This window comes from Eptatretus burgeri, chromosome 12 (assembly GCF_056783735.1).
Source record: "Eptatretus burgeri isolate ZD-2024b chromosome 12, Ebu_testis_v1, whole genome shotgun sequence".
NCBI classification, from domain to species: Eukaryota; Metazoa; Chordata; class Myxini; order Myxiniformes; family Myxinidae; genus Eptatretus; species Eptatretus burgeri.
This window is the reverse complement of record NC_140972.1, coordinates 6,542,803-6,614,891: the sequence shown is the minus strand read 5'-3', so window position 1 is coordinate 6,614,891 and position 72,089 is coordinate 6,542,803. Positions and strand designations below refer to the sequence as shown.

The following is a 72,089-nucleotide window of genomic DNA, read 5'->3' as shown; positions in this document are numbered from 1 at the left end:
TGAAGTGGGACACAAAACGTAAACTGTTCAGCCTGGCGGAGGCATGCGTGCGCTCTACCAAGTACTGTTCTCATTCGTTTTTGTTTTTGTTTGTTTAGGGGCTAAGGCTCATGGAAGAGTTGGAACACAAATCATACACACACATGTGCAGATAATTACATGAGACAATACCGGCCTTGATGTCAGACAAATACAGCCGCTGAGCTCGGAGAAAATCATGTTTCGTGTCTGTGAAACCACTTTGTACAACAAACACAGAAGAAGTCGTGCACAATAGAATGCAAACGGTATCATGTAATTATTGGTTGATTTCTAAATGTACGTGTTAGAATTCGTGCTAAACTCTCCATACCTAAACCTGCATGAAGCAAGTCAAGCAAAAGCATTGAAAAAGAGTGACGCAGATTGGGAGAGTGCACTGCTTCACGTCAAGCCCAATTGCTCCGTGCTCTGCTCTTCCTTCTGCTGTTCGGATTGAGTGGGGGAAAAAAAAATGCTTTTGAAGCTAGAGTGCATCCTCGAGCGCATTTTCTGTCACTCACGACTCCACTGTGCCATCTCAAAACTACTATGTATCAGAGAACCTCCATCCATCCATCCATCCATTGGGACCGAACTCTGTACAGAGCGTTGGTGCTGCCTAAGCAGTCTCCTTGGCTATTGGGTACAATCCTGGGTGGGTCACCACTCCGACACAGGATACCAGCATGCTGGCACTCATTTTGTCGACCTCGGAAGGATGACAGGCAGAGAGAGAACCTCGACATGGAGGGGATCCCAGTCTCGAGTCTCGTAAACTGCGTTAATTTTGCTCTTGTCAACTGGTGACTCAAGGTTTTGACGTCGTAACTTAATGTCCTTTTGATTCACGTGAAGGTATACTCGTGCCTTATATACCTCTTGCCCGATGTGAGATACAAGTACAAGCTCATACATGAGCTGAATGCTTATTCCACATTTACAAGCAACCCTTCCTCCTTCCTCACGCATTCTAAAAGCAAAATATTACGAACCCTTTTCATGCCCCCCTTGACGATGCTTTGTCGAAAAAAAACATCGAGCTTCGTTCGGCAACAATGTGGAACTCAATTCAAACAAGCTGGTAGAAAAATAATAATAATAATAATAATTGTGCATTTAGAAAGATAGTGTCGAACAATAAAAACCAGCTTCGACTTATTAACATATGGAACAGTGAGGGATCATGATTTAGTCATGGCCTTCAGTGGGCCCACGCCCGCGCAACGCTGTACCCGAGCTGCATTCCGGGTGCATTCCACACGCGTCTTGCACAACCATTAGCATACGCCATTGGGCCGTGCAAGTGTAAAAGAGGCACTGCAGAGCAGCAGGAAACCAAGGGAAATGCAAGGGCTGAGCAAAGCCTTCCAGGCCACCTACAGCCACGTCTCGACTTACACATATAGTGGCTCGAAGCAAGCAGAACACAGCCAATCATACACCACCGGCTATTAAACGTTTGGCTACACTAATGGTTACCGGCAAACCGGAGCTGTTTTTTTTTTAATGGCCAAATTTGTCCAGACTTCATGCATTATCTCTCAGCATGCAATCAGGTTACTCGAACGGAATTTTCGAAAGTATTCTCAAAATCCATTCTGCACGCCACCACAGGTCACCAAAAGCAAAACAAAAAACACAAAAGGGAGGGGAAGCAAATGTCGTAAAGGCTGCACATTGAGTTTTCCACGAGTGCATGGAATGTTGACGCAATGCCGTTTATGAAGCTTCGTCCAAATTTCAGAGGACAATCGGTGTGGGAAGGACGACTTCACGACGCAAGTCAGAAAGTCACACGGTTTAATGTCAAGCTCACGGGATAAAATAAGGAAATTTTGGTCCATCATGACTGTGAAATATCTCATGCATGTGGTTTGAGTAAAGGGAATCACACAGGGAACCCACAGTGGACAATTTCACCACTGTACCAGCAAGTGGTCATCTAGATTTTTTTTTAAGGAATCCTGGATCAACTTGATGCACAGAAGTGGATGTTGAAAAGGTTATCGGGGGCATAACTAGGTAAAAGGAACGGAAACTAGTGTGACGATGGTGGAAAACCGACCCTGGGGAGTTGCATTCAACAAAGGGGGAACCCTGAGTTAGTGAGTTAATCAGTATGTGTGCATCGACATAGGTGTCTTCTCGTTGTACAGGGAATGGGGGGGAAATGCATTGTGTGGGTTTAGCTAGGTTTTTTCCCCTTCGTGTAATTCCCCAAACTTCATCTCACTCTCCAACTTTCCCATTTTCCAACTTTCAACCAATCTTTTAATCCAGCTTATTCAGCATAGCAAAACCCACAAACACAAAGAAAACTGAAAACCCACTCAATAGGAGCACCTCCTGTGCTGCTGCTGTTCGCAGGGCAGCTCACTGGATGACGGGATTGGGGCAAAGTCTTCAAGACCCCCACTCCTTGATGATAGGAGGAAAAGCATGGGGTAAACTCCCTGGGTCAGATTGTGGTGGTGTGTGGTGCAGTGATGCTGAGGTGTTGCCCACCATACGGCGGTCCCTTTGAGTGGGTGCCTGGAAAGTCCTTTAAAAAAGAGGATGATCACTCGTCTGTTATCATCTGAGCTCCAGCGTTTGAACATCAGTATTGGGTGTCGTTTCCATGGTCGCTGTATATGCTCCGAGGGAGGCGAGTGATCTCACCGTGACAGACGCATTATATGCTGTGCTTGAGTCTGTGTTTGATCAAGCAAAATACACTTCTAGTCTTGGGGGATTTCAATGTATGAACTGGAACTGATCGGGATGGTTATGATACATGTGTTGATCCCCATGGGTCTGGAACTGTGAATCAGAATAGTACTAAGTTCCATGACTTTGCAAGAAGTCATGGACTTCGGGTGGCTGGTTCATGGTTTCAGCACCCACAGGCTCATCGCTGGACTTGATATTCCAACGCTGGTGGTGCAACTTAGGAGACTGACCATATGCTGAGTGATGGTCGCTGGAGGATGAACCAGACCTGCAGAGTCTGCCAGAGTGCTCATTTCCTCAAAACCGACCACAGGCTAGTGGTAGCAACTCTGAAGTTGCAGCTCAAATCCATGAGAATGGTAAAATCCCAGCCTAGACTGGATGTTGGCAAGCACAAGGATGAGAGGGGAGCTGAGGAGTTTGCGAACAGGCTGAATGAAGATTTGGGGGGGTCTGAGTGCTTTGGGGAATCCTGAATAGTTGTGGAGTGCCTTCAAGGCTACCATCCTTGATGTTGCTGGTGGATGTACTGGAACTCACCGGGAGGGCGAAGAAGAATTTTTTCTCTCAAGCTACACTGGATACCATCGACCAGAGTCGCAGGGCCAGGCTTAACGGCAAAGCTGAGCTGTTCAAGGAGTTGAGGCGTAAAACTGTACGTTTACTAAGGGTGGACAAGGAGGCCGATGTGTGAGGTATCTCTGAGGGAGCGTAGAGCATCACCTGTGGTCAAGTGATTCTCGGACTGCTTCCAGGGGAATTCGTGCATTGCATTCCTCCAAGCCCATCCCTCAGTGTGCTGCAGTTAGAGCAGAGGGTGGTGGGCTCTTGATAGAGGAGTCCGAAGTGAAGGCCCGCCAGGCCGGTTCCTCTGAGCAGTTGTATAGGCTGACCCACCAGCCATTGAATCGGGGTGTTACTCTCCTTATTGCTGACCCTCAAATTAACTGTGGTCCACCTTTGTTTGTGGAAACACAGGCTGCGGTGAACCGGATGAAATGGGATAAAGCTCCTGCGATCTGTGGCAACGATGCCAGACTTTTCAAGGATGGTGGAAATGTTGTACTCTTGTCGTTGCATGCAGTTCTGTGCTCTGTTTGGAACACAAGCATCATCCCAACTGACTGGAAGAGGTGCCTTGCTGTCCCTCTCTGGAAAGGGAAGGGTGATCGCCATGACGGCAACAACTACCGAGGGGTGACGCTACTCTCAGAGCCGGGCAAGGTGTTTGCTCGGATAATTATTGATAGTGTTCACCACCATCTGCTTGAGCATCAGCGACCAGAGCAGTCAGGCTTTACACCAAAGTGGTCAATGATTGACCGTATCCTTGCTCTTCGGGTCCTCACCAAATGCAGATGAGAGTTTCGGCAGGGGCTGCTTGCAGCCTATGTTGATCTCTATATAGCTTTCAATTGAGTGAATCGGGATGCCCTCTGGAGGATTCTTGGTCTTCGTGGGGTGACACCAAAACTAATCAATCTGATATCTGAACTGTACTCTGGTACTGAGAGTGCTGTGAGATGGGATGATTCCATCTTTGACTTATTTCCAGTTCTTACTTGAGTTTCCCACACTTTTCAGCACTTGAATGGACTGGATTCTGGGGAGGGTGTCAGAGAGAGCAAGCTGCGGTGCGTCATTTGGGAATGACAAGGTCTCTCTCTCTGACCTTGGTTTCGCAGATGATCCAGTCATCTTTGCGGAGACTCTGGATATCCTTTTGTGGGCCCTCGAGGTGCTGAATGAGGAGTCAGAGCCGCTGGGATTATGGGTTTCCTGGGTCAAAACTAAGATCCAGGCTTTCAATGACATATTGGATGCTGCAATCTTCTATGTACCCATTTGTTGGGTTCGGATGTTGAGGTCATGGAGAGATTCACTTACCTTGGCAGTGATATTCATGTCTCTGCTGGAGGTCAAAAGACATCTGGGTCGGGCCTGTAGAGTCATGGATTCACTGGCTCATGGGTTGTAGCACTGTCGGTACCTGTGCAGGAGGACCAAAGTCCGAGTCGTCAAGTCCTTGGTGCTTCCAGTCCTTCTCTCCGGATGTGAGACTTGGACTCTGACCAGGGATCTGAAACGGACACTTAACTCCTTCGGTACCAGATCCCTTTGGGGAATCCTTGGCTATCACTCATCGGACTTTGTGTCAAACGAGCAGTTGCTGAGAGAGACTCAAATGAATTTGTTACCTTATCATCCGTGAGCGTCAGCTGCGGCTGTATGGACATGTGGCTCGTTTTCTTGATGGTGATCCTGCTCACCAGATTCTCTCAGCGAGGGAGCCTCGTGAGTGTGAGGCCAATAGGCTGACCATGTGCCTCGTGGTTGCAGCAGATTGATTAGCATCTGAAGGAAATGGGGATGGGCCAGGCATCTGCCTGGGGGATGGCAAGACGGAGGCCCCTGGAGTACCGGCGGAATGTGCATGCAGTGACGTGCTGCTCCGGCGCATGATCCCATACGATTTATCTGACCTTTCATCCATCCTTCAATCCATCAATCCATTAATTCATCCACCCATCTCCAATCCCTCAATCCATTAATTCATCCACCCATCTCCAATCCCTCACCCTTTGCCCCTCAGACACCGTAATCCGCATTTGAAACTTAATCACCTCATTCAACGATCCATCTCCAATGCAACACTCTCCACCATCTCAAAACCCTGAAACCCGACTGGAAATTTCCCTCTCCTTGTTCATCAACCCACCTCCAATCCCTCATCCTTTCGCTTCCCAACCTCTATTGCCCATGCTCCCCTCGGAAACCCTCACTCTTCGTTCAAGAACCCTTCGCCTCCAAATCACTGAAACAAATATTTTATCGTGTGTACCTAGCCACCTGGGTTAATTGATGAGGTGAGAGCGAATTGGTTATTCCCTGCATTCACAGTTGAGAGACATGAGTGGGACTTTGTTTATCACATATTTTTTGTAAACATTCGATTAGTACAACAGAATTTATATACGCATTTCAACAAAATTGTTTTTTTTGTTTGTTTGTTTGTTTTTTCATTTATACATTGACTACTTTTGACGTTTAAACGTGGTACATGCTTGGGAGCCTCGGTATGCATTTCTGTCTGCCTTGTCGCTGATGATTCGCCAATAATCGATGAAACCAATCCGGCAGCTGGGGGGGGGGGGGTGTAGCATTGGGATTCTCATGTGTGTACTCTTTGTGAACGTCATTTTTGCTGAGGAGGAACTCTGGGAAGGGTTTGAAACAGCAAAGGGCTTACCTTGCGTCACCTTTCATGGTTGCTTTATGCAGCTTCTTCGATTGGAGGAGCATGGGAGGAATCAATTTATTTATATAATCCTAGCCACCTGGGTTTAATTGATTAGGTGAGAGCTAATTGGTTATTCCCTACATTCACAGGTGAGAGACATGAGTGGGTCTTTGTTTATCATATATTTTTTGAAAACATTCGATGAGTACAACAGAATTTAAATATGCATTTCAACAAAAGACATTATCAAAGCTTTTCGACTTGCACTCCTCAGGATAAAACCGCAAGCAGATGAAGAAGAAGCAACAAACTCTCGTTTTATAAAGTTACAATGTAATGTCCTCAATGTTGATTGGTTGAGAGAAAGGAAGGACAGGATTACCTGATTGGTGGAACTACAGAGCAGAATGAATAATGAGGAGGAAGAAATGAAACGGAAATGAACCATCATGAACAATGAATAGGTGCAGATGAATCACCAAAGTACTGGTGGAAATGCAATGCTAATTAGCTGGGGGCTTGTAGGGGGAGTGGGGGTGGCGGTTTTCATGATGACTCAATGTTGACTGTGGTACAGTTGTCACACAGTCAAGCCATCATAGTCAAAATGGATATAAAGTTCGGACAAATTCTGTCCACAAAGAATAGGGTTGGTTGATTTGGACGAGTGATTTTCACCACCACCCGCAAGTTGCTTTCGTCAGTCCAAAAAGGCGTTCTGCCCGCCTCTCATACAAGCAAGATTATTTATGAATTTCAGTGTCAGTGTTGCACTTGGCATGTGAGCCACACATCTTTGAGAGTTAAGGATCGCATTGAACAACACGTCCCTTTGGGGCTCAGACGGGGTCAGTCAATCGAAGAGGGGCAACCAACTCGGGCTGATAAGAACGTACACAGTGTGACAACTATTCCCTGTGTGCCACTGCAATTGGTTCCCATTTACTGAATAATCATCAGTGTGCAGAGCAATATCGTATTGGCTTGTTAAAAATCCTGAGGAGAGGACGCAGTTTAGCTCACATTTGTGCAATGGAGACCACATTCATCAGGACAACCAATCATTCTTTGTGGACAGAAATAATTTGTCCGAAGTTTATTTCTATTTTGATTATGATGGCTTGACTGTGTGACAACTGCACCACAGTCAACATTGAGTCATCATGAAAACCACAGCACCCCCCTTCCCCCCCCAACTGGCCCTCAGCTCATTAGAATGATGTTTCCACTTGTTCTTGATGATTCATCTCTGTCTATTCATTATTCATGATGGTTCATTTCCGTTTCATTTCCGCCTACTCATTATTCATGATGCTCTGTGGTTCCACCAATCAGGTAATCCCGTCCTTTCTTTCTCTCAACCAATCAACGTTGAGGAAAAGCCTGGTGTTGGCTTAGTGGTTAGGGTGGTGGCTTGGGATCCTAGGGTCCTGAGTTCAAGCCCTGTTGGCCGCTGAATTAATACACCAGGGGGTTGACTCATCCTGTCGTTCTTCCGAGGTCGGTGAAATGAGTACCAGTGCGTACTGGTCGAGGGGCACTGCATCAGCGACACAGTCGCGCTTCCAAGAAATGATAGCTACCCCGGCAGCTAAGCTGCCATACGCAAGAAGAAGAAGAATGTTGAGGAGGACATTATATTGTAACTTCATAAATGAGAGTTTGGTGCTTCTTCATGTACTTGCCGTTTTATCCTGAGAAGTGCAAGTCAAAAAGTATTGATAATGTCCATTTTATTTCATGAATATATATATATATATATATATATATATATATATATATATATATATATATATATATATATATATATATATATATATATATGTACATACTTTTCTCTACCTCCCTCTACTCCCTCTACTCCCTTTACTCCCTCTCTGATATTTGAAACACCTGTAACCTGAAAGAATCCAAGAATAAACTTACTCTGAAAAATGCAACCTCATGTTCCTCTTCAAATACCATTCATCATGTGCTCAAAACCCATACAACTTCGCTGACAAAACCCAGCTGACCCACCCTTTCGACCATTGACACCTCAAGAGTACCTTGTACTCACATTCAAATGCTGTTGTTACAACATCTGGCATCACTCTGCTGATTACGTCCTGAAAAAAAACACACACATCGTAGGAATCACATCGCACACTAAATTCATTCCTTATTCATTCATCTAAATTAATCATAATATAATTGTTAAAATGTACAAATGGTTACCTTGCGAGAAATTAGTTTCATTTGCAAAAGGAAGACTATTGTAATTGTGGCAAAATTCTTTATCCCTCAAATTTTAAGCCTCACGACAAAAAGTAAGTTACCTCCCAATGGCATCTCAAGATTATCGATCACTCATTACACAAACAAAGTGAGACAAGATAGAATGGAATAAGATTTCAATTACAATCAACTCAATACTTTGTCTGTCCATGGTATTTTGATACTCATGCTGCCCCCTGCTGACTCAAACTTCCTGTATTTGTGTTCGGAAAACCAAGTCTCCCGGCATTGCAAGCATCAGAGTTTACGAGACAATAAATACAAATTAATTATTACAAATTATACAACTCAAGAAAAACACACACACATATATATATATATATATATATACAATCATATGTGCATATATACATATATTTATCTATATACATATACAGTGGAAACCCTCATGTGGACCAACTGGGTAAGCGGACCACCTTTTCTCCAGTCCCTTCAGAAATTCCTATCTATTTAGTACATTGACTGATCGGCTAAGGGGACCACCATATTACCAGTCCCTTGAAGCAGATTTCAACTCTCAAGCGGACCAGTGTCAATTAGGTACAGACATTGTTCCCTTGAGTAATCCGAGCATATACAAAGCTCTTTGGCTGGGCAAGCGCGACTAATTGCAAACAAACCGTTCCAAAAAGACATTCTCCAGATGATCACAAGATCGTGAAATGAAATCGGAAACAATTACTCTTTACCCAATGAAATCGTGGGATTTTGGTTCAGAATTTCAGTCACCAATAGGAAACCCGCCTCGGCTGCCTCGGCTCCTTAAGTTCCGTGCTCGATGCTCAGATGGTCACAGATTTCCATTTGCTTCTTTCCACGACTGCCACAGCTCAAAAAAACTCCCAACAAAGAGTTGACGCTGGATGAGAAGGTCAAGATCATACAGAGTGACAAAATCAAGTCTCAGCGTAACCTCGCAGTTGAGTACGGTGTCAGCAAGTCACAGGTTCAGCGCATCTTGAAGAGAAAAACCGAAATCATGACAGCATACGAAGAAAATGCTCCAATCAGAAAGAAACGCTTCAAAGTTCAAGAAAATCAGAAGATCGACGAAATGACGTGGTCGTGGTTCAGTCGCGTTCGAGCATTGAATTGTGCTGTCAGCGGTCCGATGACAAAAGAGCACGCCATGGAGTTCGCACGGTCGTTTGAAGTTTCCGAGGTAGATTACACGGCATCCAACGGTTGGCTTTCCCGATTCAAAGCGCGCCACAACATTAACTCTGCCAAAATTCCTGGGGAATCGGCCTCTGTTCCTCAAGAAGCAGTCGACAACTGGACCAAGTGCGTACCGACGATAATCGCATGATACGACCCCAAAGACATCTTCAATCTCGATGAGAGTGGGATGTTTTACCGCGCGATGCCAGACAAAACGCTCCGTGTTGAAGGGACGGAGTGTAAAGGCGGGAAGCAATCGAAGGAACGTTTGACTGCTGCTTTCCTCATCAACATGGTCAGTGAATTCCAGAAAACGCTTATCATAGGTAAATCTGCCAAGCCTCGTTGTTTCCGCAATCTCAACAAGCATAGTCTCCCGGTCATCTGGAGATCGAACAAGAAGGCCTGGATGATGTCAGGTCTCTTCAAGGAGTGGATGCAACAGTTCAACGAGAAAATGCAACGGCAGCAAATAAATGTCATCGTCTTCCTGGACAATGCAACGTGCCACCCCGACCTCGAGCTCTCGAATGTGGAGTTTGTGTTCTTTCCCCCGAACACAACTTCACATCTCCATCCTCTCAACCAAGGGATCATTCGCGTGATTAAAACAACATAAAGAAAACAACTCGTACGGACTGTCCTCGCTAAAATGGACCACTGTCAGCCAGGCGACACCGACACCGTGAACTATTTAAAAAAGTGTGTCAGTCTACGATGCCTGCACATGGATCGCACAGGCCACAGCACAAGTCAGAGAATCCACCGTGAAGTCGTTTCGTTTGGTGTGGTTTCGGCGACGACGCGGTTGAGGGCGACGACGAAGACGATATCCCACTCGCCTATCTGCTCAAAAGAATGCAAGAAAGTTACGGTTTGACGACGGAAATGGTTGATGACTACATTAACTGTGACGCAGACGTTCCCACGAAATGCGAGAACAATGAAATGAATCAAGTCCATGACGACGTGGTAACTGAGTTTATCACTGACAACGGTGACGCTGATAATGACGACATTGACGACGATGACGACGACGACATGCAGGAGCCAACGATTACCACGTGAGAAGTAATGGACTGTATGGCGAAAACAAGGCAGTATCTTCTGTCCAAGAATCTCGGACATTTACTGGACACAGTCGACAAACTACAGAATGGTATCACTGAATCCGCCGCATCATCCGTGAGGCAGCGCACCCTGGACTCTTTTTTACAACATTGCACAATAATAATCAAAATTACTGTTTCCGTGAATAATCCAAAAGACTTTCTGTGAATAATCAAAATTAATGTTTCTGTCTGTCTGTTTCTGTGAATAAATTACAGTACGTGAATGTGAAATATGATGTGAAATCCTGTACAAACAGTTGTTCCACTTAAAGGTCCCATGACACTCAAAAGTACTGAAAGTGCATATATATATATATATATATATATATATATATATATATATATATATATATATATATATATATATATATATATATATATATATATATATATATATATATGTCCGAAAGGGGTTTTTCATCGTGATTTCTGATCTGACAATGCTTTTTCACAATACTCGTTCAGTGAAATAAAAAAAAACAAACCTCTTCGGAAACGCCCCTAAAAATTCTGCCGAAACCTACTGAACGGGGCATAACCCACATGACGTCATCTCCAGAACAACAAAGGCTGCACGTAAATTACTCGGGTTGGTGGTCTACGTGATTCTATGAGCTTCCTGTGTCTTTCCACATTTGATTGGTCGACTCAAGCACTTCGTTCATTTCTGCTTTAAAAAAAATCAAACATTTGGTTTTGAATAATGGATGACATGGACTTTGATTTGTCTGGTAGCGACAGTGAGTGGGAGAGAAATGAAGGATTTTGGTCTGAATCAGATGGAGAATTGTCGGATAATGTAGTCGCAGGAGGTGAAGTTCAGGCAGCTGGAAATGGAATACGGCCTTACCAGTTCGAGCCCGAAGCAGGACAAGCAGAGGAAACTGGCGATGAAATTCCCGGCGTTCATGATGATAAGGAGGACATCGAAGGAAGACTTGGCAATAACAACTGGTTGGACTAAATCCTATTCGTAATTCAATAATGTAAATTCGACATGCATACTGCTCGCTATCAGAAATATTTTGGTGAGGTGACGTGACCAGCGCAGCGCAGCGGACATGTTGCACCGCGCCAAATGAATCGCAAGCAAGGCCAGCCCATGTCATCGGCCGTATCTCTCCACGCATAAAACGAAGCAATCTCACTGTCCGGATATGATGAAAACTTGTGTGCAGAACACACCTTGTGACACGATTGTCTGTTGCATTTTTATTTATTTTATTCCTACTGTCGTCATGTAGCGCCAGTAGGAAACAATGAAGCAAAGAGAATAATAAAAGAAAGCTACAGCACGTCAGATTTATCGGCCTAGTCGGACGGACGATGGATTTATCGGACTAGTCTAGACTCTAGAGTTGACAAGTACCTTGTATTAGCATGCACACAATGTATAAGTCAATGCGTAAGAGTCCCGAGGCTATGAGGCTGTGTAATAGGAGTATCGGGATATTAGGAAGCGTGAAGTGGGCATTTTGACAGATATCCAAATGGACATTTATTGTCATCATTATTTTTTTATCTTGGGTGGGCATGGGTATTCCTGCATTGTTACTTGTTGTTTGTAAGCTTCATTGCAAAGTTATACAGAAGTCAACAAGAAGATTTCTTTTCTGTTGCAGTTTTCATTTCTTTGCGCAGGTCTGCTCATTATCTTTGCACTATATGTATATATTTATATTTAATAATTGTACTTTACATTTTAATTGCTGTAATATTTTGGGCAAATTACCATGTGCAGTCAGTATCAATTCCTTTACAGTATTGCAAAAAGTATATTCGTTTATGTGCCGGTGCAAACTGTATTATTCTGACCCACTTGTACAGCAACAAAATATACTCCTCATGTGCCTTTACAAAGCATGTTGCCTACCCGATACCTTTGTCGATGTGTCAGAGAAGCAGGGACATTCATTATTCTAAGCGAACCTTACCCTACCAGGCATGCAGTTGACGTTTGTGAAAACGTTGAGATTTTAAAGAGCATATTGTCCTCGGTGTATAGATTTTTTTTTCTTGCCACCAGAAACATGCTGCATCACCAATATTGTCTTAAATTAGAAAATTCTGAAATGAATTATGCTTGCTCCCTAATTAAAAAGTGATTCACATGCCAACTGCCTAGGTATAAGTGCTTGTACAACAACAGTGCTGTTGGGTTGCCTCCACTTGTAATTTATTTCTCATAACTTAGACGTAGCAATACCAACTAGACATTCATTCATCAGAAGAATATCAGTGAGATAGCAAACACATGTGCACAATGCATTTGTACGTATTTTATACGGCGCGCGACATCTAATCAATCCACTGTGTGCGAGTCGCGTTCTGTAGATGACGTCAACGGTCACATGACGTGCGGTTCGCTGAACTCAACTTTTTTGAGGGGCGGGGAATAGCAAGTTGTGAAAAGTATTAGAAATGTTCGAAATATCGGTCTAATTATCCCATTGTTGATTTTAAAAAAGAAACATGGGTGATTTATTCACTAGGAAGATCAAGTTAAGATATAAATAAAAAACCAATGTCACCCGCAGGGTGACCCGTTTCTTGCCAAAAGGTGACCACGTGTGACTTCTTTAAGGTCACACTGAGGTGAACAGAGCTGCTATCCACCAGGAGCGACTCCTTGAGGAATATCTGCCGACGAGAGATTCCGATGAGAATCGTTCTTCAGAGTAACCATGAAAAATATGCGTTTGCCTCATAACGTCACCAAATGACGTCATAATGTCTCAAGCTTGACATATCTAGAAAGCACTCATCGAGGTGTTCAATTTGAGGTACTACACGATATGGTTCCTAAAACTTGAAAATTTGACCTTGGGGTCAAATACGTTTGACCTTTGGCGTTAACCATGAAGCTCAAGGCCAATCGCCACCAAAAATTAATCAGCTGAGCGCCAGACCATGAACTATATTCCCATGAAGTTTGAAGACGATCCGATCAAAATTACTCAAAAAATAAGGGTTTCGTCGACTCCCCATATTTGCGACGACAAAGTGACCTTGACCTTTGACCCTGACCTTCAAAATTTTATGCGCTGAAAGGGACCTCTATAGGCCTCTGATATGCGAAGTTACAAAAATTTCCAATGTTAACTGTGCTCTGCAGAGTGATTTATACGTGATTACAGACAAAAAAAAAAACATATGAAGGTCAAGGCCAATCGCCACCAAAAATTAATCAGCTGAGCGCCAGACCATGAACTATATTCCCATGAAGTTTGAAGACGATCCGATCAAAATTACTCAAAAAATAAGGGTTTCATCGACTCCCCTGAATTGCGACAAAGTGACCTTGACCTTTGACCTTGACCTTCAAAATTTTATGCGCTGAAAGGGACCTCTATAGGCCTCTGATATGCGAAGTTACAAAAATTTCCAATGATAACTGTGCTCTGCAGAATTTTTTATACGTGATTACAGACAAACAAACAAACAAAAAAAAAAACATACAAGCTGACTAACATTTCTTGCAAAAAAATTGTTTTGGCAAGATAACAACCAGAAAGTTTTGAGTGTCATGGGACCTTTTAGTTATTCAATTTAGGAATTAAATGTATTCAGGAAGTTGTACATATTTACCTGAAAACCTACTGTTGGGGAAATTATTACTCTCTCGACAAGAAACCTTTGCCTCAGTCTGAGTAGGTCAAAGTGTTTGTGTTTTTTTCCTCTACTGTTCTATTATTTAGTTGTTAAGGCCTACCACCTACTTATAATCTTGTCTTTCTTTGACACTTTGGACATTGCTTGGTTATTCTGCAAGTACAAGGTGACCGGGCTGATAAGCTGTACATTCTGTTCTTTGCGATCAAAAGCCCTCTCTGCTTATAAAATGGGATGGATATATGGAGGGGGGGGAGAAAAAAAGAGAGAAAGACAGCAAATAAATTGTACAGAAGAAAGAACTCCTTGTGGACATTGATTTTTCCTGGACTTCTGTGGTTTATTTTATCCCGATACATGCAACACCAAGTCAGCTAGACGTTGAATCCTCGAGGAGGACAAGATCCCTCAACAATATAAAGAATCCTTTCGATCACGACGCGGTGCGAGGATAGAAATCCACGTCACTACCCAAATGGTGAAACCGGCTAAGCGGACCACTTTTGGCCAAGTCCCTTGGTTTGGTCCAAATGAGGGGTTCCACTGTATATACATATATATTGTTGCGGGCCAGGGACCGGTGGCGCGAACGACCGCTAGGTGGGGGAAGTTACGTCGTCTCCCACCAGACTCCCGGAATTGTAGGCCGTCCCTCTTGGATAATTCCGTGAGGCGGCTTGCTTAACCGACAGTGGACGCCAATACCTCCACCATGTAGCGTAGGGTCTTTTTGTCTTTAAACAATTTACCTAATTAACCACGCAGTGTCGCCTACCAGGGAACCACGCGCTCAGCACGTCTTGCTCGAACCGGGTCACTTCCGACTGCGGTAGAGTTCCAACTACCGACTACCAACTCCGGTTCGGATGCAGTCGAGCGGAACTGCCAAAGCCATGCTGGCTAGGATGAGCAGATTATCGGGTATAAAAACCCGGCTAAACTCAGATCCGAACCATGCTGGACCAATGAAGGAAAAGACGAAAACGAAATGGGAACATTTCTACAATAATTTATTTATAATAAACGAGGAAATTTATGTGGCGCAGAAACAGGTTTATTGGGGTGGTATGCGGGGGAAAGAAAGAAGATGTAGTATGACAATTTACAGCAACTTACAAAGCAGACACAGAGCAGACTTACATGGGAATGATACAGTAAAGATTTACAATGATCGAAAACACTTATACAGTTTCTACTTATTAGATGGCGCCACACACTCAGACACACACTCGGACAAAATAAACCCAGTTGAAGGCAAAGGACTTTTGCAGCCAGGGAGGGAGGCGGGCTGAGGTCGCAGTTCTTTCGAGTACCTGAGTCTCGGGGAAAGGAATGCTCGTTGGTGCGGCACCTGCCAACAGTCGTGCAGTCAGCTCGACAGCCGCCCGTGTGGAGTTCGGGTCCGTGGAGGAGCTCGAGTGGGCCGGGACCAGTAGTCAGGCCGTCGGGGCGAGACGTGAGCGGAGCCAAGCAGCAGTAACCCCTTCGTTTCCAACCAACTCCGGCCTCCAAGCACAGAACGAATGACCCCCAAAGAACTGAACGAACGACCCCCAAATAAGTCAACGAACGACCCCCAAAGAAGTCAACGAACGACCCCCAAAGAAGTCAACGAATGACCCCCAAAGAAGTCAACGAATGACCCCCAAAGAACTCAAGACTGAGGATCGTGTCGTGGTTTATAGACCTCCCTCAGCAGGGAGGAGCCTTGGTGAAGCCGACGCCGCTGTCTGCCCTGATTGGACAGGACCTCCATGGGTCCGCCCTTTCTGGGCGGGGCCTCGGCCAGGCACCGGCGAAGCCTGCCCACTCCACGTGTGTGGACTCGTCAAGAAAGAGTTGGAGCGTTTAGAGAAGCCAAATAGGAACTGCGACAGCGAAGATTCTGTCTCGGAAAAACGAGCCTCCAGAGACAACAGATGGACCGTGGTACATTGTTGTCAGCGAACTGAAGGCTGCAAGCGCTCGGGTACCGTGGATCGCAATGGAGGATGGGATATAAAGATTTATTACCCTAACTAAAAAAACATCGCAAGGCACCCCTTCGATTTCCCACTACACACAAGGAGGGGTTCTGTCTACACATATACTTAACGGCATAACTGACTTGGGACACCTGTATGTTGTATGCGTACGGTTCCTAGAACCATAACAATATTATATATATATATATATATATATATATATATATATATATATATATATATATATACATATACATATACATATATATATATATATACATATATATATACATATACATATATATATATATATATATACACAAATATATACGTATATACATATATATTGTTACGGTTCAAGAAACTGTATGCAGACAAACATACAGTTGTCCTGAAGTTAGTTATGCCATTAAGTATATGTGCAGATAGATCCCTTCTTTGTGTGTAGTGGGAAAGCAAAAGGGGTGCATTGTGATGATTTTAGTTAGGTTAATGAATCTTTATATCCCCTCCATTACGATCCACGGTACCATAGTGCTTGCAGCCCTCGGTTCGCTGGCCACAGCGCACCATTGCCCATCTGTTGTCTCCGGAGGGTCGTTTTTCCGAGGCAGAATCTTCACTGTCGCAGTTCCTATTCGGCTTCTCCAAACGTTCCAATTCAATCTTGGCTGTACCACCGGCCACCTTCCTCAAACACAAGTGGAGTGGGCGGGCTTTCCCGGCCTGGCCGAAATCCCGCCCAGAAAGGGCGGACCCCATAAAGGCCCTGTCCAATCAGGGCGGACGGTGACGTCAACTTCGCCAAGGACCCTCCCCACCCAGGGGGATCTAAAAATTACGACACCATCCTCAGAGTAGAGTGAAAGAGTTAGAGAGTTCATTGGTTGGTAGTGAGAGGGTCTGAGGGTTCGTAGTCTGGTGTGCTGAGAGGGAGAGCGAATGAGCTGGAAAGTGAGTCATCTGGTGAGCTGGAAAGTGAGTCATCTTGGGAGTAAGCTGGAAACCCTGATCCCCGCCTCGGACTCCGCTCTACTTGACCCGGGCTCCTTCGCAGACACGGTCTCCACACGGGCGGCCGTGGACCGAGCCGCATGACCATTGACAGGTGCCGTACCATGGAGCATCCCTTCCCTCCAACGTTCAGGTACCCCAGGAACTGCGATCTCAGCTCACCTCCCTCTCTGGCTGCGGGGGTCCTTTGCAAACATCTGGGTTTATTTTCGTCTGAGTGCACATCTGAGTGTGTGGCGCCATCTTTAAGTAGAACTGCATAAGTGTTTTTAGTTTATCATTGTAAATCTTGCCTGTTTTATTCTTGCGACAATTCTGCTCTGTGTCTCCTTTGTAAGTTGCTGTAAAATTGTCGCACTACATCTTTCTCTCATCTTCCCCTGCGTAACACACCCAATAAACCTGTTACCTGCACCACATAACTTTCGCGCTTTATTGTAAATAAATTACTGTAGAAATGTTCCCAGTTCGTTTTCGTCTTTTCCATCATTGGTCCAGCATGGTTCGGATCTAAGTTTAGCCGGGTCTTATCCCCAATAATCTATTCATTCTAGCCAGTACGTCCTTGGTAGTTCCGCTCGGCTGCATCCGATCCGGAAAGGTGGTTGGTAGAGTTGGTAGTTGGTAGAGTGATCTGGATCGGGCAAGGCGTATCGAGGGCGTGGTTCCCCGGAAGTCGAAACCGCGTGGTCAATTAGGTAAATTGGTTCGAGACAAAAAGACCCTATGCCACGCGGTTGATATATTGGCATCCACGGTCGGTTAAGCGACCCACCGCCTCACGAAATTATCCGAGAGGGACGGCCTACAATTCAGGGAGTCTGGTGGGAGACGACGTAACTTCCCCCACCTAGCGGTCGTTCTCGCCACCGGACCTCTGGCCCGCAACAATTATATATATATATACATATATACATACACATATATAATATATATATATATATATATAAGACTATTTAATCCTTACACAGATAATATGTAGTTTTAATGTGTATATTATTAATTTGTTAAACCTACATACACAAGCATGTCCTGGATTCGATGTGGTCGTCGTGATCGATTCCAATTTAAGTGTCGAGAATAAGGAACTTTATAGCATGATTTGGAGTCAGAAACTGCAATGTATGGAGGTCAATGTTGGTGAATAGGTGTGAAGTTTGTGATACAGTTTTATAGAGTTTGTGTACAAGGGTTCTTGTGACACTGCACATGGTTATTATGTTTATTTATATTTGATACAATTCCACATGTTGTTGTTGTGATCCCGGGGGAGTAGTTTAACCATCGACTCGGGTGATGATTTTCTTAGTCGTGAAGCCGATAAGTCCCTCTTATGTGGGTCACGCAGTCTGGGCCGTCAGAACGACAAAGCAGGTTTCTGGATTCTCAATGCCAGAACTATCGTCTGGATCTCCCCATGCTTTGTTTTAATCCTGGAATATGCCCCAACGAATGGAATTTTTAAAAAAACACAGTGCTGAAATAAAAGGCATCAATTCATTGTACACTGATTGCAAAACCAACCACTTCCCCACATTCAGTACAAGGACAACGCGCCAGAGCAATGGACTCATGAGGTATTTGATTTCACTGTCGTGGACTTTGTTGTTAACCAGACTTTCTGGTTGTTGATTCTCTCAAGGAAACCTTTCATTCATGGAGCTGCTGAGCACATAGAAACATGGCCTATAACAGTGGAAGTCCCTGTTATAGGTTACGTGTGAGGTAAGTAAATCCTCCACATTGCAAAGGAGTTGATGGATTCTGGAAGACGGTCTGCAGGTTTGTGATGGACAGCTTGACTCCGACACCACCGGGTCACACCACAACGGCCTGGTGGATTCCCCATGTTGAGCGTACCCTAAGTATGCTCATCAAGGAATGCAGCACGCACTGCCTGAACAGAGAAAGGCAGGAAGCAATCACCCAGCCTCTTCAATGTGCACCAGACTCAGACGTGTCCCTCTTCCCAGACAGGTTCCTCCAAGCTCATTTCTGGTTCTTGCATCTCTCCCTACTCATGGCTTCTCTCTCTTCATCTCTCTTTTGCACTTTGCTTCTTGTGTTTTTCTTACTGGGCAAGAACTCTCTTGAAAAACCCTGAAAAATCGCCCAAATTTGCAAGTCACTTCCTTTTCCGCTCTATAAGACGGAGTTCAATCATCACTTCCTCCGGAAGGAGATGAAATCTCTCAAGATATATCAGAATATCCGAATTACCTCTCCAAAATATAACTTTCCTTGGGTCCAACACAACAGTGAACAAGACAGACCACATTACAAATATACCCGAACAAATCATGTGAATCTCTGCCCAATTTATATAAAAATCAACGCCATCCCCCGGCGGGTGCAACATTTTTACCCCACGTGCGAAGCGAAAAGCAGGGAGAAGCAGTTGGTCCACATCATCTGTCTTTCCACAGAGTCAGTCTATGAACAAGGAACAACTTAATTTCAATTGAATTATATACTCTGAACACTGCAGAACACAAATCAAAGCACAAACCTGTAATTTAGCGGAACTTTGGCTCTGAATTTGGCAAATTGTACGAAATCTCGTACGGATCACACATGCGCAGAGAGTAGTGGATAATATTTTTACTCTATCTGCTTATCTGGCAATCAAACAAAATTTTAAATCGTTCCAAACAGGAAACTTACTGTTTTTAAGGATGTCATAAAGGACACAAACAACAGGCACGAAGATCGAATGAAACGTGTTAAAAATAGTGTTGCAATTAGTGACTGCGTCAACGGTGGTAAACTTTCAGAAAAAAAAAACGTTTTTTTAATTTAAATTGAATTATAGAGTTGAACACTGGAGAACACAAATCAACCACTTTCAAAAACCTCCAGTTTAGCAGTACTTGGACAAAATTTTAGACCATCTCGAGATGGAGAGAGTTGGCTGAAGACAGAGGGAAGTGGAGGAGTATCGTGGGTGAGGCAGGGCAGAAGCTTGGTGCCATCGGACCTCACCCCTTAATTCGGACGTCACCCATTAAAAAGAGAACAGAAGACCAATCAAATTTAACAATCAGGCTCTCAGCGTTGGGGAATATCCAGATTCAGACAAAATGGTGGCTTGTCGGAAATGTGGAGATCTCGTGCTCGGAAATGCAAAGCAAGAGTTTGAAAGGCCCTTCCACGTCCTTTTTCTCAAGACTGTGCCGGGTGGGTATGGGGGTCCTACAAATGAATTCTCTATTTTAATATGTACCCAATGTCACAATTAGCAGAACATTCTGAATCGGAATATGCCCGCACCGAACTCTCTCTTCCTTTCCTGGTGGTTGATCCTCTTGCTGGTTGGTAGTGGGACGCATGCCCAATTATTAACCTGCTATCCCTGTCAATTTAACCTTGCCCTACGTTCGAACAGGTGTCTGGGGAATGCGTCAAAAAAAATTGCCATATTTGCGTACGTAATCAATAGATACACTACTTTCTTCGATATATTAACGTCATTTTTGTCGTTTCAAGTTAACATAAGAGCAATCGTATCGCTTTGTGAATAATCAACTTGCAGATCGCATTTTAACCTCGGCAGAGAATGGATCAAATGTACCGGCACACTTCGGCCTACTCCTTTCGAGACACCGTGCGATGGAACGCCTGCAGGACGAGGGAGAACAGCGTGCTCCAAGATGCGGCACGGCTCGCCCGATCCTCATCAGGACGAGGGAGGACAGCGTGCTCCAAGATGCGGCACGGCTCGCCCAATCCTCATCAGGACGAGGGAGGACAGCGTGCTCCAAGATGCGGCACGGCTCGCCCGATCCTCATCAGGACGGTTTTCGGCTCCATTTTAAAAGGTTGTCCGCTCGATGATCGCACAGCTTCAGACGCGAGCACACACACGCTCCCAACCGAGCTCCTCTCGTTAATCCGACATTGGCCGGCTCTTGATACCGCCGGGTTGTTCATAACGTGAAGGGATTTCCGGGGAAATAAACGAACTTCGCCATTAGCTTCTGCCTTCATCGAAACGAGTTCAAATCATCGTATTGTTGAACACTTTCATGGACTCGAGCTCTTCGCTTCACGTCAGATTTCCCCCCCTTCCCTCAGAGGCCTACACAGTTTAACCGCGCTCGACTTGTGACTTGAGGGGAGAGGGCGCACGCAGCTCCCACTAATATCTATGACCACGGGGGTTCTGAGCTAGGCCACTCACCAGCACGTCACGGAAGGTGAGCTGTAACGGCCCGTTCACCGTCCAGTCCATGTCCTTGCTGTCCGGGGTCCGAATCCGAACGACCACCGTTTGCGTGTCCATGAGCGCTTTCGCATGTTTTCTCGTCTACGCGGCGAAAGGGGAGTTTCTCATTGTCGCCCTTTTGCCGACTTTGCGATGATTTCAACCATCCGCGACTTGGAACAAAATCAATAAAAGTCCGGCCCGGACTCCCGGTGGAAGCGAACCCAACGGGGTTTCATCCCGAGTTGCTCCAAGATGTGGTTTTTGTGCGAAGTTCATGGAAGTTCGGGTCACGTGGTACGAAACGGAGCCCCCACTGGTCCATGGTTTGTATTTAAACCTGAGAAATTTGATAAGAATGAGCATGTTGTGTCGTCATGGTGATACGGTGTTGTTGAGAATTTTTGGATGAATTCATTTATGTGAAAAACGTTTATTTTGTGGTGACAACATTGTCAGGTGGCACTTTTATAACAGGTGGGGAAGAGCGGTGACACAAGTGGATATGGATTTCACGGGAGAAGACGGTCAGTGACGTGGGTTGGTGGGGGGAGGAGGGAGAGGGGAGAGGGAAGGAGAGAGAGGGGAAAGAGAGAGAGAGGGGAGAGGGAAGGAGAGAGAGGGGAGGAGGGAGAGGGGAGGAGGGAGAGGGGAGGAGGGAGAGGGGAGGAGGGAGAGAGGAGGGAGAGAGGAGGGAGAGGGGAGGAGAGAGAGGGGAGAGAGGGGAGAGAGGGAAGGAGAGAGGGGAGGAGGGAGGAGAGAGGGGAAGGAGAGAGGGGAAGGAGAGAGAGGGGAAGGAGAGAGGGGGAAGGAGAGAGAGGGGAGAGAGGGCAGGAGAGAGAGGGGAAGGAGAGAGAGGGGAGGAGGGAGAGAGGAGGAGGAAGGAGAGGGGAGAGGGAAGGAGAGGGGAGGAGGGAGGAGAGAGAGGGGAGAGAGGGGGAGAGAGGGGAGGAGGGAGAGCGAAGGGGAGCGAGGGGAGGAGGGAGAGGGAACGGGAGAGAGGGGAGGAGGGAGAGGGAAGGCGAGAGAGGGGAAGGAGAGAGGGGGAAGGAGAGAGAGGGGAGAGAGGGAAGGAGAGAGAGGGGAAGGAGAGAGAGGGGAGGAGGGAGAGAGGAGGAGGAAGGAGAGGGGAGAGGGAAGGAGAGAGAGGGGAGGAGGGAGGAGAGAGGGGGAGAGAGGGGAGGAGGGAGAGGGAAGGAGAGAGAGGGGAAGGAGAGAGGGGGAAGGAGAGAGAGGGGAGAGAGGGAAGGAGAGAGAGGGGAAGGAGAGAGAGGGAAGGAGAGAGAGGAGGAGGAAGGAGAGGAGGAGGAGGAGAGGAGGAGGAAGGAGAGGGGAGGAGGAAGGAGAGGGGAGGAGGAAGGAGATGGGAGAGGGAAGGAGAGAGAGGGGAGGAGGAAGGAGATGGGAGAGGGAAGGAGAGAGAGGGGAGAGGGAAGGAGAGAGAGGGGAGGAGGGAGGAGAGAGGGGAGAGAGGGGAAGGAGAGAGAGGGAGGAGAGAGGAGGAGGAAGGAGAGGGAGGAGGAAGGAGAGGGGAGGAGGAAGGAGATGGGAGAGGGAAGAGAGAGAGGGGAGGAGGAAGGAGATGGGAGAGGGAAGGAGAGAGAGGGAGAGGGAAGGAGAGAGAGGAGAGGAGGGAGGAGAGAGGGGAGAGAGGGAAGGAGAGGGGAGGAGAGAGGGAAGGAGAGAGGGGAGAGAGGAGGAGGGAGGAGAGGGAGGTTGGTGAGGGGAGGAGAGGGAGGAGGGAGAGGGGAGGTGGTGAACCACCAACCTGTAAGTTCAGTGTGTTGAAGGGAAGGGGAGGGGAGGGCGGTAGGTAACCTGCCTCGTGGGTAAATTTTGTTTCATGTGAGATTTGAACTTTTATTTTGGAAAAGCAACTCCATGACAAGAAAAAAATGTTCTGTGTGAAAACAGCCATGGTCAATGTGAATATGGTTGTGGGCATGATTTCTGTCAACAACGTGACTGGTGGTGGTGGTGGTGGTGGTTGTGGTGGTGGTGGTTGTGGTGGTGGTGGTTGTGGTGGTGGTGGAAAATTTGTATCATCAGGTTGAATGTAGTGGTAGGAGAGGATTTGTGAGATCAAGGTCACACGTTGTGGTGTGATCCGTTGGAGTAACATTTGTCAGATTTATCCATTTGCTGATGACTCCACCCTGTGCCATCGCATCCCTCATTCTTCACAGAAGCAAGCTGCAGACTCTTCCCTCTCCTCAGACCTTGACAAAAATCACAAACTGGTCAAACACTTGGAATATGTCTTTCAATCCTGACAAATCTCACACTCTCACAATCACTCTCAGAAAGGACCATCTGGAAAAACCTCCATATACTTTCTTCAAAATCCTGTTGAGGAAGTTCAGTCATTCAAACTCGTGGGTCTCACTATCAGTCATGATCTTTCTTTGGCAATCTACATTTCAAAGTTGGCTTGAGAAAAAGCCAGCCACCGACAGGGCATCCTCCGTCGTACAAAGGCCTTCCTTGGCACACCTGAACTCCTATCCACCGACAACGTCTTCATCCGCAGCTTGATGGAGTACTGCTCGCCCCTGTGGGCTGGCTCCCTCGCCTGAGGTCTTGCTCAGCTTGACGATGTGGAAACCAAGGCCTTCAAGATCAATGGAATCTCCCAACGATGAAGCTCATTCTATGGGCCGATGACTTCACCATCACAGACAGATAAGTGGTCTCTATCTTCGACCATCTCCTTTCTGGTCTTGCACCCTCTGCCCTCTCTGTACTTTATCCTCACCCCCCCTCCCCCAAGTATCTGCAGGTCACACACGGTCCATCATGTGGTGAAACTACCTAAATCCAGGATCACTGCTCACCTCCACTCATTTATTCCTCTTTTGTCCCACCTGTGGAATCACCTTTTACATCCTCTTCAATCTCATTCTTCCTTCTCGGTCTTTAAGACAGTTGTTCACCACCATCGCAGATCATCCTCCCCAAATGCCCCCCTCAAAAAATGAAAAAAATTGCTTTCTCTATCCATCTTTTCCACCTTTGCATTCTCCCCATACCTCTCATCCTCACCTTCACATCCCTTGTTGTCTGGCACCATTTATTTTGTTCCTCATACCTACCCCCTCTCGTTTTATTGTTCCTTTTGTTTTGTTACATTCTATGTTCTAGCTACTCCACGAGCCTCGACATAGTAAACAAAAAATGTGAATCTGGTGGTAGTAGGAATGGAGGATTTGTGAAATCAAGGTGAATATAATGGTAGTGCTAGTAGGGGAGGATTGGTGAGATCAAGATGATTTTAATGGTAGTGCTAGTCAGGGAGGATTTGTGAGATCAAGGTGATTATAGTGGTAGTGCGACTAGGGGAGGATTTGTAAGATCAAGGTTATTATAATGGTTGTGCTCTTAAGGGAAGATTTGTGAGATCAAGGTGAATGTAATGATTGTGCTTGTTGGGAAGGATTTGTGAGATCAAGGTGAATATAATGGTAGTGATAGTAGGGAAGGATTTGTGAGATCAAGGTGATTATAGTGGTAGTAGTTATAATTGTAGTTGTAAGGGAGGATTTGTGAGATCAAGGTCAATATAATGGTTGTGTTAGTAGGGAAGGATTTGTGAGATCAAGCTGATTATAATGATAGTGCTCGTAAGGGAAGATTTGTAAGATCAAGGTGATTATAATGATAGTGCTCGTAGGGGAGGATTTGTGAGATCAAGGTTATTATAATGGTTGTGCTCTTAAGGGAGGATTTGTGAGATCAAAGTGAATGTAATGGTTGTGCAAGTAGGGAAGGATTTGTGAGATCAAGGTGATTATCGTGATTGTGCTTGTGGGGAAGGATTTGTGAGATCAAGGTGAATATAATGGTAGTGATAGTAGGGAAGGATTTGTGAGATCAAGGTGAATATAATGGTAGTGATAGTAGGGAAGGATTTGTGAGATCAAGGTGAATATAATGGTAGTGATAGTAGGGAAGGATTTGTGAGATCAAGGTCAGTATTGTTACGGCTGTGGAAATTCGCAGAACACCATAAAGGTCCGTAGTTCAGTTAGATCGATAAGTCTCTGTTCAGTTAGATTTCCCCACCGTTGTTTAATGGGAATTATTCGTGTTCACCGTGCTGTGACCCTTTGAGGTAGGTTTTTCTTTTTCTATCGTTATTTTGAACCAACCACATCTCCACCACCATTACAACAACCAACGTCGCTCCCCTTAACTACAACACCAACCACAACCACACCTGCCTCTCAACAACCACGCCATCCTCACCACTCCGCCAGCAACCGTCAACATCTCCACGCCACAAACATCGCCTCACCTTCGTTCCCGAAACGACGCCATCTTTGCGCCAGCAGTGGCAGGATCCGATCAAACAGCATCGCTGCAGGGAGAGGCAAGGGTTCTCTCGCCATGCAGCGCAAGTCTGGTGATTTCTACCACGTCCGCTTTGTGTGGAAGCTTCACCTCGAAAAACGGATCACAGGAGAGAAAGGGGTGGGGCCTGTGGGGGTCGAAGGGTGTTGATTTCTACCACGTCTGCTTTGTGTGGAAGCTTCGTCTCGGAGAATCGGATCCAGAGGGCCGGTGATCTCTACCACGTCTGCTTTCTGCGCGGGGTCAAGGGTCAGAGAGCAAAGGCCAAATCTCGTCCCCCCGGCCCTATATAAGGGTGAGCAGAACGGAGCTTCGAGGCAGTCTGGAGGGGTCGGAGAGCCGAGTGGAGCCCGAAGTCTGGAGAGAGTCAGTCGGACAAAGCCAAGGAGCTACGTGGAGACCACAGCCGGGAAGAGCTTGCCAGTGCCAAGGCAGTCCGAGGTGATCAGACCTCGGCGCAGTTCACGCATCGCTGAGGAACGGACGGGGTCTTGGAGCATTCGACTCTTATAGAGCATCAACTCTTATAGAGCGTCAACTCTGACAGAGCACTAAAAGACCCGTTCGTTCCTCTCAACCGTGTTGCCGGTCGGGGCCCGGATCACCTCGCCTTGGCAAGGCCGCAATCAGGCGCAGCTGTCCTCGTGGCCGTGGGAAACGGACGTCACAACCTGCCCATCGTCGCAAGGCCGCGATCAGGCGCGGCTGTCCTAGTGGCCGTGGGAAACGGACGTCGCGCCCTGCCCATCATCACACCACGAGGGTGCGGGTAAGCCACATCGGTCTCGCGAGCCCATTCGGTCAACCAAGGCTCACGCACTATAAAGGTCCACGGACCCTGTCTGCCACTCTCGTCTATGAGAGTGGCCCTTTCCTTCCTTTTGAGTGAATCTTGTGGCGCCGTGTCCTGACAAGTAAAAACTGCCTAAGTGACTGTACAATTATTAATTATATTCGGTCGTCGTGCTTTTCCTTTGCATACGTCACGTGATTGCTTTTGTTTGCCTGCATGATTGACTGTATATGTGTAGGTGTGAAATAAATGTGCTTTGTTTGAATGTATCCTGTTCGTAGCATCCTCTTTCCCCTATTGAAAATGCCATCTTGCATCGTGGAATAAATAGTGGGGTTTCAAACACCCGTTAAATAGAATCGGATCCGGCGAGGTCGGCGATAATACCCGCTCGGTTATCACTGCAGAACGGAACGGACCGCTTAAGGCTTAAGCGGTCCGTGTCCCAAGCCGACCTGCGTCGAGGTACGGCTGCCCGGTCGGCTCCCCGCGCAGGTACTTAGGTATATCGAATTCGGCGAGTGACCCTATCTTGCGCAGCTAAACAATTGGCACAGCCATGGTGGGGTTGAAGACCCACCCGTGACCGGGTTCCGGCATTGCTCCGGAAGGTCACGACTGAATTGTCCGTCCGGTGGGCGACGCGGTTGCGATTAGAGGTACGCGGCTGATCGCACGCCGGCGGGCGCGAATTCGTAACAGTATAATGGTAGTGCGAGTCGGGGAGGATTTGTGAGATCAAGGTGATTATCGTAGTAGTAGTAGTAGTAGTAGTAAGGGAGGATTTGTGAGATGATTACAAGACGTTAAATGGGATCTTTCGAACGTTTAAACAAACTTTACGAGCTGCCAATGCAATGTAATTAGTTAGTAAATATTCTACTTGTTAAGGTCCCGGTAATCCTTCACTTCTGGGTGATTCCGATAACAAATTACCGGATGAAAGATGCATCTCAAAAGGCAATGAATGCCGAGTCGAGTCGTATTGACCTTGTTTCATCCCGTGCAAGTCGCTCGATCCTTTGTTTATATTCCCGGCAACATTAAACCGTTTTGAGAAACGTATTTAATTATGACGGACGGAGTGACCCGGGTTGGCAGGGTGGAAACGTGAAGCCATTCTACGTCGAAGGACAATCCCCGTGAAATGAAATGAAACACGCAGCTCTGAATGCAAGCTGTAATAGAAGGCTGTATGAAAGGTGGGGGGCAGGAGGGGGTGCATCTGTGCACGTGACCCTGCTCTGGAACAGGCATTGTTTGCAGGATCAAGGAGAATCTTTACAACGCATCCGCAAAATTCATCAAGCGCATGATATCGCCAGCTGCGACCTGTACTTGGAGGAATAATGGTTGCTGGGGAGGCATTTGATTCCCTTGTAGCGACGAATGTATTTTCAAAAAGCCACTGGCCTTGATTTTTTTTGCTTTTCACGACCATTTGTGACTGCGGACGTTTATGTGTTCTTTGTAGATGTGCCTTGCATGCGAAGAAATGCTGTTCCACGACACGAGCCCTGGCCGGATCATCAGCATCAGGAGAGAAAATGTTCCACCTATTGAGCTCGCAGCCTCCAAGGCTTTCTCGGCGAGTCTGCGACGACGATAATGCATCGCCTTCGAATCAAAAACAAGGTTCTAACTAACAAGGGTTCAGTTGTCAGATGGAAGCTTTTGATTCCAAGGTGAACAATGGTCTATATTGGTGTGAGAAGGTATGTGCAGTCATGCTGTGTTTATTTGGGATCTATTAACGATCTACTAAACTCTAAAACTGAAAGCACCACCATACCAACTATAAGTGTAACTGCTCAAAAGGTAAGGCTCCGAGTAAGACGTTTCGACTATACAGCGGTCTCGATTCGAGACTGTGCCGGTAATGGTGCACCAGGTCTTGAGCGTCCTCACAATTGTGGAGGAGGTGGTGGCATCGGGTGACTCCAATAAACAGGTGAGTCCCGGATGAAGAGCAAATCGGTGGTCGAACCACCAACCTTGGTCTTGCCTCATCAGCAACGACGCCAACGACTGGTGCACTCAGTTTTGGAAGGGGATCTTCCCAATTAGACCCATTTTCATGCGAGAAACGATTCCACGTCACTCTCAGACTTAAGGCACATCATCTGCATCTTTTTAATAATGAGGGGAAGAAGTGTCCCTTCACAAACTTTTAATTCCAGGAACCCGGAGGACTGAGGCTTTCTCTTTAAAAGAACGCTTTCGTCTGTCGCAATGGGTGAATACGACCCGAATTGTGTTGTTTGTGCTTGCATCCAGTCTCCAACAAAATCAACATTTGTACTGGTGTGGATTTGGCCATTCTTGCGGGGGAGTCAACCCGTGACATCGTTGGTCTCGAGACCGTCGACCTGCCATTTTATGAGCCTGTGATGCGCCACCACTGATATATATATAAAACCAGTCTGCTGACAATTTATTATGTAGATCATTGGGTGCAGCAAACTGGCTGGGGATGGATGGACTTTTGGAGTTTTGCAAATTGTGGAAGCGAAGGTGTTTGTTACCCCGCGTGAGTGGTGCAAAGCGGGGGAAAGCACTTGGTTCAGTGTGTGTGTGTGTGTGTGTGTGTGTGTGTGTGTGTGTGTGTGTGTGTGTGTGTGTGTGTGTGTGTGTGTGTGTGTGTGTGTCAGAGTATGGCTGAGGGACTACTTCATTTCGATGTAATTTTGTATTTCGAACACTGTAGAACACGAATCAGCTACAGTTCAGCAGTGCTTAGGCTCTGGATTTGGTAAAATTGTCCGGCATCTCGTCCCGCGTGCGTACTATGGAGTCGGGCAATTGTTTCACTCCGTCTGATTGTCTCGTAGCAACAAGAAAAAGACTTAAATCATTCCAAACAGGAAACACACTGTTTTGAGGCACATCATCTAGGAAATGAATAACATGTTACATAAGGTGGTGTAGAAGACGTTGCATCAGCGGCGGTAAACTTACCGTTTGATTGTGCGTTTTGTTTTTTTTCTACAGTCTGTAAAACTTTTATTATATTTCAATTTGATGATATATTGTGAACACTGTAGAACACAAATCACCTTCTTTGCACTTCCAAAAAACATTCAGTTTGGCAGTAAACTGGCAAAATTTTACGCCGTTTCCACCAATCAAATTTGACGCTTGCGCTCTCAGGGTGGCGGAATAATGAGTCAACCAAAATGGCGGCACCCAGTGATGCAAGGCCTGAGCTATGTTCATCCAAATAAAAATGGAGGGGGTAACCCTTCCTTTGTCCTTTTTCTCAAGACTGTGCGGGGTAAGGTGTTCTATGAACTCTCGAGTTATTGTTGTCGTTAATTATTATAAATGCTCTTATTTAATTTATTCCATGAGGGATATAAAAAGGGATGACTCAAATATATCTATACCAGAATGTGGTGTGTGATGAAATTATTCCCATCACAACAGAAGAAAAACAAGAGCGGCACTCACGAGAGCACGGACCTACACCAGGTTGAACAGTTTACATTTTGTATCCTCCCGATAGGTCGGATCTGAATCTGGACCTCAAGAAAAATCGAATTGTCTTGTTCTTCTCACCTCACCAACTCATCCACCAAGTTTTGTCCGAATAAATCCATAACCTTTTGAGATATCGTGCTACATATTGTTTTTGGCCCTATCTCTCAATGGTGAAGAAACACTCATAATAGAAGTATATTGGATGAAGGCAATGGTAAACTACCGCTCGCACTTTACCGCTGCCTGCTCACTACAGTGTTTCTGTGGTATACCCTAGTCGTAGGGAGGAGTGATGTGGAGACTGGTCAAATGCCTGGTACCTGGAGCATCCCACAAAGGCTGTGTCCTCTTCATCTGCCTTGCCATCACAGTCTTTCTGCAGATGTGCTCGCAATCATTGTCGGTTCGACGGTTCAAGTATTTCATTAATAACCACAGATGCAAAACGATTTTGAAAGTGACAATTGTTGAGAAGTTTCCACAACAGACTATAAAGAGTAAAATCTGCCATATGCATTGCTCGGTCACTTTGTGGAAGTGCAACAGGCTCCGCCATAATCGGGTTGTGTAGGAGGAGGAGGGGGTCGAGGCTGTAGTCAGCTAGTGTTGGACCCAGGGGACATTTCTGATTTTCCTCGTCACTTAACAATGAACAAAAGCTGCAGAAAGTTAGAGAGGTGCGCGCGAGATGCCTTTGTTACCGTGGAACCAGCGAAGGACGATGGTGAAGTGCATGACGTTGCTTTTGTTGTTCGGTGGTTAAACACCCCCTGACGAGTTTATTAAACCGTTTGGTAATTGCAGCCAAACATCAAGAAGGGCTTTGTTATCCCGCATGAAGGAAACCAACAAATCCATGCCAAAGGAAACAGCAAACGCTGCAGGTGTCTCGAAGAACGTGATCAATAATTCATTGTCCACTCGAGTTGGTGTGCACAGCAAGCTCAATGGGTGCTTTGAACAGCTGATTAACACCACGACTACATTTACAGCAACATGTCAAAGCGTGCTCCTCGTGCATGAGCAAAACGATATCGGTGACATCACGTCAGGAATTCCTTGCCACGTCTCGACTACAACGAGGGACTACAAGCTTGCTCCAAGCTGTGGTCTACGCACTGGTGACCAAGGTCCCTTAACGGCGAACCGTCGAGTCACATTGATCACCTCCGGTTGACCGATTACCGGAGGCATGGCAGCAATTTTCGACAGGGACAAGTCGCCTCGACGCGGTCATCTCGGCCAACAGCATCGAGAAGTAAAGGCCTACAAGGAATCTATGATTCAAAGGAAAATGGAACAATGTCATGTTGACATGTACAAAATGGACATAAACATGGTGTCTCTGCAACCTGCGTGGTCCCTCTTTTTATCAGCCCATCCCCCGCGAAGTGGAACACGGGGTTTTGCAATCACATCTGTCTGTCTGTCTGCGTCTGCCTGTCTGTCTGTCTGTCTGTCTGGGCCGTAACTTTTTCACCATTTGAGACTTTGTCATCAAATTGTCAACAAAGCTTTATTATGAGAATATGGAGAAGATAAATTAATAATGTTGTTAAAATAATTTCATTATCTTTATTATTATCCTCGCTGAAGGAGAGGGTATTGTATTTGGGTCCATTTGTTTGTTTGTTTGTTTGTTTGTCTGTCTGTCTGTTTGTTACTTACGAAATCTTGATGCCTTCCGTTTCTGTTTGTTTGTTTGTTTGTAGGCACGATAACTCGAGAACGGAAGAAGCTACCAATGTCAAATTATACCACGTGATTCAGGAGGGTGATGGCGAGTGCTGATTAGATTTTGGTCAAAATCGGTCAAAGGTCAAGGTCACAGTGAGGTCAAATATTCGATTTTTGATGGTTTGGTACAGATAACTCGAGAACGGAAGAAGCTACCAATGTCAAATTACACCACGTGATTCAGGAGGGTGATGGCTTGTGCTGATTAGATTTTGGTCAAAATCGGTCAAAGGTCAAGGTCACAGTGAGGTCAAACATAATTCCGTAAATTCACGTGGAGAAATGGAGTATTTTTGCTTCGCTCGACATTACGAGTTCGTTTTAACTTCGATTTTAATTTTGTCTTCGGTTTTTGCGATCGCTTTGGACGCTTAAAACTCGGTTGTCGAAATTCTGGTAAAAATCGGATGTTTTGGAGACGTTTTAAGATTGTATAAAAAATATTTCACTCGCCGCGTCACGGGTCGTCCCATGATGCAGTGCGCTCGAGCAGACACGTCGTTGAGTTACGTTAAGGTATAATTGCGTGGAGAAATGGAGATTTTTGATGGTTTGATACAGAATCATCGTAGAAACTTCTGGTTTGCGTCGCGACCTTCTCTCGAGACAGCTTTTATTAGACAAGGTCAGAGGTCAAGTTGACGATTTCGTAAGTACCAGTCTATGACTGCTTGTTTGTTTGTCCGCACAGAACTTTCGTGTTTTTCTCTGCAACCACTTATCAGATTGAGACGAAGTTTTCACCATCGGTGCGACTACTCATGCAGAATGTTTTGATCATAATTATGACATCAAAGGTCATGTTGTGTGGCAGCAATTTTGGAAAACGGAAAAAAAAATTGGACCTCTGTATCTCTGAAGCAGTACCAAGGAAAAAATTGAAACTTGGCACACGGCAAGTACTCCTCAAGCGGAATAAGTGTCATGTTTTGATGATGTCATAGGTGCCTTCATTATGACGTCATAATTGCAGATGTCGATTGCTACATCTGATCAGTATGAAAATTTTTGAGGGTCATCTCGAGATAAAATGGTCCACAGAAAAATAATTGATGACGTCATCGGTCATGTGATTCGGCAGCCATGTTGTTGTTTTTTTTAAAACGTTCAAAAATCTTCTTCTCTGAAGTGGCTGAACAGATCGAGGCGAAACATTACAAGTATGACTGCCTATCCATGACAAACAGAAGATTAACACAAATGATGTCATAGGTCACATGGTTTGGCAGCCATATTGGATTTACCCTAAAACCTATAAAACCACACCACTCAAAAGAAGTCCTGGCGAGGGTCTGCAATCTCTGATTGCTCTTTTTATTGTTCGGGTACCAAGCCCACAAGGCTGGGTAACCTGTTGTTTTTTTTATGTATTTTCTCAGCAACCGTAAGTCTGATCGACATGAAATTTTCACCGTGGTATGTATCTTTTTTGATAGCATTCTGAATTGATAATTATGACGTCATAGGTCACGTGGTACGGGCGCGATATTTAAAAAAAACCGAAAAACTTTGGACCTCTGCATCTCTGAAACCATGCAATGGAAAAAATTGAAACTTGGAAAATGGCAAGAGCTCTCCATGGGGAACATATGTGATTTTTTGTGACGTTATCGGTGAAGTGCTATTCCAGTGAAAATTCGACAGGGACAACGCTGCATCGGAAAAATTTGAAATTTTTTCAACGTCATCTATGCAATAAATCACTGGAGAAAAAAAATATTATGATGTCTTATGTCAGGTGTTTCAGCAGCCATATTGTTTTGAATTTTTTTTTGTCTTCTCCAGAATGGCTGTAGAAATTGAGGCGAAAATTTACACACACATTCCACATGACATCCTTTTACAAGTTTGTTAATTTCTTATTGATAGGTCACATGGTTTGGTGGCCATATTGAATTTACCCTAAAACCTTCAAACTTCTCCAGAATGGCTGGTCAGGTCAAGGGGAAACTTCACAGACATATTCTCCAAGGCAAGGGAATATAAGTTTGTTGAAGAATAATTGATAGATCACATGGTTTGGCAGCCATATTGGATTTAAGAAAGATATTAAATAATGTTTTCTCTGGAACAACTTATCATATTGAAGCGAAACTTTGCAACTATAGTCAAATGCCATGGCTGCCTATACGATAAAAATTATGTCAGAAGTTACATAATTTGGTGGCCATCTTGGATATAAAAATGCACCTTATCCGATTAACACGAAACTCAACACCCGTGATCCGCTACCCCATGAGAGGCAAAATATAAGTTTATGATGTTAGAGGTCACGTGGTTCATCAGCCATATTGGATTGAAAATTAAAAGTCTTCTACTCTGACACGGTTCAACAGATTGAGGCAAAACTTTACAGGTATGACCGCCTATCCATGACGAACAAAAAGTTCTCACCTCCTTTTGATGCAAGTCACATGGTTTGGCAGCCATATTGGATTGAAGGAAAAAATATGAAATAATGTTTACTCTGGAACCGCTGCATCATTCAATGTGAAACTTCACAATTATGATCTCGTGGAAATGTGGAAAGTAAATCTTGAATTTCAATCCGATCGGCCACATCGTTTAGCAGCCATTTTGAATTGAAGTGAAAGATTACATAATGTTTTCTCTGGAACCACTGCATCAATCAATGTGAAACTTCAAAATAATGATCTAGTAGACATTCGGGGTGTCCTTTTTAAATTTCAACCCAGTCGGCTACAAGGTCTGGTTGCCAGAATTATTTAATTATTCTAATCTTAGAACTTTTAGAATTTTTTGGTTTTTTGTATAAGGCTCACTTGGCTGTCCCTGCATGTGCTTGAGGGTGCAGCAGTGGCATTTCAATTGATACCGATGATAGCCCCAGGAAAACTGGTCAACTGTGCACATAAAAATGGATGGAACGTGGCCTGTTCCTCAGTCCATAACTTGTGAATCCCGTGTCGTAGAGAAACCTATGGGCCCTCTTTAGACTAAAGGGAATCCCACTTTACCCTCTGCACCCATGGTGTCCACATTTATTACTTTGTGTTCAGGTTATTTCAACACCAATGCAATTTATACCGACTATGTATTCAGGATAAAGGGATAACTGCTTCCGTAATAAATTGATTGAATGCGGTGCGTTACTTGGTCCATAACTCATCAATCCCACATAGTAGAGAGACATATGTGGGGGTGGGGGGGAGGCTCTGTATTACTCGGCGGAGTTCCGGTTTACCCTTCGGACACACGATGACATTTCCCGCACATTTATTGCTTCCTGTTCAGGTAATTTATGCACCAATTCAATTGATACCGACAATGTCCACAGGAAAAAGGGCTAAATGCATACGTAATAAATAGAGTAAACACTTCGTGTTACTCGGTCGATAACTCATCAGTCCTGTGTTGTATCAAAGCAGGGTGGTATTTGTATCAAAGCCGGACGTCTTTGTACCCGGTCATCACTGCCAGCAGTTACAAAGTGGCAGTTCTAATTATTATTATTATTCAACCCTTTTTTGCTGAATTGTGTTTTTTAACATTGTTTTTTCTCAGCAACCACTTGGCTGATTGACAAAATTTTCAGGGTCAGAGCAACCTGCCCATGGAGAATAGTTTAATGATAATTGTGATGTCATCGGTCACATGGTATGGCAGTCATTTAATTAAACACAAAAAATAAAAATAAAAAATTATATCGCTGAAACAGCTGATCACAAAAACGTGAAACTTGTCACATCTCATTCTACTCCCAATGAGACATACAGGTTTATCAGGATGACATCATTGGTGAAGTTGTAGACCAGCCATAAAGGTTTTAGTCAAAATCCTTGTTTACCATTGAGAGTCAGTGTGTATGTCCTGGCTGTAACATTTTTACCAATTGAGCTTTTGTCATCAAATCTTCAACAAACCTTTATTATGAGATTGTGGAGAACACAATGAATAAAATGTAAAAAATTTTGAAACTATAATTTTCATCAAGTTTAGTTCAATTACAAAGCGGACACGGACGGGCTTTGCATTTTGAGACGCTTTTTAGTGGTTATTCGATTTTTTTTTTTTTACTATTCAGGAGAAAGGAAAAGTCTTTGCTTTGTAAAGAAGACCAATGTCACAGCAAGCACAGCTAGGTCAACAGAATAAACAAGGGTACTTGGTAGAGTGCATACCTCCGCCACGTAATGCCTGATCCACGAGAACATATCGGGCCCAATACATTTTTGAAATATCTTGCTATACAGTACTATATCGTTTTTCGCCCAATCTCTCATTCGTGAAGAATCACTTTCAAAATTAAATAATTCTCGAATCCTGATTCAGATTGGATCTTCACCAAAATCGAATCAATTTGTCGTGGTCACACGCCCAACCTGTCCACCAAGTTTCGTCCGAATCCGTCCACAACATTTTGAGATATCCTGTACACAAACAAACAAATGAAATTGCTCGTTGAGCAAGGAATTGCCGGAATAACTTTGTCATATCTCCATGATCTCTGAAAAAAACAAAAACCTGGAAATCAATTTGGTGCTTATAAGTCGATAGTGCTCCTGTTTAATGAGTTATAGCACTTAGTTTGGTCATGATCATAACTTGGAAGTCAATCGGACTTTAAATGGCATTTTTAATCGCAATTTGAAAATTTTGACCCGACCCCGCCTGACATTCGACCCCCGACCGCTAAGAAGGGTGTTGGTGTGACACTCCAATGAGACATATGGTTGGATGCAGAATTGGAAAATGTACATTTTGGATTTGGTTTGAAGTCGATCCGACCATTTTAGCGGACGTTATTGCGAAAATAAGAATTTCGGTTTTTCGGTGACCTTGACCTTGACCTTTGACCGAGATTCACCAAAAACGGCAAGTGTCTAAGTTGGACCATGGCCGACGTCTGTACCCAGTTTGGTCATGATCGCTGAAACGGTGTGGCTGCTACAGAGGAAACAAACACACAAACAGACAGACAGACACACAACCGACCAACATAATTGCCGAAATCTGAAGGATTCCGGCAATTAACAAACATACAGACAGAGAGGGGTGAAAACATAACCTCCTTCACCTTCGGTGGCGGAGGTAATCAGCAGGTGAGAGAAGGGGCGGAAGGGATGGACAGGATCAGGTGAGGAGGTGTGAGTGTTTAATGGTGTCGTCATGAGCACCTGGACCGGCAGGGTAGCCGAGAGGGACGCACATTAGTCTCCAAGCTGTTTAGCCTGGGTTCGAATCCCGACCCAGCTATAAATTGTCATCCCAGCAACGCACAGGCAGGGTGATTCATCAATGTGTGCGCCGTCCCTCGGATGGACGTTAAGCTGGGCGTCCTGCCTGCCGGCACGAGTCTGCCGGCACCTTATAAAATGGGACGAAGTAGGATTTGAAAAGCAAATGTGAGAGTTAAAACCTGCCCGATGAGCAAGCAGGTAGACAACGGTGAAGATAACCCACGGTTCAACCCCGATGATTGATAACTGGTAATCAGGGAGCCATTGTTAAGTACGTGAACCGATTGTGCCATGGATGTGCAATGTCGAGGGTGAATGAATGGGATGAGCAGGGATATTGGGCTTGAGATAACGACTTTGCTAAATTACCGCACAATTACAAGTTTCCATTCGAGACTGCAGAGGTATAAAGTTGGAGAGGATATTTAAGAGCAGGGTGTAATGAATACGCAATTAACGTGACCAGCAGGGTAAATTGACGATCTCACTTAACGGAGGCACAAGCAAAGTGCAATTGACTGATGTGGAAGAGTGGGCTCCAGGGAATCGCACTCTGGACCCTCTGGGTTTCCTCGCACCATATTTGTTCGAAAACGAATATTCTTTAAATCGTACGGCTTTCAATAAAATGATGATACAATGAAAGGGTGTTCGGTGTTTACCGTATAAGCACGCAGGTGTCGCCTCTGGTTGAGTTTAAAAAGGGCAGATGAACAACACGATTGGATGGTTAAAAGAGAACCCGTTAGGAGAGCACAGATTCGACATCCTCCATCCATCTCCATCATTCATAGGAGGATGTGATTAAGATTTGTCCTTCAATGTTAGGTTGTTAAAAGTAACAACAGAATTAATCACTGTCCCATTATTCGACCACTGCTGCTCTGAACTGCAAATAAGCAGGACTGCATCAGGGCAGATCCAGAATTTTAACCTGATCTGGGATTTTAACTTGATCCAGAATTTTGACGTGATCTGGGATTTTAACCTGATCCAGAATTTTAACCCGATCTGGGATTTTGACCTGATTTGGGATTTTAACCTCATCTGGGATATTGACCTGATCCAGAATTTTAACCTCACCTGGGATTTTGACTTGATCCAGAATTTTAACCTCACCTGGGATTTTGACTGAATCCAGAATTTTGACCTGATCCGGAATTTTAACCTCATCTGGGATTTTAACCTGATCTGGGATTTTGACCTGATCCAGGATTTTGACCTCAACTGGGATTTTGACCTGATGCAGGATTTTAACCTGATCCAGCATTTTGATCTGATCTGGGATTTTGACTTGATCCAGGATTTTGACCTGATCCAGAATTTTAACCTCATCTGGGATTTTGATCTAATCCAGCATTTTGACCTCATCTGGGATTTCAACCTCATCTGACATTTTGACCTGATCTGGTATTTTAACCTGATCTGGGATTTTAACCTCATTTGTGATTTTGACTTGATCCAGAACTTTGACCTGATCCAGAATTCTATCCATATCTGGGATTTTGACCTCATCCAGAATTTTGACCTGATGGAGGATTTTGACCTGATCGAGGATTTTGACCTGATTTGGGATTTTGGCCTGATCCGGGATTCTAACCTCATCTGAGATTTTGACCTGATCGAGGATTTTGACTTGATCCAGGATTTTGACCTGATCCAGAATTTTAGCCTCATCTGGGATTTTGACCTAATCCAGAATTTTGACCTGACCTGTGATTTTAACCTCATCTGAGATTTTGACGGAATTCAGCATTTTGACCTGATCTGGGATTTTAACCTCATCTGAGATTTTGACCTGATCCAGAATTTTGACCTCATCTGGGACTTTGATCTGATCCAGCATATTTTAACCCGATCCAGCATTTTGACCTGATCTGGGATTTTAACCTCATCTGAGATTTTGACCTGATCGAGGATTTTTACCTGATTTGGGATTTTGACCTGATGCAAGATTTTAACCTCATCTGGGATTTTGACTTAATCCAGAATTTTATCCTCATCTAGGATTTTGACCTCATCCAGAATTTTGACCTGATCTGTGATTTTAACCTCATCTGAGATTTTGACCTGATCAAGGATTTTGACCTGATTTGGGATTTTTGACCTGAGGCAAGATTTTTACCTCATCTGGGATTTTGACCTGATCCAGGATTTTGACTTGATCCAGAATTTTAGCCTCATCTGGTATTTCGACTGAATCCAGAATTTTGACGTAATCTGGAATTTTAACCTCATCTGATATTTTGACCTGATCCAGGATTTTAACCTCATCTGATATTTTGATCTGATGCAGGATTTTAACCTCATCTGGGATTTTGACATCATTCAGGATTTTCATCCCACCTACCATTTTAACCTGATCCAGGATTTTGACCTGATATATCATTTTAACCTCTTGACAGCATTTATCATTATCCAAGATTTCGATTTGATCTGGAATTCTAAGCTCATTCAGGATTTTAACCTGAACCAAGATTTTGACATCACTCGGGATTTTAACCTGATCCATACCTGGCATGCCTGCATTCCATCTCTCTCTCTCACACACACACACACACACACACACACACACACACACACACACACACACACACACACACACACACACACACACACACACACACACACACACGTATTCACCCCTGACCAATAATGCCCATTTAGATGAATTATGTGTAAACTATTTTTCCAAATTAACTTCTTTATTCATAACTGAAGAGATCAAAGGAAACACTGTTGTAGTTAAAGGAGGTTACATATCAGGAATACCTGCAAAAGACATGTACAAATCAAAATTCACTGGTTGTTAAAGTATTCAAAAAAAAAGTGTAAAGTTTTGCCTCGATCTGTTTATCCATTTCAGAGGATTTTTGTAGGTTTAAAAAAAAAAAAAAACATGGCTGCCAAATTACTTGACTGATGACATCATCAGGTTTTTTTTTTTCTGTGGACCAAGTTATCCCTAGATGACCCTCAAAATTTTTCATACTGATTGGATGTAGCATTTTACATTTGAAATTATGACATCATCATGAAAGTACCGATGATGTCAAATTTTTTTAAAAATCACACTTATTCCCTATGAGGAGTACTTGCCATGTGCTAAGTTTAAATTTTTTCCTTGGTGAGGTTTCAGGGTTACAGAGGTCCAAAGTTTTTCGGTTTTTCCAACATGGCTGCCACACCATGTGACCTATGACATCGTAATTATCATTATACATCCTACATGAGTGGACACTCCCATCGAAATTTAAATCGTATATTTCCCATCACGACGAGATCATAATTGTGACGTTTCATGTCGATTGATGAAGCAGTTCAAGAGAAAGAATTTTTTTTCTAGATTTTTGCTCAATCCAATATGGCTGCCAGACCATGATACTTATCAATTATTCCTGAACAAAATTGTACAGCCATGGCTTGGGGAATAGTTGTGTGAAGTTTCCCCTTGATCTGTCCAGCTGTTCTGGAGAAGATTTCTGATTGGGTTTTCGGGTAAATCCAATATGGCTGCCAAACCATGTAACCGATGATGTCATAGGTGTGAACCTTTTGTTCCTCATGGATAGGTCAGACTGGTCAACTTTCACCTTGATCTGTTCAGACGTTTCAGAGAAGATTTTTGAAGGTTTTTTTTTTTTTAAACAATATGGCTGCAAAATCACATGACAGATGACATCATCAAAAAAAATTCTGTGAAGCATTTTATCCCTATATGACCCTCCAAAATGTTTATACTGATCAGATGTAGCATTCTACATATGCAATTATGATGTCATAAAAACATCCCACTTATTCTCCTTGAGGAGTACTTACTATGTGCCAAATTTCAATTTTTTCCTTGGTGCGGTTTCAAAGATAGAGGTCCAAAATTTTTCCATTTTTCCAACATGGCTGCCACACCAGGTGAACTATGATGTCGTAATTATAAATAAAACATTCTGCAATACATGAGTCGTCGCTCCTATGTTGAAAATTTTTTCTCAATCCGACAAGCGGTTGCAGAGAAAAACACTTAAGTTCTGTGTGGACAAACTGACACACAGACAGACAAACAGACCCAAATGCAATACCCTCTCCTCTGGCAAGGGTAATAATATAATATATAATTATAAGGAAAAAGAAAACATCTGAAAAAAAAGTAATGTAAAAACAGAGGGATAAAATCTCAAAACAAAAAACAACCAAACAAGTAAGGAATGACACCACATTTCAAATCCACAATAGATACCATAATCCTCATGGATGACCATCATATCTTTTGACATTTTACTTTTGTTGGGGAATTGTGATGGAACAACATCAAAAGATGTCTTGATGCTAAATCCATGAGGATTGCGGTGTCGTCCGTGGAATCATAATGTGGTGTCATTCCAACCTTGTTTGGTTGTTTTTTTGAGATTTCATCCCTCCGTTTTTACTTTTTTTTTTCTTGTTTCTACAATTTCCTTCAAGTAATAAAATGCTTCATGTTTTATATATTTTGTTATTTTGGTATGGATTAAATCCAGTGCCTGATTAAGCCTCGGCTGGCCCTAAAGCACATTTTTTAATTTTAGAGCATGGCCTGAAAAATTTAAATTAGATCTTGGGCTCATGGAAATGGACCCCAGACAAAAGATGAACTGATTCAAGAACAAAATATTTAATACAAAAAAGACAAATATTTAATGTGAAAATAATTTTTGGCCCGAATTTTTGGCTGGCCCAAAGGCACGTGCCTTGTCTGCCTAATGGTTAATCCAGCACTGATTAAATCCATCTACGTTATTTAATTTGGCTTATGGTGCATTCTATCCTGTCCCCCCTCAATCCTAACTTCTGGTTCAGTCCACTATGTGGATTATCATATATGTGAAACAATGTGATTATCATTTTAAAATATAGTAAAATGCTCTATGGTTTATATATTTTGTTATCTTGGTGTGGATTAAATCCATCTATGTTATTAAATTGTTTTAATACTTGTTTCAGTTGATTTGGGGGATGGTTTGGATATGTATCACTTTTGGAGTGGTCCTGTCCATCTACCTCTCTCCCAAGATCCTGGTTTGGTTGAGTCCACATTTACATTTGATTTATTTTTGCAATAAAACAATTAATGTTTTATATATTTTTAAATTTTGGGTTGCATGCACGAGCTCAGAAACAAAGTAACTTCCTCGTGTTGGAGTCACCGTCATGGTTTCAACAGTTATTGAGGTAGGTTTGGCTACAGTTTTGCATTGTTTTGAGAGGGGAAGAAGTACAAAATGGCATTTTAGTGATCTCTCATTGTGGTACTTTAGCGATGTATTCTGACATCTTTTTAAATCTTGGTAGTTTAGAAAACGCTGGAGAATAAAAGTTATGGCTTTGAAATGCTTACGACTTCACTCTATGGTCATTTATAAGCGTATCATTGTGCAGACATTTGAATGGGCAGCCATTTTATTCCTCTATATGGAGTCCTACCATAGTCCTTGATATAAATTACAGGATTCTTGCACAGCATTGATAAAATTTGAAGTAAAAAGCCCCAACATTTAGGCAGGCATGGATTATATCCCACACCAAAATTCTCAAGGAAATTACAGGCTGCACCACACAGCCGATGAAACTGACAAAGCAAATTTCACTGGATAAGTTACACATTTTATTGGACAGCAACAAACTCTTACACAAAAACCCTCATTACGACCGATACCAATTTACACAGAGAGCCTGATAAACATCCAGGATAGCGTCATCTCCAGCATTTGGCCATTCTTCAGGTCACTCAGTCAGTACAAGGCACCAGGAGACTCAGCGTAGAGAAAGTAAATGGTCACCGGACCTTGCGGTGTCATCACCACCTCATGTTCTCGGACAAGTAACCGGGCTGCTAAACCATACGCCAAGGTTGGAATTCCTGCCAAATATATTCCAAATTATGAAGCCATGCAACATCACACACACACACACACACACACACACACACACACACACACACACACACACACACACACACACACACACACACACACACACACACACACACACGTGACTGCAAAAACCCCTCTCATGCTGCGCGGTGGACAGGCTGATAAAGATTACAGAGAATATTCTTCTTCTACTTTAACATTGCCAATTGTTCCCAGTCACTCGTGCAGTCAGCCTGGAGAAATTTTTTTTAGGCCCAAGTCTTTCATGAAGCAACTGGCTAGGTGTGACGTTTGAATGAAGGTGACGCTATTTCGTGATAGGTTTAGTGTGCTGGCGATAACTCCCCTACTCTTTGCAAAAGACACCATGTCCGTGGTATCATGAACCTCCAGTCATAACTTTCTTCTGGTATAAGGCGCACGCATTGATGCATCGCCCTGTATGCTAAACACCAGGGCAACAGTTTATAGCTGGTTCGGGATTCAAATCCAGGTTAGACAGCTCAGAGGAGTGCGTGCACACCTCCAGACGCTTTCCTGTCAGCCCGAGCTTAAGGGCATCATTACAAACAAATGTTTGTCCAAACCATTTCTGAGTTAAGCCTATTTCGCATTCCCACCTGGACCATGGCTCATGATGCTTGGATCCCAGGTTCAGATCCTATTTACTGTGTTTGATTTGCCCATTGTCTACTAATGTCCTTGTAATTCATGTCACATGGTTCAGCCACCAAAGTTTCCTGATGGCCTTGTCCCACATCAGAAACACTAATTAGCATGCATCAGAATGGATAATCTTTGAGTGACGAACCATAATTAACCCTAACTTAGAGCTATCACCATCAGCGGCCTGACTCTGTACATGCAGAGCATATTGTTCATCTACAATAAGTTGCAAACGTTTAACTGTGCTTGGGAACCAACCCTGAACAGGACACCATTCTATGACAGGGAAGTTTCAGTACATAACATCTGAAAATCATACATCAAACTCGGAAACAAGTTCTGTAATTCTATAATACTGAACATTAAATATATCACCAATTCATTGATAGAAAGATCAAGGCTCGGGGAGAGAAACATTTATCTCCTTTGTTTAACGTCTGCATTGTGTACAGGACATGCACTCTTTCATTGGAGATGAGGATAGTTTTTAGGATATGATGGACAAATTATAGCACTGTATGAGATCTGATCACAGGGTCCTCAGTCCTACCTACTGGTTTCATCGGATGGGACTGTAGATTTGTTGTCCGTCCGTCCATCCGTCTGCCCCACCTGTAGTTTTTGTCCGACTTTTTCCTCATACCTTTTAACATATTCAACTTAAACTTGGGACATTGCTTTATTATGATATGTTACAGAAGAAGTTCGAGTTTCAGGGTGTTTCCTCCATTATTCACAGAATTATGCCGTTTTTGGACTTAGAAAATATCACATCGGTAGCAGACATATTGCAAAGCAATTCTCGGTTGTGTTGCTTTCGTAAACCGTGCTTTCAAACCTGCCCGGTTGTCCGTTCTCTTCATTGGTCTGATAGAGCGTGTACGTATTGCTGTGGGGCCGGGTGTCGGTGGCGAGCACGACCGCAAGGTGGAGCAGTAGAGTCGGCTCCACCGAACACCTGGAATCTAGATCGTGCTTCTCGGAGAACTCCGAAAGGCACGGGTCCCTTACAGGACAGTGAATCGCCAATAATTCGACCGCGTGGGATAGGGTTAATTGCCAAACTTCAATATACTTAAAAACCCACGTGGCAAGCTACCGGGGAATTCACACCCTCGACGGAGCTCGAGCGGGACGAGCCGTTACCGCGCTCGAACCGTGCGTAACCCGAGCGGATGGTTACCAAGACCCGTCGGTCCAAATACACAATTTACCGTTTCCCAATTTCCCAACATGCACCGTGCTAAGCCAATGAAAGAAGCACAGAAATGAGCTGGTACATTCAACAATAGGGGTATTTCTTTTACAATAATCGGGGAGGGCAAGCACACAAGAGCAGAGTTATCACGACGATAAGAAATGCAATGTACAATGAGCAAAGAAAGCACTTACACAGTTGTTACTTAACGACGGGGCCCAATGACACACACAAATGCCCAGAAAGACATGGACCTGTCCACCTCATGTGGTTCTCGACGATCTGGGGGTAACGGGTCTCAAACCCGCAACAGAGGCCGCTCCAAGCTCTAGGTACGGAGGGTAGCGCCAGGCGTTGGCACGCTCCTCCGGCTCGCAGGCAGGCGACACGAGATGATCTCCCGAGTTGAGATGGTCGACCGCCTGCAGCAATGCGCCAGACGAGATGCCTCGGATCCACGCGATGCAGTCAGCCGCAGGCCCGGACAGAGATGCGCACTCGAGCAGACTCAACCCGCACTAGAGCAGACTGGATGCGCACTCGAGCAGATTGGACTGAGACGCACAATCGAGCAGACTCAACCCACACTTGAGCAGACTGGATGCGCACTCGAGCAGACTGGACCCGCACTCGAGCAGACTGGACGCGCACTCGAGCAGACTGGACGTGCACTCGAGCAGACTGGACAGACCAGACCGAAGCGCTTTGAGCCCACTCGACGCAATCATTCGTTGCTCCTTCTCCCTTTCCCGGGCGTGGTCCTCTCATCCGTGGCCTGCTCTCATTGGGTTGACGGCGTGTCGCGGCTCCTCCTTGCCAAGGACTGGCCCGACTCTGGTCTGCTCGTTTCCCATTGGGCGGAAAATGACGCATACCCTTATTTGGCGCGCAGCTGAAGCGAAACGCTTTGTGACCATATACGGTGCGAAATCCACACCGAAACGCACACCACCTGGGGCATGGAATTCCAGACAAGCCCGCATGCCGGCAAGCGCGAAGAATGTCGAGAGCAGAGTGTTGTTGTTGTTGTTGTTGTTGTCGGTGATGTAAAATGTAAAAATCCTATCTGTCAAAATAACTCCGTAGCGCACGTACATTTAATTCCCATTAGACTAGGGACGGGACCCTAACTAGAAACACATACTTACCGATATAACTGAGCTATAAGGACTCTGGCTGTTGTGTGCAGTAAGCTTCCAAATTCGTAACAGTATTACATAGACCGGATGTTTTACCTCAGTGATTCGCTCCGTCCAACGACAGTTCGCATATTCTGATGTACCACACTCTGGTGCAGAGCGTTGGTGTTGTCGAAGCATTTTATTGGCAAGAGTTATACTGGGTGGTTTGCGATTGCCTTCCCAGCAGTAGTTAGAACAGAAATTTGGAACTCACTCAGGGCGCTGTCGATAGCTTGCTTACTCTTTGCGAAAGACAACGTGGGGTCTTTAATGTCCACCAACTAATGGCGGCAGACAGGACGACCAACTAATACCAGCACATACGTTAATTTGAGGTCACTTTTGTGTGGGACTCCCAGTTTAACGTCCATCCGAGGGTTGGCACACACATCGATGAAACACCCGACCTCTGAAACACCAGGATGAGTTTATAGCTGGGTCAAGATTCAAACCCAGGTGAGATGCATAGAGGTGAGTGTGGTACCTCTTGGACATCCTGCCAGCCCCCACCTGGGACTATCAATTCATAAATCATAAAGCATGAGATGACCATTACGATGACCTTCTCTCCCAGGAGCTGAGATATTGTACACCAGAAAATATTTTGGCCTGAAGATGACATTTTTAAAATGAGGTAGATATTAAAATGTCGACTTGAAAGGAACTTGATCACCATCATTATTTTGACGGAAATCCCATGCTTAGTATTAAGGGAGAGACTGATTTCTATCTTCCTGGCCCCACAATGACAAACTACGTGACTTCCTGTACCGACTCTTCTTCCTCTTACTCCTGCCGATCCACCATCTTGCTACTTTTGCTGACCCACATTCACGACACCTTCACAATTTTTTCTTCAACCTTTCCTTTACCTAACCTTGCCTAAGCTTTAAAAAATAAAAAACAAAAACGCTCTTAAAATGTTACAACTTCCTCTTCCACACGTGTGGTTCTCAGTATTGTATCATAATTCACTACTTTTCGTCTTCTTCTTCAAAAGACTTTTCAATTAGAACTTTCCTTCATCCTGTGTCTAAAAAGTCCCACTGTTACGATGTTTCTTTTCTCCATTTTCTTCATTCTCCTTGATTGCATCCCTCACATAATGTCTTCAATCACATCCCTGATTTAAAAAAAATTCAATCCAGTTTATAATGTATGTTCATGTTCCATCAATCATCATTTATTTCCAACTTAAGTGCCAATTCACAGCATCTCCTTAAATCTACCTCCTCTTAACCCCTCACCTGTCATCCCCACTCTTTACCCCTCCTCAACTCACACCTCTCCTCCTCCTCCTCCCTCAACTCTCCCCTCCTCCCTCAACTCTCCCCTCAACCCTCCCCTCTCCCCTCTCACCCTCCTCCCTCAACTCTCCCCTCTCACCCACCTCCCTCAACTCTCCCCTCTTACCCTCCTCCCTCAACTCTCTCCCCTCTCACCCTCCTCCCTCAACTCTCCCCTCAACCCTCCCCTCTCACCTCTCCCCTCTCACCCTCCTCCCTCAACTCTCCCCTCTCACCCTCCTCCCTCAACTCTCCCCTCTCGCCCTCCTCCCTCAACTCTCCCCTCTCACCCTCCTCCCTCAACTCTCCCCTCTCCCCTTCCTCCCTCAACTCTCCCCTCTCACCCTCCTCCCTCAACTCTCCCCTCTCACCCTCCTCCCTCAACTCTCCCCTCTTACCCTCCTCCCTCAACTCTCTCCCCTCTCACCCTCCTCCCTCAACTCTCTCCCCTCTCGCCCTCCTCCCTCAACTCTCTCCCTCTCACCCTCCTCCCTCAACTCTCCCCTCTCGCCCTCCTCCCTCAACTCTCACTCTCGCCCTCCTCCCTCAACTCTCCCCTCTCGCCCTCCTCCCTCAACTCTCACTCTCGCCCTCCTCCCTCAACTCTCTCCCCTCTCACCCTCCTCCCTCAACTCTCCCCTCAACCCTCCCCTCTCACCTCTCCCCTCTCACCCTCCTCCCTCAACTCTCCCCTCTCGCCCTCCTCCCTCAACTCTCTCTCGCCCTCCTCCCTCAACTCTCCCCTCTCGCCCTCCTCCGTCAACTCTCCCCTCTCGCCCTCCTCCCTCAACTCTCACCTCTCGCCCTCCTCCCTCAACTCTCCCCTCTCGCCCTCCTCCCTCAACTCTCCCCTCTCGCCCTCCTCCCTCAACTCTCCCCTCTCACCCTCCTCCCTCAACTCTCCCCTCTCCCCTTCCTCCCTCAACTCTCCCTCTCACCCTCCTCCCTCAACTCTCCCCTCTCACCCACCTCCCTCAACTCTCCCCTCTTACCCTCCTCCCTCAATCTCTCTCTCTCCCCTCTCACCCTCCTCCCTCAACTCTCTCCCCTCTCACCCTCCTCCCTCAACTCTCTCCCCCTCTCACCCTCCTCCCTCAACTCTCCCTCTCGCCCTCCTCCCTCAACTCTCACTCTCGCCCTCCTCCGTCAACGCTCCCCTCTCGCCCTCCTCCCTCAACTCTCACCTCTCGCCCTCCTCCCTCAACTCTCCCCTCTCGCCCTCCTGCCTCAACTCTCCCCTCTCGCCCTCCTCCCTCAACTCTCCCCACTCGCCCTCCTCCCTCAACTCTCCCCTCTCGCCTTCCTCCCTCAACTCTCACCTCTCGCCCTCCTCCCTCAACTCTCCCCTCTCGCCCTCCTCCCTCAACTCTCCCCTCTCGCCCTCCTCCCTCAACTCTCCCCTCTCGCCCTCCTCGCTCAACTCTCACCTCTCGCCCTCCTCCCTCCACTCTCCCCTCTCGCCCTCCTCCCTCATCTCTCCCCTCTCCCCTCTCGCCCTCCTCCCTCAACTCTCACCTCTCGCCCTCCTCCCACAACTCTCCCCTCTCGCCCTCCTCCCTCAACTCTCCCCTCTCGCCCTCCTCCCTCAACTCTCCCCTCTCGCCCTCCTCCCTCAACTCCCCCCTCTCGCCCTCCTCCCTCAACTCTCCCCTCTCGCCCTCCTCCCTCAACTCTCCCCTCTCGCCCTCCTCCCTCAACTCTCCCCTCTCACCCTCCTCCCTCAACTCTCTCTTCTCACCCTCCTCCCTCAACTCTCTCTTCTCACCCTCCTCCCTTCCCTCTCACCCTCCTCCCTCAACTCTCATCCTCCCCCCTCAACTCTCACCTCTCCTCTCTCACCCTCCTCCCTCTCCTCTCACCCTCCTCCCTCAACTCTCCCCTCTCCCCCTTCTCCCTCAACTCTCCTCTCAGCCAATAGCGTTTGCTTGAGGGAAACCTGCCAGTCAGTATGGTTGGGGAATGATGAGATAATTTCACACGTGGACTCACCTTTGACCTGTCTCGTTTTGGTTTTATTCATGGGCCCAATCTAAACTGCCATTCTGGCACTTGCAGGCAGGGCATTGTATCACGAGTTCTGCTGTTTGTCAGAGAGCATATGCAATTGTTTGTCCTCAATTGTGGATGTTGAAGATCCCACAGTACCTTTGAAAGAGTCGGCCTTGTGTGCCAGAATCCCAGATTAATTCTAAATTCCTCACCAATTTATGGAGGCAGTGAGGGAATGCATTAATGGCATCACCCCCAACCCCAGATATGATACAGTGAAGAACCAGATGTTGCAAAAGCACAAGATACGAGAAAACATGGTCGGGAGCTCAAGGCGGAATGTAAAGAACTGGCACAACGCAGACTCACACGACTTTGTCACCCCATGTACAGATATTTCATCATGGCAAATTAAACTCCAACTTTGATGAGTTCTCAAAATAATTAGAAATTCACTTGGTGTGACGTTTTGGTGGAATAATGTCACGGTTGATCAAAACGCACGCCGGTGTGAACATGGCCCTCAGGATTTCCTCCGTTCATAGTTGTTGGTCAGATTAATTATAAATGATTAATTTCTCTAATGAAACAATAACTGCAACTGAATTTAATTTTGTTTAACCTCCCAAAGACAAGACATCATATAACGATGAGTTATTGAAGAAGTTGCTCTCCTAACGTGACCCGAGTCATTGCATGGCAATATTTGACTTGTTAATTATGCTATTTATTACTTTATGCAATTATTCCCGGGGCTGGCAGACGGCCTAGAGGTATGCACACTCGCCTTAAGCTGTTTAGCCTTGGTTCGAATCCCAACCCAGCTGTAAGCTGTCATCCTGGTGTTTCACAGGCAAGGTGATTCATCAATGTGTGTGCCATCCCTCGGATGGACAGTTAAACTGTCCCCCTCTGCCGGTATTAATTGGTGGACGCTGAAGATCCCATGGAATCCATCGCGAAGAGTTGGCGAGCTATTACCGGCACCGTGAACAAATTACAAATTCCTGCTGGGAAGGCAATGGCAAACCACTCAGGATAACCCTTGCCAAGAAATTTCCTCAGCAGCACTGACATTGTGTCACAGAGTATGGTACATCAGAATCATAGAGAAACTTGGCAGATTTTTTGTTTCTTTCAAACCCCAGATGTTTTCGGCATGCCCTTTCCCTTCCTAAAAACTTACAACCGCCATCCCCTTTCTCTCCCTACTTATCAACTGCTCCTTTCTCTTTCCTATCATACTCCCCAATTTGGCATCATACCCCTTATCTCACTCCCCCCCAAACCAAGACGAACCACCAAAGATAAATATTGAGGCTACTGTGTAACAAAAAACAACACAAGATGAAAGTCGCTATTTTCGCAAAAACTTCCATCAAGCTTCCAGCAGCAGCAGCAGCAGCAGCAGCAGCAGCAGCAGCAGCAGCAGCAGCAGCAGCAGCAGCAGCAGCAGCAGCAGCAGCAGCAGCAGCAGCAGCAGCAGCAGCAGCAGCAGCAGCAGCAGCAGCAGCAGCAGCAGCAGCAGCAGCAGCAGCAGCAGCAGCAGCAGCAGCAACAGCAACAGCAACAACAACAACAACAACAACATCAACAACAACAACAACACCAACAACAACAACACCAACACCAACAACAAGAACAACAAGAACAACAAAAACAACAAGAAAAACAAGAACAACAAGAACAACAAGAACAACAACAACAACAACAACAACAACAACAACAACAACAACAACAACAACAACAACAACAACAACAACAACAACAACAACAACAACAACAACAACAACAACAACAACAACAACAACAACAACAACAACAACAACAACAACAACAACAACAACCTCCTCAATGAGCCACAACGAGGTATCCTAATATTGATTACGCAAGTAATGTACATGTGATGTCAAGTCACCGCTCAACGCCGGTGCAACTTGCTCTCCATCATCACCGCTACCCGAGCCAAAATGTGGCAATTGTGCCGAAAGTTTGTTGAGATTGTGGGAAAAATTCAGACTATGGCTTTGATACTTCTGCTATTACACCAAAATCAAAATCAATCCATTTCATAATGGATACCGATAGATTGCAGCTCCATGGAGAACTGCTTTCCCCTATGGGCTGGCACCTCAACATCACATCCGTCTCTCCTGGATTCTGTGAAATCTAAAACCATCAACATTATTTGAATCTCCTGTTATGAGGCACACCCCCTCCGAGTTAAACTTCCAAAATGCGCACAATGCTTTTATTCCTCGATTCTCCTGTCGAGAGAACCATCTTTTAGAGGCTGTTCTTTCCCGCTCTTCCTTCCAGGGTTTCAAGCAAGCAGTGTACTGCCACCTCGTGTCATCTCCCATCCTGACCCATTAACTTCATTACCCCGTTATCCCTTCCAAACCCAACCTTCTGACTTGTTCATTCTCTCTCTTTCTCTCCTGTTCATTCGTTCATTCCACCGATGCTTGTGCCCAATTGTTGCCCCGTCACCCCACTGTCAACTCAACTTTGTTCTCCCATGAGCCTCACTCTTGTTGAGAGGAAATAACTCAAAGATAAACGTGTTCAGCAACATCAGCCACATGGACTCGCGCTTTCACGTCCACTATAAATGGGACCACACAGATAATTGTTACCTCCACCACAGAAGGGGAACGGAAGTTATGTATTCACCCCTGTTTGCCTGTCTGTGAGCAAGATGTCTCAAAAAAGCCGTGCACGGATTTGGACGAAACCTGGTGAACAGGTTGGGTGTGCGACAAAGACAATATAATAAATTTTGGTGAAGATCTGAATCCAGATCCAGACACTAGAATTTTAAAAGTGATTCTTCAGCATTAAGAGATATGGCCAAAAACGATATATAGCACGATATCTCAAAAAGTTGTGGACGGGTTTTAACAAACTTGGTGGATGAGTTGGGTAGGTGACGAGAACAAGCCAACTAGATTTTGATTCAGATCCGAATCCAGATCCGGCCTATCAGTGGGATACAAAACGTAAACTGTTCAGCCTGGAGGAGGTACGTGCTCTACCGAGTGCCCTTCTAGTTTAAACTTGTTGCAGTCGAGGTGAAGTGCATGCACATCGTGTTCAAGGCAGTCACAAAAGAGACATCTTTTGTTGTGAATAGCAACTGTTGTTTGTGGTAATACGTATTGGAATGCTGATGACAAACATAACGGCCCAAAGGGATTTTCTCCATGTCAATAAGAGTCAAAACTACAACTGCACTCGGTAGAGCACATACCCCCACCAGGCTGAACCGTTTACGTTTTGCCACTCACTGATAGGCCGGATCTGGATCAACACCTGAACCAAAATCTAAATGGATCGCTCGTCACTAAACCAACTCATCCACCAAGTTTCGTTATAATCCGTCTACAACGATTTGAAATGCCATGCCATATAGTGTTTTTGGCTCCATCTCTCAATGGTGACGAATCGCTTTTAGAATTAAAAAAAATTTAAATTCTCGCATCTGGATCTTCACCAAAATCGAATCGGTTCACCCTCGTCACAATCCCAACATGTCCATCAAGTTTCGTGTGAATCCATGCATGACTTCTTGAAATATCCTGCTGACAGACAAACAACAACCAGATAAGCGGGGGTACATACATAACCTCCATCCACCTTTGGTGACGGAGGTAATAACTTGGGCAAATATATTCCACAGTTTCCAAAATTGAAAATGACACTTCAACAAAACAACTGACTTGTTCGTGGTACCATGCAGGGTTTTTCATGTTGCAAACCTACAAGTGTGCAACAGGAAATGACTCCGACTACACAGACACGTTTTCTTGAAAAAGACCAAAAAAAAACAAGCTCATCAGGTAAAGGTACATACAACTGTAGAAGCAAATGTAACATGTTTGAGTGAATGCTTTAACGGATGTAATAACACACCAAAATTGATTACTTTCAGGAAGGTGTAAATATAGTTCTCGGTCAAAAGGTCTTGCCATGGCCTCTGTGAGCAGTGGTACTTGATAAATGGGAAGCAGCCGACACGAAGCACGTGGTAATTGGCCGCTTCGACACGCCAGTTGAAATGGGACAACCCGAACTGATCATTCTCCACTGCACTGTACTGAGAAATGGGTTGAAAACAAGTACCAAGATGTGTCAAATTCCTGTGGGACAAAGTGTTGCACACAAAATCCACCGTCAAAACGCGTCCTCGTACACCGAATCACACCTTAACGAAGTACGACGTCCATTGTGGCAGCTTCCTCTGTAAAAGATGCGCCGTGAGAACTTGGGAAGCCTTTGGCTTAAGCCTGGCCTTGTTGCCGCCAATCCCAATCAGTCGAGTAAGCATACACTGCAAAGACACAGGCTGGATTAAACACCCACAAAAATATGTCCCTGATTGGTTAAACTTTATTTCCCATCTGAAGTGCATTACCGGAACATGATGAGCTTCGACTACAGAGACGGCTAATGACGCAGGGAGATAAAGGCTAAAAGAGTAAGTGACATTTTAGAACTTGGTTGCGGTACTCGGCCAAAAGCCAACTGTTGTTTGAAAGTTACTGTGGGATGCCTTCCATCTATATGTGAGGACAGCTCATCTGGCAGACTTTAAAAAAAAAACTGGCTCAATGACACTGAAACCTGCCCTTTCCCAAAGACAGAATTACCGTTTGTAGTTGGAGATGATTCACTCAGGAACGAAATGCAGATAAGTCCAACACAAGCAAGGAGTCACCGAGATACAATAGACCCAGTCTTCTACCTGGGTGACCAAAAACTAAAAATAAAAATTGGTATCCGTACAATTTAATAAACCTTTACTTTTTATTTAAAACTAGAGTTCGGAGAACACCTTACCACATACAGTCTTGAGAAACAAGGAGGTGGGCGGGGGTCTGCGAGCGGCTCGTTTGATTGGTCGTGATGACGTAAAAGGCCGTAATATTTTGGCTAAGTACTGCTAAATGGAAGGGTTTTGAAAGTGCCAAAAAGGTAATTTATGTTCTTACACTCTCGAGTGTTCAAGTATACAATTCAATTTAAATAAAATAAAGACTTTACAGGTTGTAGAAAAAACAATTTGGAAGTTTACCGTGGTTGATGCAGCATCTTTTACACCACCTTATCGTACACGTTACATTAGTGATTCGTGCCTGCTGTTTGTATCCTTCATGATGTCTGTTGAAAAAAAAAAAAAAAACACTAAGTTTCCTGTTTGGAATTATTTTCAATTTTGTTTAACTACCAGGCAGGTAGACCGGAGTAAAAATATTCGCCAATCCTCTCTGTGCATGTGCGATCGGAACAAATTCAGTCAAAGTACTGTTAAAGTACAGATTCGTTTTCCGATTCGTGTTCAAAATAAAACATTCAATTGAAATCAGTTGTTCCTCGATCATAAACTCAGTTTTGGAGACACAAGGACAGACAGACAGACAAAACGAACCAAAGGCTAAACCCCACTTGTCGATTCGGGTGCACGGGGTAATGACGCATTATTTGGTACACATTCGCTTCATGTTTCAGGTGAGGATCTTTAATGTCACTGATTTGATTGAGGTTCGAGCACATGCTCCGGATGTCGGCCTCGACGCTGCAGGTACACTTGGATTAGACAGGAAAAATTGTTTATTACTCCGACACATTCGGCTGCAGTGATTGAACGGATTTTGTTAGTTGCTGTTTTGAGATCATCAATTGATTGCGGCCTTCCTCGGTGGATGTCCTTAAGTATCTATCCCTGAACTCACTTTGAGTCTTCTTAAAAGGATTTCGTTCTCAGGTACAGGTACCAGTAAAAAGTTTGGACACACCTACTTATTCAAGGGTTTTTCTTTATTTTTTTACTATTTTCTACATTGTAGAATAATAAGGAAGATATGAAAACTATGAAATAACACATATGGAATTATGTAGTATCCAAAAAAAGTGTCAAACAAATCAAAGTATATTTTATATTTTAGATTCTTCAAATTAGCCACCCTTTGCCTTGATGACAGCATTGCACACTCTTGGCATTCTCTCAACCAGCTTCATGAGGTCAGCCTGCCATCCTTCCGAGGTCGGCAATATTAGTACCAGCTTGCTGGGATGATTGAGCCATTTCAAGTATCCTGCGTCGGAGTGGTGATCCGTCCAAGATTGTTCACATTAGCCTAAGAGACTGCTTTGGCAGCACCAACACTGTACAGAATATGGTCTCAATGCATGGAGGGAAGGTCTTTTTAGGTACAAACGTGTTTGCTTTGGGTTAGCTTCCACCCGTGCTTCCTTTCAGACCAATGAACTCGCTTCTTCGCAACCTTCCAGGTGCGATTTGTTACTTTGATGACATGTCTGTCTCGGGCAAAACACAGGTCTGAGCACGATTCCAACTTATGAGCAGTACTCCGACGTTTTCCAAATTCTGGTATGAGATTGAATCCCAAGTACGTATTTGGCGGCGTCCCCCGCATTGAAGTACTCGGACATATTGTCGATAAAAATGGTGTCCGACCGAATCCAAATCTGGTCAATGGCATTGCCGACGCTGCTGCACCGAGCAGCCCTGAACAACTGAGATACTTCATTGTCATGGCTGCAGTTTGCGGGGAATTCGTCCCTCACTTTTCCTTGCTTGTCGAACCGTAACGTGATGTGCAAACTATCGTGCCTTACAAAGTGGACCAATTCAGCTGCTACCGCTTTCACTGCCGTGAAAGATGCCATCATACATAGCCCCGCGTTAGCACTTTTTGACCCTTTTTTAGATGTAATCATTACCACTGATGCTTCTGGTTAAGGAATCGGTGCGATAATGACACAGATTCGCTGTGACGGTGTCGACTGCCTGTAGGCCAAGGAAATTGACTGATGTTGAGAAATGCTATTCCGCCGGGAAACGTGAAGCTCCACAAGCGTTCGGCCTGTAGAACACAGGCATACTCATCTCTACGGCACAAAATTTACACTGCCTACTGACCATCAGGCACGAGTTACACCATTTTCATCTCTGGGTGTAGGTCACAGCCCAATGCTTATAGCACATTGGAATGCACAATTACTGTACTATGACTACCAAGTGCAGTATTAACCAGGCTCTCAGAATAAAGTTGCCGATGCCTTATCTGGGTTACCTGCTGACCGCAACACTGATGTGGATAATAATGTTAACCGTGTCTGTGAAGTTTTTGCGGCAAGACGTTTATATTTCTTATGACGAGTTAGTCGAAGCGATGCATTCAAAATGGTTGGCTGGTCTCAGTCGAAAATGGTCCTTGACCTTGTGAAACCGTACTTCCCCATTCGTGACGAGTTGTCAATTCACAATGATGTTATTTATTTTCCGTGTTGAGAGAGTTGTTATCCACAAGTTCCCTGACTACCCGACTGATTGAACATGTATGGATATGCTGGAGTGATGGATATAAACGGATCGCTCTTGATGTTGCTTTCTTCATATTGCAGATTACAAAACGTGTGTCGTTCAGGGGTACAGGGGGGAGAAGCTCGACATGGAACTTGAACTCTTCATCCATACCGACTCCTCAGGTATGCAATTTCCTATTAGTGTACAGGTGTACTCTACATAGATCTACCGGTGTTGAACCATCTGCATTGCGTCACCGACGTCACATGAAGACCAAGTTAGATATTTCCGGAGCAACCAAGACTCCTTCCTTCTGCGGAGAGGATGTGGTGCAAAATAGAGTTTCAGAAGAAACAAAAGTCCAGCAAAGCTTATGAAGATAAGTACAGTATAGAGGTGTGAAATGTACGGTATCGTATTCAAGGCAGGCGATGTCATAAGAGTTTTAAAAATCAGGACTTGTGCTGAAAGGGGAAAGGGAATTCTCACGTCCTGCTCGAATAAGTGCTCGACTGGGTTTGAATACTTATGCAACCGAAGATGGTAAAACATGGAAAGTTCGGCAATGAGCTCGATTCGATGGAACTCCTTTTCCCCAAACAGGAGGGTTCTGGTGTTGAATGGTGTGATTTTTGAAAACAAGGGAATGCTCCGCCAAGAAATGACAGCAGTGATCGGCCTGTCAGGGTTCCGAGTGTGCCTGTTCGGATGAGAGATTGCACACGACACCGATACACATTGACATACTGAGATGAATACTTTTCTAAATCACGTGACTATTTGAGAAACTGTGTCTACGATTGCACGAGTAGTCGAGGTTAATCAACTTCATTGTTATCGAAGTGTTTTGATATTGTAACTCTGAGTGATAGCATGTTTCTTTTATAGAGAGAGGGGAATGTGTTTAGCTTAATTGGAGATTATATCAAAATACACCATCATGTGTGCTGCGGATGATGGCATGACGTCATCACGCAAGGGGGGGGGGGTGGTTAAAGGAGTGATTCGTGGCTGGAGTGATGGATATAAACGGATCGCTCTTGATGTTTCTCCTGCTTTCTTCATATTGCAGATTACAACACGTGTGTCGTTCAGGGGTTCAGAGGGGAGAAGCTCGACATGGAACTTGAACTCTGCATCCATACCGACTCAGGTCCAATCAATCTTTTGTTCAAACTGCAGCACACTACCTCACGACCTGCTTCTTCCACACAACTCCAGCTACTGGGAGCCTATTCCATCTACTATATAAATGGCAGTCCTTCTGTCTGTTTGTCTGTCTCATTGTTTGTAACCAATAAGCTCCGAGACCAGTGAACCGATCTTGATGAAACTTTACACACATATAGACCTAATATTCAGCTCCAGGATGCGCTAAGTGGCTTTCCATAAAAATTAAAATATATATATATGTTTTTTAAAAGGCTTTCGAATAGTGCGCCGGCGTATTAATCGTAACAAAAGGCTTCATGGTTAAAAACGCTAGGGTTTTTTGAAATACAAAATGTTCGTATTCGTTGACTTTTTAAACATACACATTCTCCTCCTGTTATTTGAATTCTCGAACTGCACGCGCACGGCAACAGCGAACTGCTGATAGATCTGCTCATGAAAGAGACAGGCAAGCGGAGTCAGCAGCAGAGAGAGAGTCGTCTTACTGCTGGTATATCTGCTCATGAACGAGCCAGGAAAGCATAGTCGGCTGCAGAGAGAGAGAGAGGGAGAGAGAGAGAGAGAGAGAGAGAGAGAGAGAGAGAGAGAGAGAGAGAGAGAGAGAGAGAGAGAGAGAGAGAGAGAGAGAGAGAGAGAGTCACCTTACTGCTGATATATCTGCTCATGAACGAGCCAGGCAAGCAGAGTCGGCTGCAGAGAGAGAGCGTCACCTAACTGCAAATAGAGCGTCACACCGACGGGCGAGAGAAGCACAAAACTCACGTTCCAGCTTTCTAGGTCCGGGTTTTGGCAGGACATCAAGGACAGTTGCCACTGCTGCTAGAAACATTGAGTGGCTCAAGGCCGCCTTCAACTATGACCTCTCTGAGGATTACGGCAGCACAAAGCCTTCCTTCCATAAATCTGAGGAATAAAAGAAGCCTTCCTAATTTTCTCCATACAACTAATGCCTCAGTCTAACTAGCGTGAGCAAAATAGGGCAAATTTCCCGGGTATTACTGGGCACTTCAGCTAGTAACTTTATAATCCTCAGGTTGAAGTTCTTGCGCTTTAGTCGGGAATCTCGGGAATCGAACCCATACTTATCGGCAGAGTAGAGGTAAGTGCACCATCCTGTGAGGCCAAAACGTGTTTGGAGCTATTTAATACTCACGAGACATCAAAGAGGGAGTGTTCCAGGGAAGCGTGCTGCTGCTCTTGCTGCTGCTCCTTCTGCTCCGACTGCTGCTGCTGCTGCTCTGACTGCTTCTGCTGCTCCTGCTCCTGCTCCCACTGCTGCTGCTCCTACTGCTGCTGCTCCTGCTGCTGCTCCTCCTACTGCTGCTGCTCTTCCTACTGCTGCTGCTGCTGCTCCTCCTGCTGCTCCTACTGCTGTTGCTCCTGCTGCTCCTCCTACTCCTGCTGCTCCTCCTACTCCTGCTGCTGCTCCTCCTACTGCTGCTGCTGCTCCTCCTGCTGCTCATACTGCTGCTGCTCCTCCTACTCCTGCTGCTCCTCCTACTCCTGCTGCTCCTCCTACTGCTGCTGCTGCTCCTCCTGCTGCTCATACTGCTGTTGCTCCTGCTGCTCCTCCTACTCCTGCTGCTCCTCCTACTCCTGCTGCTGCTCCTCCTACTGCTGCTGCTCTTCCTACTGCTGCTGCTGCTGCTCCTGCTGCTCCTACTGCTTCTGCTGCTCCTGCTCCTGCTTGTACTGCTCCTGCTCCTACTGCTGCTGCTCCTGCTGCTGCTGCTCCTGCTGCTCCTCCTACTCCTGCTCCTGCTGCTCCTCCTGCTCCTGCTCCTGCTGCTCCTCCTACTCCTGCTGCTCCTACTGCTGCTGCTCCTCCGACTGCTGCTGCTCCGACTGCTCCTTCTGCTGTTGCTGCTCCTTCTGCTGCTGCTGCTGCTCCGACTGCTCCTTCTGCTGCTGCTGCTCCTACTCCTGCTGCTCCTACTGCTGCTGCTCCTCCTACTGCTGCTGCTCCGACTGCTCCTTCTGCTGCTGCTGCTCCTGCTGATGCTCCTTCTACTGCTGATGCTCCTTCTGCTGCTGCTCCTACTGCTGCTGCTCCTCCTACTGCTGCTGCTCCGACTGCTCCTTCTGCTGCTGATGCTCCTTCTGCTGCTGCTGCTCCTGCTGATGCTCCTTCTGCTGCTGCTGCTGCTCCTGCTTTGCCCAGTCAGTTCTGCTCGAAAAACCCGCGTCACGGAGATCGCTGATAAATCGCCAGAGATCCCTCACATCGAAAATGTTGTTGTTGTTTGTTGCATTCACTTTTTCTGCGCCGCCGATGACAACCCCGGCCTCTGCCTGATAACGAGCCTCATTTTCGTTCACACAAACCGAAGGACGAAACGACGAAATAGCAATCTTAACATATTTTGTAAAGATTTCTTGAAAGGAGACAGACAGAGACCGTCGGAAGTCTTAAAGGAAACGCGACACAATACCTGGGAAGGCACACTCGCCACCAGTCCGGAAAACGTGTCCGCGCTTTCGACGCCGCAGATTCGTCGCATTTGTCAAAGGTTCTTGAAACCATATATTTATTACGTAGGCAAGTATAGCAAAAGTAGGCCTGGATCCACTTCATCGGGGAAGGCAATGGCAAACCACCCGCCCAGTACAATACTTCCCAAGAAACTGCTTTGGTAGGCACCGACGCTCTGTCACAGAGTATATGGGACATCAGAATACTCCGTAGACCAAGGGCCAGCAACCCAAACAAGAAGAGGAGCCATTTTGTCAAATTCGATCAAAAATACAACATCTTAGAAGCCGCAATGGATATAACCCCCTATCATAATAAATAATGTACGCAATTTGGTGTCTGTCTGTCTGTCTGTCCACAATATATTGGGTCTTTATTCTCGAATATCAACCAAACTTGACAGGAGGACAAAAGGTCACACGATGGATGCTGTGGCTGTTGAGGCCTTCCTCCCACAGGATGTCCCTGACCCCTTAGCGTCTCTTCCCGGTTGTCTCCTTTGATTTGATAGGCCTGAAGCCCTGAACCACACCCCGGCGATGGAGTTTTAAGTTGCCCAAGCAACTTAACATCAGAAACTCAATTTCTTACTGGCAATGCACTCATCTTCCACCTCCCATTCCCCTTGTAGTACCTCTGGCTCTGGCTCTGACTCCCCCCCCTGCTCCCACCTCTTGTTTGTTCATTTGTGTGTTGCACCATCTTCTGAACAGTGATGACTCCATTTGTATCTCTCAGCCAACATGAACAAGTTTTTATGCACTCATCCCAACTCTAAATTCATCATTGTCACCATACAACTTGGCTGGGTGTTGGTACCTATCTCACCAGCCATGACACTTGTGGCTTCATGGGACTGACTCAATCTCTGAACTTTCCCACCCAGATTTCTCTCATGATGGCAAATCCTCCCTTCTGGACTTGGTGATCTGGACCAATCCGTCACTCTCTGTGGGGCAAAAGTGGGGAAAACCCATCCATCCCCGTCATACCCAACTGCTCCTGGACTCTGTGTCTTTTGCACCTGAAAATGTGAAGAAGGTTCTTTCAACCTTCGACTCTGATTCTGATTCTGCAACAGAACCGGACGGCATCAGCTCACGTGTCCTAAAATCCTGCTCTGCTGCCCTTTCCCATCCTCTCTCTGCCCTTTTCACCCTGTCGTTTGCACGAGGTCATCTTCTATCTGCTCAGAAATCAGCCATCATCGCTGCACTACATAAACTAAAAGAGCCCTCTTTGACGTCGCGACATCGCCATATATGCCTCCACTCACATTATTATATCATTATACATACTTGTTCCAAGTTTGATTTAAATCCCAGAACACATATCCTAAATATTACATAATTTTGTCTGCCAGACCATGGGTCTGATCAGGTTGAAATTTAAAACTTACATCCCCTTAACGACTAGATCACAATTGTGACGTTTCACGTCGATTGATGAAGCAGTTCAAGAGAAATAACTTTTTTTAGATTTCCGTTCAATCCCACATTGCTGCCAGACCATGTGACCTATTAATTATTTGTGTATTAAAATTATTTGAGTATTTAAACTCAACGGCGTGACCAAGGGTCCTCCCGTCTATGGAATCGGGTTACCTTATTAACCACGCCGTTTAACCACCGGGGAACCACGCCCTCGGTACGCCCTGTCACAACCGGATCACTCCACAGGATCGGATCACCTTTCCGGATCGGATGCAGCCGAGCGACACTGCCAAGGATGTACCGGCTCAAGGGAACGGACCGTTGGGAATAAAGACCTGGTTAAACCTGGATTTGAACCATGCTGGACCAATGAGGGAAAAGACAAAGGCGAGCTGGGAACATTTCTACAACAATTATTTATTTACAGCATGCGAGGAAAAGCATGTGGCACAACAAAGGTTTATTGGGTACGTAACGCAGGGAAAGAGGAGAGGGGTGTGGGGGGTGCGTCAATTATACAAGCAACTTACTAATGCAGACACAGTGCAGACTTGATGTGAGATTATTAACAGTAACAACAATAAAAGATCTTCTACACCTACAGGCTTACTGAACAGACAGGCGCCAGCACACTCAGACACTTACACACAGAAAAATAAACCCCAATGAAAAGAAGGACTTTTGCAGCCAGGGAAGGAGGGGGTTGAGGTTATCTAGTTTTCGGTACTTGGGTGTTTCGGGGGAGGGATGCTCCGTGGTGCGGCACCCGACAATAGCCACATTGTTCTGGCCACAGCCGCACGTGTGGAGATCGTGTTCCGAACAGGAGGAGCTTGAGTGGAGAAGGAAGGAGTCCAGAAGACAAGGGTGGAGCAGTAGGCGGGACCAGGAAGGAGGCTTGGTCGAGAAGCAGGAAGCGAAGACGTGTGGGCGTAGATGAGGAATAGAAGGCGGGCCGTCGAGGCGAGACGTGGACGGAGTCAAGTAGCAGGAACACTCCGCGTGAAGACACCCACACCGAACACACATAACAACCCCAACACGGAGGATTTCTCCGTGTTTTATAGAGCCCGGAGGTCGGGGGAGGGGCCATGCTGAATCCGACGTCATCGCCTGAGTCGGCGTTCCGACTGGCTCCGACCCCACACGTGGTCCGCCATCCTGGGCCGGGTTTCGGCCAGACACCCGTATAGCCCGCCCACCTGGGTGCAAAAGCGTTCGTGACACGCCACCCATGTATGGCCTCGGGTAGACGGTGGAAGCTCAAAGCGCCAGTCTACTCCATAGTGCACGTTGTGATTTTTCTCAGAAGTGATCGTTGGGGAGGGTGGGTTGTCATGCTGTGGTAAGCGAGACGAGGGGAAAGTGAGCATATTTATCTCAGAAATGAAATGGAGGGAAGAAAATAAAAGGGAAAAATGATTTAATAATCCTAACTAATGGCCCATCTCAACGCACTCCCTTGTCTTCCCACTAAACAAAAGGAAGGGGTCTATTTACACGTATATTAATGGCATAACTGACTCAGGACACCTGTCTGTTGTATGCATGTGGTTCCGAGAACCGCAACAATATATCATGAGTGTGTGACATGAGGAGTTACCCCCAAAAAATACTGGGAAAAGTACCTGAGAGAAAGGGCCGTGCCTCTGCACAACAAAAGACTTTGAGAACTCTCTCAGATCACAGAACGGGCAACTGCTCAGACTGTAAACTCCCAACCATGTGGGACCGGTGCAAGGCCCGAGTGGACATCCGTATGCTACACAAAAGCTCCGACGGATCACAACCGGTGAATGGACTTTGAAGCTTGCGGGAGAGTCTTCGGTGAACATGGCAGGTCTGGTGATTTATTTAATGGATGTCTGCGATTGGAAAGACGATGCTGTGAGGTTACCAAGTACCGGTAACCAATTCTTCAGCAAAGGACATCTTCATGACGTGAAAATAGGCCAAGCTTGTGTGAGCTGTATATTTACGTGTGAGCTGGATGTATCAGGCAGATTTCCCTGAGTAAGACTTATCGATGGGAAAGACATATCTGGGGCTTGTGAATGTACAGAGCAAGTTTTAAATGATATTTACTATTAATCATGTTGGTGGGGGGAGGGAGATATGAGGGCCGCTGTTATAAATATATTGTTTGTTTGGTTCCTTTTTGATTTATTTGGTCCACAATAAATATTATACGATTTTTTTTTAATCTATTGCTAAGAGAAGTGTGTGTGTGTGTGTGTGTGTGTGTGTGTGTGTGTGTGTGTGTGTGTGTGTGTGTGTGTGTGTGTGTGTGTGTGTGTGTGTGTGTGTGTGTGTGTGTGTGTGTGTGTGTGTGTGTGTGTGTGTGTGTGTGTCATTGGTTGTTATCTCCATATGCAGGTTTCAGGAGTAACAGAGTCCTTCCAGCTCTCAAAGTATCCACCTCCATTTTGGTAAGGTGGAGGGGGGGATCACGAATCATGGACCACGGTACCAAGGTGTGAAGTTATGTTCTCAAAGTTTTGTTCCAAGGGTTCTTTTGAGGATCGTCACCAAGCCCTGGACAGCCTCCGGCTGTCGTTCATTTGTAGCAATATTCCCAGATGCCTGGTGTTGGCTTAATGGTTCGGGTGGTGGGCTTGGGATCCTCGGATCCTGAGTTCAAATCCTACTTGGCTGTTGAATTAATACAAGGTGGGGTTGACTCTGCCTGTCATCCTTCTGAGGCTGGCAAAATGAGTGCCAGCTTGCTGCTGGTACACTGTGTTGGAGTCCAGGATTGTGCTCAATAGCCAAGGACACTGCTTAGGCAGCACCAACGCTCTGAACAGAGTCTGGTCCCAATAGATGGATGGATGGAATATTCCCAGGAATGGTTTTTAAGATCATGTAAGGTTCTTCTTCATCATGCCAGTTTCTCCAATGATCACTGGTTCAATTTTAGATCTCTTTAACTTCCAGGATCTTTTCAATTCATTTTTGAGATCTTGATATTTGGTAATTTTCTTGATTTCTGCGTTATTTCGGCCAAAATCTCTGGGAACTGAAACCTCAATTAGCAATGCTGTTTTTTCTTTTTGCCACCTCAGTACTAAATCTAGTCGCAAGGCTTTGTTTTCTCTGTTCACGCTCGATGGGATCATCAGGTCATACATGATTGTTGCTTCCTTGTTTTCAGTGATTTTGATTCATGTTTTGATGAGTTTTGTGGAACTATGATATTGAGACTTTTGCACATGTGCCAGTGGATTACTCGACATACCTTGTTGTGGTTTTGCGTGTACAGCTGTTCTGAAATGAGTTTTTTACATCCCGATAGGAGGTGGCTCGTGATTTATGTTTCTACCTTGCAGAAGCTACACTTGTCCGATTGAATCGGTTCCCACCATTTTATTAAATCCATTTGTGGAGCGTCCTTGTTCTTGGGCATTTATAACGATTCGTTCTCCATTCCAGTTGAACTGATCTCTTGGTAGCCATTCCAATGATCTTTCCTTGTCTATGTGCAATCTGTCCAAGTGTGTGTGTGTGTGTGTGTGTGTGTGTGTGTGTGTGTGTGTGTGTGTGTGTGTGTGTGTGTGTGTGTGTGTGTGTGTTTGTATGTATCATTGGTTGGCAAATAGGGATAGCAAATGGATAAGTTGGCTATTAAAATGCAAAAACATTCTTTAACCCTCACTAAATCGGTTTATGTTTGCATGTTACAGAAATGACGGAAGGAAAGACTGTTGGGATTGCCAGCGATAAACTTAGCCGGTGCTTTCTTAACATCACCCCAGATGACCATGAAATGGCACAAAATTCAGAATAGCGCAAAACGGACTTCCACTGCATTTCAAGGTGCAAATTCGAATCCATCGAAGATCATCAGTGCAGGGAATCCCCTTCAAGGAAAGCCACGGGGACTGCACTTACATCATGCCAAGGCAATCGTGCCTGTAACTGTGAATCGCTGCAAAGACGGTCCCTCGGAGCTTCTGCAGAGAGAACAGCGACGTGAGCCAAAAGCAATTGTTCAAACCTCTGTAGCTTCCAGCAAGCAGGCTGCTAATGTGTCTCGCAGGCATACTGCTGAAAAGGAGCACAAGTGGAAATGTGAAACGCTAAGCTAAGTTATCATTAGGACTTATAAATGCCTTTTATGGATACATGGAACCAATGAGATGGGTTGGACTCCAGCCCGAACCTCGTTAAGGCTGTCGTGAGACCCTCACCAAGTGCCGCATGAAAGATGTTAATCCAGTACTAACAGGACGAGTCTTCCCTTTCTTGTGACCTTGCTCGATGGACACCCTGTTTCATCCACATCGTCAAACCACCACCAGTAGCACCAGCATCGGCACCACGCTGCAGCCTCTTACCTTGATGATTTGCTGTCCACCTTTGTGTGGAGAGCCATGTCACCAGAGTGTGGCACGAGGGAGTTGTTCGAAAACCGACATTAAGGTTATATTACCCTGATGCAATAATCCACCGTGAAGGCTTTAGCACTAATATTTGATGAGACGACGACCTAATTCTAATGTACAACAATATCGTCAGTCTAATGACGATAATATGCAGCCAAATGGCTGGACTTAATGGGCCAGATTTGACGACGAAATTCCTGTCCGTGACCGTGCTTTGCAATGAGCAAAGCCACCCTGCCCAGGCAAAAATTATACAGTTACTACTAAACTATATGAGAGTTGTACTGTAGTATATGAGAGTGCTACTCTCATACACTACAGTCGGCTGCAGAGAGTCACGACATGAAAGGAATGTTCTTTTTGTCTCGGTGCCTGCTGCAAGAGACGAAGATGACTGATCACAGAACAGACGCAGCTCGGCCTGCATGATATTGATAACTGACCGACGTGAAAGACAACAATCTCCAATGAGATGTCACGATCACAGTGATAACATCACATGATGTGTCTATATGAACTCGAGGAAGCTCACCGGTGTATTGGAAGTATGTCATCACACATCCTGGAAACATCATTCTGTGCACAGTATTTTACCCCCTTTTACATGGCACAGCATCTCATGATATAAGTCCTTGTTCTGTGCGTCTCCTATCAGCATTTCATGGTTAAAGTAACATGTCAGTCCACTGCAATATTTCATAAACAAAATATCCACATTTTTTTTTTTTAGTATGTAGGCCCAACTACATCAAATTCTTTGATGCGAAGTAGTGCACTTACCTTTGACCTGTCTAGTGTGGATTCGATTCCCAACCTGACTATAGAGTGTTGGGTTGTTCTGCAGGTAAAGTTTTCCATTATAAAGTGTGCTGTCCCTCAGGTGCATGCTCAGTCAGGTATCCTCTTTGCTGGCATGAGTGGATGTTAAAGATCCCACGGTGTCTTTTGCTAAAATGTAGGTGAGTTATCGCCGAGATGTTGGACAAATTCCAAATTCCTGCCCGAACTTCACACTCCTGCTGGAGAGGATCGTCTGCAAAATAGTTTTTTTTTCCAGGAGACTCCTGATGAAACTGTGTTGTCATTAACCGAGTCCATTAGGACATGCTATGTATGATGATGATGATGATGATGATGATGATGATGACGACGACGACGACTATGATGTAAAATTGGTGAAAACACACGCACACCTCGTTTTTAGCTCAACTGGATGTAAGTGATCAAGGAGTGTCCGTAGGTGAGTGAGTGAATGAGTCCATAAACACATCAGTCGTTATTGCTTGAACCAAACACGATTTTGATGAAACTTGGCCACAAACTTCATCTATGATGCCTAACTAAGGTCGACTGGCTGCATCAAAATCTGCTCTCATTAAGGGAGTCTATGGGGGGGCAGATTTTGACCCCCCCAGCATAGGTATTGGTTCTCTTCTCCACAACTACACACATGATTTCAATGAAATTTGACAACTATCATTACCTGTGATGGACTAAACTTTGTTCACGGCATTAAAAAAAACAATCAGGGATAAGAGTCTGAGTGGGTGTGCAGGGGGCTGTTGCTCCTGATCCAGGTGAGCTTCAGGACACACAATCCAATTTTTTTATGTATAATCCTCACAATTCTATTTATATTTTTACAATACTGCCTATTCCATCCATCCGGAGCATACTCTGCACAGAGCATTGGTGCTGCCTCAACAGTCTCCTTGGCTATTGGGCACAATCCTGGACAAGTCACCACTCCAACACAGGATACCAGCAAGCTGGCACTCATTTTGCCAATCCCGGAAGGATGTCAGGCAGAGTAAACCCCACCTGGTATTAATTCAACAGCTGAGTGGGATTTGAACTCAGGATCATAGAATCCCAAGCCCACCACCTTAACTATTAAGCCAACACCAGGCATATGTGTGTGTGTGTGTGTGTGTGTGTGTGTGTGTGTGTGTGTGTGTGTGTGTGTGTGTGTGTGTCTAAAACCGCCATCCCTTTTCACCATTTATTTGATGCTTCCCCCCCCCCCCCGTAATCTGTCATTTATGTACATTAAAGCACTCGTTAGGCCTTGACATGGCATTTTTGGTGGAATAACGGGATAGGTACCTTCAGTCGCCATGCATCACTTCAAGATATCAGAGTAAAGGGTCGCTGCCCCCCTTAGACCACGATTCTCATCCTATGGTGAGTGAGAAGGGAGGGGCAACATGCTTCATTGATGACGTGCGTGTACAAGGCGAAAAAGGTGTGTGCACTGAGGGGAACGGAGGGGATACCTGAGTTCCACCGAGGAGAAAGCTGCATCAGTGTGCAGGGCTGCCAAAGGAAAGCCATGACCCCACCCCACTAGCCACGCCTCTCATCATCGTCACGCATGGACCGCAGCTGCTGCAAGGATGCGCAAGACCTGCCACTTGCTTCGGTTCCAGCTGTGCCATTGCCGGCACAAGTCGGGTATTTTCTGTCCTGTCTGCCTCTTAACTGTGTCTATCTCCTGAGGTGAGCTTGATCAGGCCTTGAGGCACAGGATATTTAAGGAATTCCATTTGTTTGTTTGGTACCATGTTTGGTTTGGTATCCATAGATAAAAATACATCATTAAGAGGTTGGAGATATCGATAATATTGTAAGAAATGAAATATATCTCACCTGCGATTGAATATTTCTGTGATAGTGACCAGAAACCATTTGAAAAATCAAAAAAATTAATGGTTGCCAAGGTTACCGGCTCCACCGACTACAGTACCTGTTCATTGAATTTTTGCACTGAATTCCCGTTTCCACCAATAATACACACTTCGAAAAATTGCTCATTTGAGGTGAGACATCTATGAAGAAATTAATCAAATATCTGCGATAAATTTACAATCAAAAATCAAATCACGATCTCAACTTGGTTCTATTAAACTATACGACATTATAAGACCCATCGCTTCGCTGATGGAAATCCCAATCTTTGCTGTGATGGCTAATCAATAGGGCAAGACGAAAAAGGATTCCTGGGAGTGCGGGGGACAATCAGCGTCACAAGTTTGTGTTTGCAGTTTCGCTGCGTGCGTGCCCTTGTAACCATAAAAAAATTAAAAACTTAAGTTTTAATTTTTTTTTTTGTCACCAACCTTCCCGAGAGTTCCCTGATTCCACCGTAGTTCTTTTTATTGAAATCCGTTCATCCGTTCTCAAGTTATAACACGACAAACAAACAGACAGACAGACAGACACTGCTACTTTTATAATATAGATGACTCATGCATATTTGAGGTGTATATTTGGTGGAGTTAGCTAAGATGGCAACTTTTTTTTTTCTAAAAACGATTTATTTATTTTTTCCTCCTTGAGGGTTCCGCCTTTAGATGAGCAGTAAAATTACCTGTTTACATCGATGTTTGTGTTGTGTTTGTACTATGTTCAGTTTTTTGAATTGTTAGCGCATTTGAGAGGTCATGTGACACCCCCTTCGCCGATTTTACCGACCATAGTAATGTGTTAATTTACTTATTTTTCACATTTGATGCTATATTTTGACTGTCGGAGGTTACCACCTCACCAAATATATCGGTATCCGGGTTGAAATCGGAAAGAAAATGGGCTTTTAATGAAGCATTGTATGTATGGATCGACAGGTGGCGGCTCGGGTGTTTTATAAATTTATAAATTGTGAGAAAAATGACTTTTAACCCCCTATACAGGTGCAACGTGGTAAATAATGTCATCCTGTAAAGTTTCGTGGCGATTAACCTTGGGTTCTCAGAGGAATAGGGTCACAAACAAACAAGCAGCCATTTTGTTTTTATCCACAAATTGATGTTTTGAAAGAACAGTAACTTTTTTTAATTCCTCACATTTTGGAATACGGAGTCTCCCTCTTAAAAGCACTGTGTTTACATCGACCCACCCAATGATACATTTTGCTCCTCGAGTCGAGAGTGGAATTCATTTTTTTTGTGGAATATTCTGTTTTGTCTTCATCAAAACATTAGCTCTTGTCCTCTTCCTTAATTGAACACATAATATTCATTTTTGGTGTTTTAATTCTTCCATTGCATGTCTTTCGTTATCCCCACTCCCCCCTCCCTCCCCCTTATCTGCAACTGCGATATTATCCTCAGCGCTGTCAATTTTCTTCCCTTTCCTCCACTCACCTTTTCATTCACAATGTCAATTATATCATTCATCAACTGTCTCACTCCTCAGACCACATTTCCTTGTTCCTCCTTTCTATTACCAGCCTTTACCCACGCCTCACTGCTCTTCCCTAATTATTCTGTGGCTCTTGCCGCGCCATTAGTGCAAATCGCAAACTAAGTATGGCAAATGGATTTAGTAGCAAAGTGCGACACCATTTTGCCGAGCGGATACCGCATTTGCTCAAGTTAACGGTGTTGCTGTTAAACAATAAATTGGGCATTGGCCTTGGCAATAACCATAATGCAGAGCAGAAGCTATTTGTGCTGTCTCAGCATCTCGTGGCATGAAATGTTGGTCTATCTCCCTGGAGTAACCAACTCGATCAGCATGATGTTATCTCCCCAGGCTTCGCCATTGCATGCCTTTCATCCCAATAGTGTTCCCATTCCCAAATGATCCTCTTCTCTGCAGGTGTCATGAACCCACGTGTGCCCGTGGTTTCTGCACAAATATCTCCGCAGACTCCTTCTTCCTCTCAGAGCGTCATCTCTGCATCTTTGCCATCTTCACGCACTCTTCAGCTCTGTTTTTCCTGAATCTGGTTTCACTTCGATTGAAGCTTCTCAATTTTTTGAGGGTCTTTATATCCATCTTTCCGTTTGAGTAGCCAACGTCATGTCAACGATGCTCTCTTGTGGAGTCAAGAGGAGGGGATTAAAGTCAAAACATACTGCAGACAACAAACTTTGTTTTTTACCAAATACCTGCACCTGCGCTTTGTCATCTCCGCACCTTGAGACTGCCTGATGTGGAGCTGTCGCTTCACGATCCTGAACTGCACCTGGAATTGCAGTGAGTTTCAAGGTGGACACCAAGTTTCACTGCTGTGTTCTGTCCTTACTTCTCCTTCTCTATTGTCCTTTTCCACCCTCCTGACTGCTATTTTAAATATTTATTACATAATTATGAGCTCCCTTTCAAGAAAGTTCAATGCAAGACGAGGTCATTAGGTCCATCAAAGCCTGTGCTATTACTGCCAACCTCTGATTGTTTGTCCGTGTTCTTATCCTTTTAAATGCTGAGCATCAAGAAAGTAAGTAGTACGTAGCATTTCAATCGTCATTGGTATGACTCTGGTGGGGTTATGAACCACTGACCTCCCAGACTCAGAGTTGACGCTCGACTGGCAGGATTACAAACCACTGACCTCCCAGACTCAGAGTGGATGCTCTACTGGCGAGGTTACAACCTATGACCTGCCAGAATCAGAGCGGACATTCTACTGGCAGGGTTATGAACCCACTGACCTCCAGGACTCAGAGCGGACGCTCTACTGGTGTGGTGATGAACCAATGACCTCCCAGACTCAGAGCGGACGCTCTACTGGTGTGGTGATGAACCAATGACCTCCCAGACTCAGAGCGGACGCTCTACTGGTGTGGTGATGAACCAATGACCTCCCAGACTCAGAGCGGATGCTCTACTGGCAGAGTTATGAACCAATGATCTCCCAGACTCAGAGTGGATGCTCTACTGGCGAGGTTACAACCTATGACCTGCCAGAATCAGAGCGGACATTCTACTGGCAAGGTTATGAACCCACTGACCTTCAGGACTCAGAGCGGATGCTCTACTGATGTGGTTATGAACCAATGACCTCCAAGACTCAGAGCAGATGCTCTACTGCCGGGGTTATTTGGGGGGGGGGGGGGCTCGACTGACGTTTTCAATCAGGTGGTGTAGAAGTCGCTGCATAAACGGTAGTAAACTTCAAATTTTTTGTTTGTTCAACCTTTAAAATCTTTTTTTTAATTCTTAAATTATATACTTGAACACTGTCGAACACAAATCACCTTTTGGCCCTTTAAAACCCTTCCAGTTCAGTCGTACTTGCACAAAATATTACGCCATTTTACATTATCTCGACCAATCAATTTTGCTGCTCGCAGACCACCCCCATGTCCTTTTTCGTCTAAGATTGCGCACAGGGTCAGGTGTTCTATGAACTCTCTAGTTCAGTCATCTTCACTCTTGTGTTTTTTTCGAGGGGGGCCACTTT

General features: G+C 45.2%; 3 protein-coding genes across 13 annotated transcripts in view; 1 reads left to right on the top strand and 2 right to left on the bottom strand.

Annotated features, from left to right (window-relative positions):
• MAP2K5 (mitogen-activated protein kinase kinase 5) overlaps positions 1-21,600 on the bottom strand; it is a 307,732-nt gene extending 286,132 nt beyond the window's left edge. For all 4 annotated transcript variants that reach the window (XM_085849335.1, XM_085849333.1, XM_085849334.1 and 1 more), the window contains exons 1-2: positions 21,295-21,600; positions 8,034-8,082 (exon numbers count right to left, since the gene is read on the bottom strand). In XM_085849335.1, coding sequence (XP_085705461.1) covers positions 8,034-8,082; positions 21,295-21,396 — 151 coding nt within the window. In that variant the 5' untranslated portion in view covers positions 21,397-21,600. The remainder of the gene's footprint in view (positions 1-8,033; positions 8,083-21,294) is intronic.
• A 20,894-nt stretch (positions 21,601-42,494) lies between these two features.
• Positions 42,495-62,265, bottom strand: C12H15orf61 (chromosome 12 C15orf61 homolog). Of its 8 annotated transcripts, none has more exons than XM_085849347.1 (5): positions 60,044-60,097; positions 53,758-53,852; positions 53,313-53,438; positions 53,021-53,204; positions 42,495-42,772 (listed from the first exon to the last, which is right to left on the bottom strand). In XM_085849347.1, the coding sequence occupies exons 3-5, from the start codon at positions 53,433-53,435 to the stop codon at positions 42,645-42,647; spliced, it is 435 nt and encodes a 144-aa protein (XP_085705473.1). In that variant the 5' UTR covers positions 53,436-53,438; positions 53,758-53,852; positions 60,044-60,097; the 3' UTR covers positions 42,495-42,644. The 8 variants fall into 8 exon arrangements, with proteins under 8 accessions (XP_085705473.1, XP_085705474.1, XP_085705475.1 ...); XM_085849348.1 differs by lacking the exon at positions 60,044-60,097 and adding an exon at positions 58,765-58,904; XM_085849349.1 differs by lacking the exon at positions 60,044-60,097 and adding an exon at positions 54,183-54,203.
• Positions 59,075-59,812, top strand: LOC147015025 (uncharacterized; the record flags this gene model as incomplete). The annotated part of the gene is made up of 1 exon (XM_085849202.1): positions 59,075-59,812. A coding segment is annotated over one exon (738 nt), but the record flags the coding sequence as incomplete, so codon positions are not given.
• Positions 62,266-72,089: the final 9,824 nt, after the last annotated feature.

Excerpts from the sequence above, each read along its gene's own strand:
- C12H15orf61 (XM_085849354.1), bottom strand. The coding sequence starts at position 53,435 with ATGCTTACTCGACTGATTGGGATTGGCGGCAACAAGGCCAGGCTTAAG. Across the intron at positions 53,205-53,312 it reads GGACGTCGTACTTCGTTAAG|TACAGTGCAGTGGAGAATGA; the intron begins GTGTGATTCGGT and ends CCCATTTCTCAG. Across the intron at positions 42,773-53,020 it reads CCTGAAAGTAATCAATTTTG|GAATTCCAACCTTGGCGTAT; the intron begins GTGTGTTATTAC and ends TATATTTGGCAG.